The sequence below is a fragment of the Nicotiana tabacum genome, chromosome 22 (genome assembly GCF_000715075.1).
Source record: "Nicotiana tabacum cultivar K326 chromosome 22, ASM71507v2, whole genome shotgun sequence".
In the NCBI taxonomy this organism is placed as follows: Eukaryota; Viridiplantae; Streptophyta; class Magnoliopsida; order Solanales; family Solanaceae; genus Nicotiana; species Nicotiana tabacum.
The window spans coordinates 139,333,895-139,405,983 of NC_134101.1; the positions used below are offsets into that span (position 1 = coordinate 139,333,895).

At 37.0% G+C, this 72,089-nt stretch overlaps 4 protein-coding genes across 5 annotated transcripts; 1 reads left to right on the forward strand and 3 right to left on the reverse strand.

The window, feature by feature from the left end:
• Nucleotides 1-7,316: 7,316 nt before the first annotated feature.
• LOC107801394 (uncharacterized) lies at nt 7,317-19,320 on the reverse strand. Of its 2 annotated transcripts, none has more exons than XM_016624724.2 (14): nt 18,873-19,320; nt 18,123-18,442; nt 16,766-16,940; nt 15,060-15,143; nt 14,739-14,980; nt 14,403-14,619; nt 13,716-13,795; nt 13,364-13,448; nt 10,403-10,534; nt 10,175-10,288; nt 10,057-10,104; nt 9,069-9,153; nt 8,203-8,259; nt 7,317-7,779 (listed from the first exon to the last, which is right to left on the reverse strand). In XM_016624724.2, the coding sequence occupies exons 2-14, from the start codon at nt 18,344-18,346 to the stop codon at nt 7,703-7,705; spliced, it is 1,620 nt and encodes a 539-aa protein (XP_016480210.1). In that variant the 5' UTR covers nt 18,347-18,442; nt 18,873-19,320; the 3' UTR covers nt 7,317-7,702. The 2 variants fall into 2 exon arrangements, with proteins under 2 accessions (XP_016480210.1, XP_075098705.1); XM_075242604.1 differs by having other exon boundaries at nt 18,123-18,462; nt 18,873-19,192.
• Nucleotides 19,321-31,622: 12,302 nt separating this feature from the next.
• On the reverse strand, nt 31,623-34,511 carry LOC107801396 (ABC transporter I family member 19-like). Its single transcript, XM_016624725.2, has 6 exons — nt 34,297-34,511; nt 34,012-34,172; nt 33,546-33,597; nt 33,059-33,195; nt 32,685-32,771; nt 31,623-32,294 (listed from the first exon to the last, which is right to left on the reverse strand). Exons 1-6 carry the CDS (start codon nt 34,430-34,432, stop codon nt 32,007-32,009), a joined length of 861 nt encoding a protein of 286 aa, XP_016480211.1. The 5' UTR covers nt 34,433-34,511; the 3' UTR covers nt 31,623-32,006.
• A 514-nt stretch (nt 34,512-35,025) lies between these two features.
• Nucleotides 35,026-43,467, forward strand: LOC107801393 (protein CHROMATIN REMODELING 8). The gene is made up of 8 exons (XM_075244882.1): nt 35,026-35,556; nt 35,935-36,042; nt 36,178-36,729; nt 36,899-37,307; nt 39,159-40,002; nt 40,436-41,045; nt 41,588-42,037; nt 42,444-43,467. Exons 2-8 carry the CDS (start codon nt 35,950-35,952, stop codon nt 43,122-43,124), a joined length of 3,639 nt encoding a protein of 1,212 aa, XP_075100983.1. The 5' UTR covers nt 35,026-35,556; nt 35,935-35,949; the 3' UTR covers nt 43,125-43,467.
• Nucleotides 43,468-44,600: 1,133 nt separating this feature from the next.
• LOC107801397 (uncharacterized protein At1g03900-like) lies at nt 44,601-48,163 on the reverse strand. Its single transcript, XM_016624726.2, has 3 exons — nt 47,593-48,163; nt 46,469-46,744; nt 44,601-44,969 (listed from the first exon to the last, which is right to left on the reverse strand). The coding sequence occupies exons 1-3, from the start codon at nt 48,082-48,084 to the stop codon at nt 44,901-44,903; spliced, it is 837 nt and encodes a 278-aa protein (XP_016480212.1). The 5' UTR covers nt 48,085-48,163; the 3' UTR covers nt 44,601-44,900.
• Between the last annotated feature and the right edge of the window lie 23,926 nt (nt 48,164-72,089).

The window sequence follows — 72,089 nt, forward strand, 5'->3', positions numbered from 1 at the left end:
AATAACGCTTTTGTCGATTTATTAAGAAGTATTTGGTTGAAGTTGCGCGAACGCATCCCTCAAGTCACTTTTTAGAATCAAATTTTGTCATCATGTTACGCGAAACGTATACGTAATTACAACACTAGTCTAAATCAAGCCTAAAGCAAACTACGAGTGTTCATTTTTTAGAAATTGTAATCGTGTCGCGCGAATGTGTACACAATTGAATTAATAACATTTTTATTATAAAAATGAATTTGGCCAAAATTGCGCGTGCTTAAAACAAACTACGAACATTTGTCATTTTTGTATGATTAAATGGTAGGCGGCGCGCCTCGGACTACATGAGCTAATTTAATTTAATAACCTCCGAAAACCTATTTTTATTGAGAAGATTTGTTTGAAGTTGCGCGAACGCATACTCCGAATAGTCTTTAGAATTGTAATCATGTCACGCGAATGTGTCCACAACCACGACAGTATATTAAACGTGCCTAAAGCAACTAACGCGTTATCAACTTTGCGAGGGCCCTGAAAATTAGCTAAATGGCACGCCTCAAATTTTAAGTATTTTTTAAAAGAAATAATTATATGAGGGCCACGCATTTGTCATTTTTATTTGGCACGGCGCATCCCGACTTTAATTAAAAGGACGTGACTAGTTCATCAAAGAACGTAAGAGGATTCCTACTTATGTTATGCCAAAGTTTAAACTAATAATTTAATAAAAAAACTGGTAGCAGACCACCCACATTTGATTGTGGAAAGGCCGAGTTAGTCAAAAATCCACGTCAGGTTTCCCATTACTGCAGGCTCAGCGTGTGAAATAACTGGGCTCAACTTGAAGCCCAGTTTGGCAGCCTGATTGTGGAAGGGGAAGACCATCGAAATTAGGCCAATGATGGCAGCCCAATACATGACCCAACAAATATGTTTGAAGTAAATTGCATCATTCAAGAAATTCTGGGATTGAACAAATACTGATAATCTTTGAATCAAATGCAAAGCACATTTTTATGCTAACATAGGCTCCAGAATGAAGATACAATCCTAGTTGCAACAACACACCTTTACACAAATTATTCACCAATTAACAAAACTCAAAGGTCCCTTCCCCCCCTAGTTTATATTAAATTCTGATTCAAGCATAACATATTTAAAATATACCACATGTCATGGAAACTTGCCAAAGAAAAACTAAATATGAAAGGTTAATCTGAATCTGAAAATTTCAAGTCAAAAACCAAGCTCAAACCCCATTCAAAAACCATTTTAAGATAAAAAAAAGTGCTCATACATGAGCAACAACAGAACTGAAGGACAACTCTAAAACCATTGTGCTGTATTTCAAGCTATATAGGAACAGATCTAAAATGGATAGTAGGAAATAAATCCAAACCAAGCTTACTAGACCAACCACATGAAGAGTCTAAACTTGTAATTTGAACCACAGACATGAAACGTACATCCAAATCATCCAATCTTAACTAATTAATTAAGGATCATAATCTTCAATTAACACATGATTATACGAGGTTTACAGCATTCCTGAATCACCTATATTCAAACAAAGTTCACCCAACATTTAAATCAAATATACATCTAGGAATGAAATATCCAAAATAAACTAGACTAAAAGCATGAACAATAAAATGACAGCATCGAGCAGAAATTACAACAAGAACTTAATGTTTTTCCTTTAAACTCCAGCTCGGTTCACAGATCTTTACAGAAACTTAATCAGGCTTCATTTTCAACATAGTTTCAAGAGAATACTTGGTATGTAGAACAGAAAAATGGGGTAAGCAATCAGCAACAGCAAACAGCAAAATACAGCAGCAGAAAGCCCAACACGGTAGCTTCAATAGCTCAATCCAGAAATCCCAGCAACACGGAGAAAACCAGTAAAAATGGAGAAAAAAAATAGTCCGGAAATCTCTCTTTGTTTTCTCTTTCTAGCTTTGAACTCTCTCTGGTGTTCTTCCGCTCTCAATATTTCAGAAAATTTGGTTCTATCTTTTTTACTCTCTCCAAAATGAATTCTGCTCCAGTATATCCAGTGTATCCAGAGTGTATATCGAGTGTATACCGCTCTCTCCGCCCCCTTGAATCTGATTTTCAGCTCCCTTAAATGGGCATTCAATTAGTGCATTTTCTACTAGCAATTCAACTTTTTATTTCTTTAATCATCCACTTAATTGTCCACTCAATTAGTGCTTTTAGTTAATTTGATAATGCAAATACTACCCTACCACTATTAGGAGCTTCTCAATTAGTAACCACTTGCATAAAATTATACTAATCAGTGGATTATTATACACATTCAACCAAATTATTGAACTAATCCCAGTTATTCTGCCTAAGTGATTAAACGAGATACCATTTCAAAGTTTTCTGATATCCTAATTATTAATTAATTCCAAAAAATGTAAAATCAAATCTTAAATGTCAATGCTATATTTTTGTATTTTTAATGCATTAATAAAATTAAACATGCCCACAAATATATGCAAACAATCAGAAAAATCACGCAATAATTCCTAAAAATAACAAATAATCAAGGCCAAAACCTAATTTTGGGAATTATTTTGGAGTAATTCGTATGAGGCAAAAATCACGTGCTCACAACAGTCATCATCATATTGCTCAGAATTTCCTTGGGTTTGTTGCCTTCTTTTATTGACAAGAATATTAACACCTTCCAAGGCATTCACTTGGCGAGGATTTTGAACTTGTTGCAACTGTGCCTTAAGTTTTTAAAAAGATCATGGTTATTTCAAATTGAGGGATGATAAATATTTTTTCGGAAGAATCATATCTATACTTGAAACTTGATTTATTATTTTGGGATCATGAGATTAAATAATATTTATATTTTTATATTATTCTAATATTGATGACATTTTTGTGAATTTGGTGTCTCTTGAGAGAGAAGCACAATCTATTACACCTTTTGTCCTAATTTATGCGATGCACATTTTATATATAGAAATAATATTACTTTAAACTTTTTATTTCACCCTTAATTAAAATAAGTTAGCCACACAGATATTTATGATTTATTTAAATCACAAGTTTCAAAAATAAATCTTTCTTTTTTAAACTTAATGCCCAGTTAAAGTGCATCATGTATATTATGAAGGAAAGAATCATATTTAGCATTATATTTGAATTTAATGTTTATGTATAGGATTTATATTATAGGTTAAAAATGAGCCACCGTATTCGTCTTGCCAATGCTACAAGAGAGTAAATATTAATAATTCACTTTTTTGTCAAAGATTGATGAGAAAAGCGAGAACATAAAGGAGTTTAATTATTCAAGACATACATGAACTTGAGGATGTTGATGCGACGTAATTGAGGAACCATATAAATCAGTCATGGTATTATTGAAGATGATGAACAATTACCATACGACAATCCACGCTTATCCTTACATAAACTCATACTTTATTTTTCATGCATATTATTAACGCAAAGTTTTAATTATAATAATATGACATTATTTTATAAAATTATATACTAAATGATTTGGCATACACGTGCAACGTATGTGAAGCGAAACTAGTATATTATACTAAAAGTGGGAAGCTCTTAACGCTAAACTTAAATTACGCAAATGGCCATTAAATTTGAGTGACCATCTTGGCCTTCCACAAAAAAAAAAAAAAAGCCTTGTACTATGGATAATTTCAACTACACTGAACCAGGTAAATGGGAAGGAATGCTTCGTCTGCCAACAGTTATTGCATGCTATTAATGTGCATATTTTGCTTAATAAATGGCGAGGATAGTTTAATCTGCCAATAGTCATTGCAGATTCAATGTAGGCTAATGGTCCTTTGAGATTCCACCGGCAATTCATATCTTCTGTTGCACACATCAAAATGTCGTGCAACTTTAACACGTTGCTCTTCCCTCTGTTGAAATTTCCTCTTCTTTTTTTTTTTGCCCATAGAAATCTATTTTCATTTGTTTTATTTCTCTCAATACCATCGGAACATGTGTAAATATATTTCTTCTCCTATTAGAATCTTTTTCTCCATGGTATTCTGCGTTATCCAGTGAATTCAAAGCCTAACTGTTAACAACAAATTATTGCGAGCGAAAGTTGAAGGATAGTCAACAAACATCTTCACTGAAGTCTTTGAACGTTAAATTTCATAGCAATTGGTTGGTTAAACAAGCGAGAAACACGTCCACTGTTGACAAAGAATTAATACAGAAAGCTATCATTTTGATGATTTACCTTTTGCAACATTATGGAGTTGACGAATCGGGTGGTTGATTTCTCTTCTTCGCGTTTATATCAAGAAGAAAGTGGAGATAAAATCGGGTTTTATTTTCTAAACTTAATCTTTTATTTTCTACACTTGTACGTACGAAGTTTAATTTATACTATCAAATATAGGACAAATCATGATCTTAGTATGTGTTGCATTGCATATTATGATTCAAAATACTATATTCTCTGATTTGATAAGGTAGTAGATTTTGAAAGAAAAAGTGAATAAAAATTGCTAAAATTGTAGATGTTCATGGTCTCATGTACACAGGTTGACATCCGAAAATGAAAGGGCATAGTTCTTTTAGCTATTTCCGTCCCTTGTACAAATTGTATACTTTTGTTTCTTTTTTAAACTCCAAACAAATATTTTTAAAATATCTATACTGAAATTTATATATTACTATAAAATATTTTAATATTTTCCCTTAAACAAGAAAGGTAATTACGCTTTGTGGTAGTGATTATTACAACATTTTTGGTTGACATATACATAAACCATTACAATGTTTTTGGTTGACACGTACATGAAAAAAAAAAAAAAAGGCTTACGTAGTGTAGAAAGAAAAAATGTGATTGATAGGATGATGATCGAAAAATGTAACATAGTACGATGACTTCATTCATCAGAGGTAGTATTAAGGATATGCAATAATACTAATTTTGTTATAATTTAATTTCAAATTTATAGCTCAATCGAATATATTTAGAATATATATACATAAATTTGTACTATAAATATACATTATGTAAATTTTAATATGGGATACACGCATGTGTCCAAATATTAGTATATATATATATATATATTATTTGGTCACTTACATTGATAGGCTAGCTGCTTTATTGGTGAAAAACAACAAAGACCGACCACTTCTTAATTAAAACCATTTTCTGATGCAATTTTACCAAAGCCAATTTGATAATTGTTGACCTCTATTACTGATTTAAGTCTTTCATCTCCTTTTCCTGTCATTGTTAGTTCGTGCAAAACGAGAAAAAGATGGTAGTTGTCGTATATTATTTTTTTTATCTAAAAGAAACTAAAATTTTAACTAGAATCTCCCCACAAATGGCAAATTGTTTTACCAAAAAGTGTTAAACATTTTCTTAAAACGAATTAATGAGAAGATATAGGGTCAATCCTAGTTAAATATAATGACCACTAGATCTGACGTTTAGATGTATTGACAATATAGGGCTGAATCTGAAAATGTTGTATACCAACTACAAATGCTCAATGGTTGTCAATGAATGTAGTTGAAGGTGTTGGTTTATGTTTAGTCAACAATGGCATGCCAATTGGAAGAGTTGGTGGAAAGAGTTGGTGTGGATGCTAGGAGGAAGCTTCCTCCTTGATGTCACTCATGACATCAAGAGGAGATAGTTTGATGTCACCAATGATATCAAGAGGAGGTATTTACCTCTATAAATAGATGCACTCATTCATTTGTAGAAACCATCCCAAAAATAATACAACACATTGTAGTGAGTAGAGAGTTAAGAGAGAAATTCTCTTAAGTGTAATTGGGAACTCTCCCCTTTCTTTGTTAATATTAAAAAGGCAACTGTTCTCTGGTGGACGTAGGATTATTTTGATCCGAACCACGTTAAATCTTGTGTTCTTTCTTTTACGTTTTCGCTAACAGTAGTAATAAAAGTATGCAATAGAATGTAGATAATGACAATAAATGTAATAAGGAAGAATTTATCACCCAAATGTTAGATGACTTGGATGATTCTCCTTCCTGACAACAACGTGGGGTAATAGAAAATGAAGATGGACAAGGATGAAAAGCGTATATCAAACAATATAATTAGTAAACAAGACAAGCTTTTGTAACAATATAATTAGTGAACAAGACAAGCTTTTGTATATTCTTTATAGTCAACCCTTTACAATGTGCTCTTATCAGAAAAGTGAAGATCCCTTTTTGTTCTTTATCTCTTCCTATTTATAGGAGATATTTCTAAGAAATTCTAAAAAAATACAACTGAAAAAATATTCAATGGAATACTCCTTCTTTCTCTTCTAAACTTATCCTACCATTACTTTCATACACCCTTTACTTGACTTCGGCACTTATCTTTCTTAAGACGGCTCCTCGTCATTATGCCGTGATCGACTTAATCCTCGACCACGTCCATTTGCAGTTATTAAGTCTAGTCCAAATTTTGACCAATACAATATAGATGCAGAGCTATTGTATTTGGTCACTTACATTGATAGGCTAGCTACCTTATTGGTGAAAACAGCAAAGACCCACCACTTCTTAATTAGAACCATTTTGTGATGCCGTTTTACCAAGCCATTTTGATAATTGTTGAAGAAACGTAACAACGCATTACTTTTCTTTAATCTTAGATTTTGTTCCTACTCAATCTTTACTTATTGTAAAGATGAGCACTGAGTTTTCAAATCACATTTTCCTATGTTTCTTTTTTCGAGTTAGCTTAATGTTAAAAGTGCTAGACAAAAACTGTATCCCATTAATTCTACAATCTACACACTGTTTTTTGTCCTTTAAAAAAATATTATGCTGAAATTGGGGTTGTGTAGTGGATTAGCAATTCCTATTAGTTGGGTTGGGTGATAGATTCAAAAGCCTAAAGACAGTTGATCAAGAATTTTATACTAGTACAAATGAAAAATTGAATCATATCTGAGAATGGTTCTTCAGATTAACCATTGATTCTCGACTTTGTTCTTTGATTTCACCTTTATGAGGGAGATTAGTTAATATGTTTGAAAGAACAAGTTCACCAAATTTTTTACTGTTTTTTTAATAAGAGTAATGCCTTGCAACTCATTGGGTGTAAAATTCTTTAGGAAAAACAATTCCAAATTACCTGCTATAAGAAAGCCAGGCTGTTCTTGTTTAGGAAACTGAAAAAACTTACAGATATTTATTACTACTATTCTCATTTAGGGAATTGAAAAAACTTATTTACAAATATAATTTGTACTAACTCGGCACCCATTGTGATGAAGATCAGTTCGTAGTAGTATAAAATAATGGATCCACCTCTGAGAACTTGGACCACATTAACCACCCAAACTGAACACAGTGAATTTGAATATTCCATTGCTCTATGTTACATTCTTGTTTGGAAACAAGTGAAGAAATAATAGTGTTACAAATCAAAGATGTCAGTTATTACCTCTAAATCTTTGTCTCAGATGAGTAAACAATCAAGAGAGGACTGTTACAAGCAAACTCTAACAATATCATCAGTAGTTTCATATCCAACATAGTTCTTGATATCAGGCTAAATACTTACATCCCTGATTAAATAGCCACTAACCAACTGCCAAAACTCTTTACTTACTCAGTGCTACAAGCGGATTCAAGGAGCTCTCAAAAATTAACTGAAAGATAACCTCAGGGTGGAAAAGCAGCAATTATCCTCATGCTTCTCACAAACTTCAAATCATGGAGGCAAGAGATTCACAAAGCTTCCTTGGGATTGCTGAGAATTAGTTGTATCTGATCCTTCTGACTCGTCCTCTGTTTGAAAAGCAGATGCAGAAACAAGAGATAAAACTGAGTTCTTGTTGTGGAATTCCAAAGAGGAAAAATATAATCTCATAATGTAACTAAAAAGTATTACAATAAAATGAAGCTATGTGTTTCTTTCTGAGTTGGCCAATATCAAAACCGATAATTAAGTAAAAGGTAAGTATGATAAATACTCTCCTCAAGAGAGGAGGTACGTAACTTATACAGACCAAATGGCATCAAGCAAAACCACATCCCCATGCATAACGCATGACAAAATAATAAGGCATAAAACTGTATTCGACGCAGATACTATAGTATTTCAGATGTTCTAAAACAGACTCTAGCAGACAAGAACCAAAAAAATGCACTGGAAGAATCAAGCGAATTAGATATATTCTTTAATAAGGAGACGGGATAGGTCAGTATTACCGAATAGTGCTTTGATTGTTGGTCTCTTTGGCTTGGTATTCTTCTTCTTCAGTTCAGCTGTGAAAAAAATGAGACCTGAAAGTCAGTCACTTTTAACACAGTATTTAACCTTAGAATGAGCTTATAAATCCAATAACTTAACAATCAGCTTGTTTGTGATATCCACTCACCGATGAATACCATAAGCAATTATACAGGATCCAAAAGGGAACCAAAATACTTGACCCAAATGTGTTTAGCTGATTATATTACAACCCGGTCAAAGCTTAATGGGGAAACTTATAATAGAGAATTGTTGAAAGCTCCACAAATGAGCATAAAACTAAACCAATTATCCCTTCCAAGACATTCAAGATGTCGCAGGTTATCAAAGAGTCAATAACTAAGAAAACATGACATGGAACCAGGCATTCCAACCGTTGATCTATGAAAACGCACAGTGGGGCCTTGCTTATGGATAACAACCACAAAGGACAAAACTTTGTTAAAATTACTAGCATCAAATTGTCACAAGGAACACCAAATCCCTCAACATTCTTGTACTCAAAAGGATTAAGCTTCTTTTAGCATAGTAATTTCAAGTTTGGTTCATTGACATAGTCATAAGAATAGAGCAGAGAAAATAGCAACTGGAAGAAGCAAAACAAATGAGGTCTCAGCTATTTAATGTATCTGAATTCAATACCCACTATGCCATTGTCCTTTGATATCATGAAGTTGGATCTGATGTTAGCTTACATAAATGTGATCGAACTCTAGAAAAATATTCACAACCTAGATATTGGACTTCATGAGTTGATCGATCAAACGAGAGAGAGAGAGAGAGAGAGAGAGAGAGAGAGAGAGAGAGAGAGAGAGAGAGAGACCCATCCCAGGCACTTGGTAATCATTCACGATTTCAAAGTTTTTGTATGTGTAACCGACAAAGTTGATGTCCTTGGATGAGAGCATCTGCACAAATGTAGGGTAAGAATAAGATAAAGAGGGAATTAACAAAGTCGAGAAGGAACTATAGGGGTTAGCAAATTAAGAGTACGACAAGAGAAATAATGAAAACAGAAAACCTCGGGAACACCGCTATAGACAAATAGAATACAATAACAACACAAATCCAGCTACAATTTCTAAAGTGAGAATCTCTGATAGGGTGCACCTAAATATCCAATCATGGAGGGTGGCATCTATTTGGGAGCCATAACTTATAACCGGAAACAGAAGAGACTTTCTCCCTAAAGTTTAGGCCTAAACTAGTTTGACCCCTTGCCCTCCCTCTTCTTTCTCACCTTTATCCAGTTTCAGCTGCAAAACTGTGCAACTTCAAGTTTCCCAAAAACTTGCACACACTTAACACATCACTGGTCAACTCGTCAGTGAAGTCTCCGAGACTTTAACAAAAAGGTAAAACTAAGCACCGCTTGAGTATTTCATTTCAATATCCAGCAAAGACATGACTCGGGCATGTCTGCTACATTGTTGAAAGCATCTGAACTTCTCCCCACTGTTTGAATAAGCATGGATCATTGCCCTTCGGAAAAGGTGTCTCAAGCAAGCTTACATTAAAAGCTTCCAGACAAGTTCTCCGTTTAACTTTTTTGTAAATAGCAACTTTGATGTAGATTGCAAAAACTTTTAAGAAAAATGGCTCCAAAGTTAAAGGAAGAAACGAGGGAAAGGTGGAGAACAGATAATTCAAGTACTACAAAAAATAACCAAACTTATTGCACATCAATGAAAATTTACACAACAGGTAGGGTTATTTATGAATATCATTTCTGTATATAATTATGACAGAAATTGTAGTATGCAGAATGTAGAAACAAAATGCAATCCCACATGATGCACCGGAGTAAATACCTTCCTCCAAGGACCAGATCTTGATGCACTCTGAGAATGAGATTCGGACTGCAGAGCCAACAAGAAGATATCAAAAGCGTGAAATAAAATAGCAGAAGAAAACAAGGGATATCAATACCTCTTCGAACTTTTCAAAGTTTTGGGTGTCCAACTCATCATTAACCTCAGGAATGAAGGCAGCGTCCATATGATAGATTCTGTCCCAGTCTATTCCCTTAAACCACGGATGGACCTGATATAGAAACAAAAGATAGAAAAAAGAAGAAGAAAAAACAGGCAATTTACACTTTGCTATTGAACTGTGAAGCTTATAAAAGAACATAGAATAGAACACACCATACAACACCTTTATTTGATCAGCACCATTTGAACCTAGTCTCTGGGTAACGTTGCAAAGAAGTTTGCTTATAAGATCTTTCGCTTCTGGAGATAGCTTTGCTTCCTCCGGAAATTTTAAATGTGATTTCCAGTTTACTATCTGCAGGTACAAGGATAAAATTATACAGATGACAAGATTCTAAGGGTCCTCTTTAAGATTCTTTTTTTCTTTTTTTACTTTCGCAATCATTTGAGGATAATCAAGTATAGAGTTGCTGATAAGATGATGAGATGAATCCTAATTTTTCAGGCAAAAGAAAAAGAAAGGTGGAAAAAGGCTCTCCGGGAAGCCAATAAGAAAAAAAAGTAAAGGACTAAACATAATGTGGAAATAGCTTCTAGAAACAAGCTTAAAAACAAGGAATGACAAAATAGTAGTAGATTGACCACCAGAATGCGCAGAGCATTTCAGATGCCTAGTTATGAATAACGATATGTATGATTACACTACCCAAGCCTCACTCTGGGATTCCATCGTTTATCTTTCTAACCTTTTGCTCCTGCCTCGTTAACCCTTTCTTTTATTTATTTATCCTTTGGAACTATCACATTGAGACAATAATTATGAACGGAGTGGATGAGAAAAACACACTCATTTCCATTCTCCCATTTCTTTATCAACCTTTTTTCTTTTTAAGCTAAATGTTCCTACCATACTAATGTTTCTTTGCCTATTTATATTTTGGATTAAAACTTTCACATCTTCTCTGAAATTAAATAGGCAAAGCAGAAAATTACTATTTAATTATAAATAATGATGAGCTAGCGCATATGATATTGGTAACAATTGACGATTTAATCAAAGAAGAACCATGGTCATTAACTGTGTCAGCCTAAAGAAGCTCATCAAAGTAGCAAATAGTTTTATAAGCCCGTTCATACGATTATGATCAAGAAAAATCAGAAATAGGTGGATCATATTGATGTCGGGAACAGTTGAGGAAAAGCTTAAGTTTCAGTTACTCAGTTCTACATTTATGTCCAGGTACCAGCAGCCTTCCATTTTTTTTTGTCTTTATTTTTTGCTTGGTAATTTTCTTTTCCTTTGCCAACCCCAATCCATCAACACCACATTCTAATTCACCTCACCATCTCTTCCCATCATGCCAATCGCTTTTTCCTTTGTCCTTGTGGAGACTACCATTCTAAAAGATCATAATAGTATTCTAAAATATGGATTAGTCAATCACAAATCTGCAGGGAAGAGAAAGAGGGGAGCTAGATGATCAAACAAATATATTGGAAAAGGGCCAAACATACTCATGTAAAATCAAAAAAGGTTTAAATGTACCCTCTGTTATACTTTGAGTCCATATATACCCCTTGCGTTATACTATTGGTTCAAATATACCCCTTTTCCGTTAAGTTTATCCAAAGTGGACATCCAATCCTACGTGGCACTGACATTTGATGAGGTGGATGCCACATGGCTTGCCATCTCAGCGCCCCTAACCCCATTTTACCCCTCCCTTCTATTTTTTTTTCCATCACTAAAATTTCCTTCCCCTCCACCATTATTGCCACCATTACCGCTACCATGAAAATATTATATTTCAAATTTCAGTCTTTTATATATGGATTAGGGGCGCTGAGGTGGCATGTCATGTGGCATCACTCATCAAATATTAGTGTCGCGTAGGATTGGATGTCTGCCTTGGACAAACTTAACAGAAGAGGGTATATTTGAACCAATAGTATTCCGGCAGGGATATATTTGGACCCAAAGTATAACGAAGGGTATATTTAAACATTTTCTCATAGTACAGGGGCATATTTGGCCCTTTGCCGAACAAATAAAGTAAGTTGAATTCTAGAAACATAAAAAGAAAAATCCTTAGCTCAAAAGTTTAATAGCATTGCATTTTCTCCTTTCTAAACCGTCAAAAATCAAGTGGAAGGGCATCTAGAAGCCATGTTTGCAGTTGAAGTGATTTGAGTCTAAAATTGTTCAAGGACTTAGGTCATATTCTGTAGATTTTTCAAGGTCTTCAAAATTATTTGTCCTAAATGATTAAAGGTTTTCAGCTTAACAAGAGTAAATGGAATTTAATAGCACCAAAAATTATTTAAACATACTTTTGGTACTTAGAAGCCAAAGGAATAAAAACCCGACTTCCAATATATTCATGTTTTTTCTGAATAAGAGATTGTTCACAGTACTCGAAAAACCTCCCCCCTGCCCTCCCCCACAAAATAAAAACAACCCAACTTTTAGTTTCTTCGTGCATTTTCTGAAAGTTTTGTAAAAAGCTGATTTCACATACGAAGAGATCAGTCAAATTAACATTGAAAAGCAGAAAGAGATAAATTACTGCGACAAAGGAGTGATAACGTTTAACTTATTTCAAAAGAAATATGACTAAGAAATATCATTCTCCGACTAGTAGTTCATCAAGATCAACCTATTTCCTCTTTCCTTTTCCCTCCGCCAAAACTCAGACAGAGAAAGTAGGAGGGAAAAAAGTGAAAGAGATGTGGTCGTGGTGAAAGGGCCATTGAGTAAGTTGATGGCAAATGAGTAAATGGAGACACGAGAAAAATGGGAACATGCAAAAGCCCCAGTGACCAGGATAAGTCTTTCAATAACAACAGGATCTTTTAAGGGCAGATAGAGTAGTAGAAACAAATAGCTCAAGGAACAATCCAAGGAGCAAAGTGCGAGCAAAAATTTCACAATTCCAATTCCTGTCTGTCAGCCGTTATATAGAAGATACTGATAAATAAACTGGACTATAAGAAAAGTAAAGCACCAAGCACTGGACTATAAGATACAGATGAAGATAACAATCGGAGGTTTGGATAAAATGATATGAGACCATTGTAGAACCATTCCGATGACGGAAAATAGAAAATAAGGAAATCAAACTAAGGGAAACATAAAGAAGTGAAATTCAATGATGATCGTTAATGGCAGCACTCTGAAGCTCACCTTGCGACATGTTGACATGGGATCATCAGAATAGAAAGGTGGATAACCCACTAGCATTTCATACATAATAGCACCAAGTGACCACCTGAAGAACGAGAGCAATTTATGCCAAATACATGATGATAAATATATAAAGCACATGGATTAAGCCCCCCCCCCCCAAAAAGATACACCTAAAATAATGAAAACTAAAGAGAAGAGGACATGGTAGGCAGGAGCCATGAAAAGGAGCTTTAGAAGCACGCAAAACTGGAGCAACTTAAAACATAAGATCATGTTTTTCAAGAAATTAGCAAAAGCAAAAAAGTGTACTCAAAGAGCGCACCCATATACATGAGAAAACTGTACTAACCAGTCACACTCCATTCCATAACCTTTCTTCAGCAGGACTTCAGGAGCTATATAGTCTGGTGTACCCACTGTAGAATATGCCTGGATTACCCCAATTGAGAAACTTAATTAGATAAAGAGATTGACTTCTTCAACCACACAAAATCAACTCTAAAATGATCCACAGAACCACATAAATTTTGCTACTTAAGTCAGCAGGCTAAGTGGTAAGCAGCATGGTCAGTGTGAGAAAATGTACCTTCGGCCTAACTCAACCCCGAAAACTAGCTCATGAGGTAAGGATTACCCAAGATCAACCAATGTGGTACATTTTAACATTCCCTCTCCCTGCACGCCTAGGATTGGACATCTGAAGCGTGGACAAAATAATATGGGGTCCGAACATTAGGTAAATCAAGAATAAGGATCGGTTTGACGCTGATCCCATGTTAAAAAAATGGACTTTGGGCCTAAATCAACCACAAAAACTAGCTCATGAAATGAGGATCGCCCAAGACCATAGAAGGAGACAACAACTCATTTCCTTAACCAATATGGGACAATTCTAATGATTGTACCAATTCTAATTACTGTTTCAACAACATTACCAACAAAGAATGACATACTGCAATAAGAGGTAAACCAGTGTCTTCTAAAAGAATAAAACAGGAAAGAAGTTCAACCAAAATCCAAATGGGAGGAAACTTACAAGCGTCCTCCTATTTTTCTGCCAGTGTTGTAATTGCTCTTGCTGAGTGCGTTTGGGAGCTGAAGACCCATCATTCCGGGAAGCTCCATGGACACTATCACCCACCGTGAAATCCTTCTCTTCTAGGGTGCTGCAGTCTAAAGGCTTACAAAGTCCAAAATCCGATAGTCTCAAATGACCAAACTTATCCAGCAGCAGGTTATCAGGCTTAATGTCTCTACAGAAAATAAAGCGCAGGGGAAACAAGGTTAGAATATTTAAAGAGGTGAGAGGTCCAGTATGAACTTAGAAATAAAACATAACAAATTGCGTCCAGGCATCAAAAGAAGTTACCACCTGTGTATATAGTTATGTACATGGATAGATTCTATAGCCAAAACAGTCTCAGCAACATAAAATCTGGCTTCATCTTCAGTTAGTGTGTCCTTCCTCATGAGTAGAGTCATCATATCACCACCAGGTAGATATTCCATGATGAGATATAGAAACTCATCATCTTGGAAAGAACAATACAGTTTGACAATGCAATTACTGTCCACCTCTGCGAGCAGGTTCCTTTCTGCTTTTACATGCTCAACCTAATAGTATCCAAAAGCTAAGGACCAGTAAATATAGTAGTAAGAACCATTATGGAACTCTTGTTCATAATCAATGTACCTGTCCTCTACGAAGCATTTCTGATTTCTTAAGCTTTTTCATTGCATATACATGACCAGTTGTTTTTTCTCTACAAACTCTAACCTGCAATGACAAAAAAGCAAAATTGTTCACATTCTTCACTTTTTGAGAAAGGGAAATTCTTATCCACAATTCATGACATCGAGTTCAGAAATATTTAGCTGCTACTACACAGTTAGTTTGAAGGCATAATTCGAGCACTCCAGCATATTCAACAAGTCACTTAGTCTGACTACTACATTTGCAGACAATGGGACAACCTGCTTATATGATGCCATTCCGAAACGGACAAGAAACCACCTAATAGAAATTCACGAGTAGAATCACGACAAACTTGCGACTCATGAGGCAGAGCACTTCCTAGCAGAAAAGTCTATTTTCCAAGCTTTGACAAAAAAATTCTTATGAAACCCGTAGTTTTGATACGAGAAAGGGTGAGAAGAATTGTTTCTATTGGGCCCATACAAAACCTATTTCTAGAGGCAACACCTTATTATATCCAGAAGCACCGCAATTAGCTCACAGGTATTAATTAAAGGGGGAAAAATGGAAATAAAAATCTCAGCTTACACAAGAATAAGAAGTTGTCCATCTATCCATCGATGCCAAAGAAGCCTTAATTAAGAAGCAGAATCATAGGAAAGATTGCGGTGAGAATTTCCTTCTTTTTTTTTTTTTTGAATGAAGTTGTGGTGAGAATTTCCTTATTGTTCATTAGAAGGTCATTAGATTCACACGGAAGCTTCAGATGTCTTTTAGTTTTCATTCTTTACCCAGGGAATGACAAATCACTATATTAGTTAGATTTTATTTCAGTTTGCACCATGGAGCACAGGCCTAAAATCCCTCGCTACTAGTAATTGTAGTGTCCTTAGCTTTGCTCAGCCACTTTGAAACAGTTTATCTGTAATAGATAGTAGCTTTGAAGCTCGTGCCAACTATAATAAATATCTGTATCTCTTAGTGTCTTAGCTAATACTACAGGAGAAAACATCATCAACAAACCATGTTATAAGATGAGGATTACAAGTTTAACACTTCTTGCCATAGAAAAGTTGATGCCAATCAGAGACATGATCCCCAGCAGCGGCAAATAGAGCCCAAAGAAAAGATGGAAAAATCCCAACTTATTACATGAACAAGGTCTAAGAGAGACCCTCTTCCATCCCAGAAATTGATAAAGCACATGATTCTTAAACAGCTCCTCAATTTCAACCTACTTAAAAAGGCACGTACTCACAGTGCTGTTGGTCGCGGTCATGGTTGCCGGTTGTACTACCTTCTTTTTCCTTTAGTAAGTATTGACATGACTAGAGCACATTATTACTATAAACTATAAATACAAATATTATTATCATGAATATCCAAGACCTTAAATGTTGTAGATGTAATCAACAAAATTGTGGATATTCACGCCTTCAATTTTCTCTGGAGTTCATTGCCCGAGGAGAAAAAAGACTTGACAATTCATCATCTACATTCTACGGATAACACGAGGAAATAGAGAGCTGTAAAATTTACTTATTTTGTGTGAGAGTTTTGTGAGAAGTTTTAACATCCACATTCAGAACTAGGTAAAATAAAAAGCTGTGGTTATAGAGGATTGTATTTATAACAGAACAAAATTGTAGAAGAAACCAACTAAGGTGTATACAGGCAATTAGATTTTTCAATAGAGACATTACCTCCCCAAATGCACCTTTCCCAATCATTGTTAATAACTCAAAATCATCAGCACCCATTTTGTGCCTTTGCAGACGCATGTATTCAGTTTCCTTCTTTTCATGAAATTTCAGTAGATTATTTTGATCTTCCTCTGAGACATCACCATCCGCAAGCTTCTTTTCCAGTACCATTCGACTGGCGGCCAAATACAAAAAGGAAAAGAATATATTTCAAAGCACTTGGTAGGGCGGATTATTCGGAAATATCAAGACTATGCAATTCTTAGGCAGATCAAAAAGGTAAAGGGTGTTATTCTTTATATAGAATAACAATTCTGCCAAATCAGGCTAACGAGCAAGACCATGCACCATCTTCTAAAATGAAAGAACGAAAAAAATTAACAGCTAACCAGCAAGACCGTGAACATCTTTGAAAATGAATGAATGAATGAAAGTAGTAACATCTGGATTCTGGGATGAGGCGACACTACAGCCAATCCTACTTATTTCCATCAGTCTCTTCGGTGCATTTGAAGTTGGCTATTTGACTGGCACAATCATAGAGGTAAGTTTGACTAGTTTGCCATGTTTCAATCATACAAGATGCCTTACAAGCACCGCAGACTTTTACCGATGAAACTTTTCCATCTTTTAACTGTCCCTTTTTTATTTTTTGGTCTTACTGAAAAGAAAAGTTAGCTGTGATCAAACCTTTTATCACAATTTGTGAAATCACTGTTGTACTTACTATGCAAACCAACTAACTATAAGCTGAAAAAAGATGGGGTAATAAGAGTATCAGCCATTTGAAAAGATAGGTTAATGTTCACATGAAATATGAAGGAGAGCGATAACAAGATGAAAATAAGAAGACAAGCTGAGGTGAGCATATAGAAAGTAATTTTTGCCACATCGGTGTGACTGGACAATTTCTTGGCTGGAAAAAAAAAATTCCAATAACATGCCTTGTTGTAGATGCTCAAAGAAAAGGCGCCATCTACGCAATATACTGAATATAATATACGGACAAGAAATGATGGTCATGTGTATAGCAATGATTGTGTACAACTACAAGCATAACAAAGCAGATAAAAGTGAGTGTTTTGAAGCAAAACAAGCTTGGATAAGGAAACAACAGTACTTTAGCCAATAGAAAGTATTCCAATCTTTTACCAACCACCGTTCATAATTCATTGAACAGGTTATAACGAAGAATACGGGCTCATGGCAATATGGAAAATGAGAAAATTCACAATGCAAATCTGAACTCATGATACATGAAATGGCTCTCAGAAGAAAAGTGATCTTGAAAGAAGAAGTAAGTTATGAACTAAAGATAACTCATAAAAAGATTATAAAAGCAGCAAGTACGATGTACCGCTCCTTTCTCTCCTGCAAATTTCTCATTTGCTCCTTGTAATGATTCTCAATGTATTGCTTTGCTGCAGCGACTCTCTGCTTCGTAACATTGGAGGCCTCTTCAGCTGACATAGGCTGAGGATCTTCTCTTCCACTACCCATTGTTGAATCTTTCTTCTTGGTCGATGACCTTAAACGATCTCGTGGTTGAAACTTCTGGAACCAACTCCTTGCTGAATCCATCAACTATTGCTCAACTTGAGAAGTTATACATTAGGAGCTCTTGAACTATATACTCGTTGTAAACTGACACTACTCATTCCCCCCAAATTCAGAAACCTAACAAAGTAATAATACAACTACACGGATAAGAACACATTAGGGCATCAATCAAATACAAATTCAGAAACCTAATCAAGAATCAAAAAGATAGAACTTTTAACATAACAGGAGAATGAAATAGGAACAAACTGTTTCAGGTCAAGAGAAATGAATTTATTTTTCATTACTGATTTAATTTTCCACCAAGATCAGGAATTTCCTCAAACAGAAACCGCAATATGGTTAATAAATAAATTAAAAGTTTTTGTTGAGGACCCACATAGATTTGAGCATCAAAATTAAAACCCAATTCAAGTATATATATTATAATACAAGTTGCACACATGATTAAGCAATCACATCTGAAAAAGAAAAAAAAGAACAAAGAACCAAACTGCAAAATAATAACTATGAGCACCAAATCAAAAGGCGAGGAAAATAGGCTTACCACCAAATAATTATGCTGCAGAGATACTGTAATCCGATTGAACGAATAGGGGTGATGCTATATATATAATATATAATAATGCATATAGCATAAAATACAGGAAGATGGAGGTTTACAAGATCGTTATGTACAGATTATTTTAATACTAATTAAAATATGGAATCAGTAAAAAAAGAAGAATATAAATTCTATTTTTGAGTTTGTATGTACAAAGTTAAAAGAGAGACAAAGAGAGAGTTAAAGCGGCATTTTCGCTGGTTGGAAGTGGTTTGGAAGCTCCTACGGGACAGTCTTTTTCTCTCTATTGCTCCATCATCGATTCCCTCCCTTGTTTCGCCCGCCTTCTATATTTATACCCAATTCTTCTCCAATTTCCTCCCTTGTTATCCCAAAGCTCCACTCTAAGGAATGAAGGGAAAAACTCGTCAACTCATTTTGATTTTGTGGCTTTTTATAAATTTGTTTTGAGTCTTTTTCTACTCATAAAAAATTTACTTTTATACATAAAAATCTAAATTATAAAGGGGCATAAGGTACAAATAGCACCTCAAGATGTTTACATTAATATATCATAATTAAATGATTGGATAGACAGAAAATATGTGTTAATTAAGTATGATTAAGTGATATATGTAAATATCAGGGTATGTATACGTTTTTTTTAAATCAAATGTAGTTCTCCGGTTTCCCCTCTTTTTAAATCCCAAAAAATAAATTGACGTATATTTTTTATTAGAAGCTCTACTCTAAGGAATGAACGAAACTCACCGTGCCTAATATTTACACTAAATTCATCAAATTATCATAGTTAATTCATTAAATAGAACTAAAAATTTATATTAATTAATTATGATTAAAAGATAGCAACGTATATAAACTTACCAGCTGATTTTATATCATCAAATTTCTTTTGGTTCCACACTTAGCATAACCTTTCCCAGTTAAAAAAGTGCCTCGAGTAAGTATTGCCCAATTTGTGCGTATATTCTCTTAGGGCAACTAAATAAAATAAAGTACCTATGTTGATTATTGTGACAAAATAGAGGTCTTAAAATCTCGAGAATAAGTCCCTATCAAATATATGAGATTGCTAAAGATCCAAAGACGTGTGTGCTCGTAGTACCATTCCTATCAAATCTAAATCCAAGTCTCCAGTCCCAAAACTATTTCTCTTCTCAATACAATTTTGCAAAATTGATGTATTAATAATAGAGTTGACTAACAATAGTGCCACATGGGTGCGTGTAAGCATGTTATCGGCATGGGTGTACATAAATCGAGTTGGTTCGATTTTGTCGGGATTTTCGGATTTTTTTGTTACATGAATGTTATTTCAATCTTACTTTATTAAATTTTTTATAAGTAAATATATGTTTAGTAAAAATTGAAAAATTGACAAATATATGATCTATTAAAATATTTTTATGGAAGAATTTTGTTAATAGCATATGATAGTTACTTTTTTCGCCTGACAATAATTTTTCGTTGATGTATACTTTCAAGGTTAAAAGAATTTACTAATTAAACATGAAAATCAATATGATACCTAATTAATGATATGTTCTATTTAATTTTAGATTGTCGAATCAAATTCGAAAAAGATATAAAAATTTAATAAATCTTGACATATGAACACATAGCAATAAAGAGATTGACGTATTTCAGTAACACTTGATAAGAAAGCGAACATATAACCTATTACTTAGGTTAATAAAAATGGAGTACTTCATATTCTATTAAATACTACATCACATAAGGGAATCCCAAATATTTTTAGAATTTTTGTAAAGAAAATTCTATATAAAGTCTTAAAAGTATATATAAAAATTATATATTTATATATCGGTTTGGTTCAGATTTTTTACACAATACCAAATCAAATCAAACCAAACTTAGTGGGATTTTTTAATTGGTTTGATTTGATTTTTCGGTTTAATGCGATTTGTACACCCCTAGTTACCACTAACCATACTGAAATTTAGTATTTGAATTCAAGTAGATATTGAAATATTAGTTTGAAGGTTATATTTAGTGCGAGTATTAATTTTCACTCAAAAATCTTTAATATTCACAAATATTTTTTTTCAAGTGAATTACGTTCATATTCAAACACAATAATTCCCGCAAAAATTTCAACTTCAAATACTCCTTTATTCCTTTTTCAGTTTCAACTCACATATTGCCCTAACAGTAAGGATCCGTTTGGCCATAGATTTTATCAAAATAAACTTGGGTTTTATTTTGGAAAACACATGTTAGGCCATAGATTTTGCTTATATTTTGGCAAAATCCCAAATCCATTGGACCAAAATCTTTACAAACACTAAGGACCCGTTTGGCCATAAATTTTGCCCATATTTGGCAAAATTCCAAATCCCAAATCTCAAAATCACCCCAATTGCTGATTTTGGGCCAAAATCCCAAAACTTGGGAATTATATACATGTTTTTCCAAAATAAAGTTGGGAAATATGTTTGAAAACATATGTCCAAAGACATTTTCATCTTCAAACCAAATTTCACCCAAATCAGATTTTTCAAAACAAATTTGGGAATCTATGGCCAAACGCTAGCTAATAATATACATGTTTTTCCAAAATAAATTTGGAAAATATGTTTTGAAAACGTATGTCCAAAAACATTTTCATCTTTAAACCAAACTTCACCCAAATCAGATTTTTCAAAACAAATTTGGAAATCTATGGTCAAACGCTAGCTAAATGTTTTTTTTTTTCTTCCAAATACTATGTTAATCTATAATCTAAACTAGAAAAGAAAAAGAAAACAAAAAGGTAAGTCCCAACAGTTTAGGAGGTAGAAGTAACTCTTTTGAAATGTAAGCAGACAATGAGAATCTAAACAAGAATAGAAGGCATAGAAGCCAATCTTTGTCAGTAGGTACAGGACAACGACGACACACAAGGAAATGGACACACACAAACAAAAAAATCAACTCCAACAGTTCGATGTTTCATTCAACTTTGAACTTTGATTTTGTCCGCAGTCACATGGTACATATATTTTCTTTTTATAGTCTTTTTGTTAGGCTTTTGATGGATGAAGTTCTCTCCTTTTTTAAGGAAAGAAAAGTGAAAATAAAACGACAAATCATCAGCAAATAGTAGAATTATTCGATATTTTCTTAATGAAAAATAACAAATACTCAATAAATTAGTTGAGGCCAAACACTACGGTTATTAAACAATTGTAAGCAAAGGCGTTGGAGATATTTGTTTGGGGTCCCCGGGGCCATGGAGGTATACAGCGGAAGAAGCACGACTATGCAACAATTGATTAGACAATGACAAAGGAGAGAGAGCCTGCTTTCTGTGTACGCCCAGGCTATTTTGGTATCGGCCAGCAATCAATCGCATTCACCACCTAATTTTTCTCTACATTGGCAATCTTGGAGAGGCCGGAATCATTTTGTTGTCTTTCTGGACAGAAGGTATACAAAGAGGTGTAAAAAAAAAGTTACATTTATATATATAACGCCAAATTACACCACGCTATACCTTAACGATAACTTTTGCCGCTAAGGTATAGCGTGGTGTAATTTGGCGTTATATATACTGACATTTACTGGCACAGGTATAGTGTGCTGTATTTTCACGCTATACCCCTAATTATGGGCCCACCAATAATTGAAATATGTATAGCGTATATTCAAAGAGCGCTATACATCAAAAATTTCAACCCCCGGGCTCGCACATTTCCTATATAAAGGTCATTAGGATTTTAGGAAAATTCATTCACAAAAGATTCATCCCATTCAATCTTTTCTTGTCATTAAATTTTCAAGTATTTTTTTGTAATGTCTGAAGAGCGTAGAATAAGAGTTTTATTATGTGAGGGGGGGAGGGGGGTGAGGTTGTGACGAAGAATAACTCAGTAAGGTATAGTTATCTCCACGGGGTCATGTTAGATTACCACTTACAATGGAGTACAATAAATTGATATCGTTGTTATGCAAAAAAATGAGTGTGAGGAAACACCGAGTGATACTTAAAGTAACCAGAAGATATCGGTATTTCGTCACTCCGCAAGAGCATGCTTTTTACTCGGAGTTAAACATCTACGATGATGAAACTTTGAGGGATTTTCTGAGGACTCCGGATGAATACCAGGAATTTCTTGTAATCAAAATGTTGGATATGTATGTCAAGGTCGAAGATGTTCCCAACAATGAGGTTACCGGACAGGTTCCGGATAACGCCTAGTCATCGGGTGGTTATTCGGGAGCAGTTTTTGCCGGACAGGTTCCGGATGAAAGAGTTTTCCTTGATTTGAATTTATCACCCCTGCTTTTCCTAATTCACAAGACGAGTGGTAAACTTTAATTTTCCTTTGTGTTACGATTCTACATTTTTGTTGTATTGAATTCGTATTAATGCTCATACATTTAACAGGGGTACCGACCGGATATGAATTTTATAATTATGAACCCAAGCATAGTTTTGGTGTGTTGGATCATGGTGGTCCATCCGGTAGTCATCACCTAAATGAAAATGTCCATCATGGAATTTCATCACATTACGACTTGTAAGTGAAGTGATATAGCTATATGGAAAGTATTTATTAATTTCAGTAGCTTATTATTTTGTTGATTGTGCAATGAAAACGAGCAAGTTGAACCACATGTACTCACTCAATTGCCCGAAGACGACATATTAAATCGGGATCTGGCAGATGCAGAGAGTGAGGAAGAGAACAGTGATTACGACAACAATGCTGATGAATCTGGAGACAATACACCCTTTCCTCGTGAGGATGGTGATGAGGAGGGTGAGAAGGAAGGACCTGATTCGACCAGAGAGTATGCTCCACCCCCCACCCCCTAGACGAAGTGTGTACGAGTCCCAAGTGTAGTTTCATTCAAGGGAGACTCCTTACCTTGATAACTTGACAAGCATGAATGTGGAAGCTCTGAGAAGGGATTTTGATGAAATTCGGACAGCAGTGTGGGATGAGTCTAGACCAACGGTGCTGGCAAAGGGCATGCTTTTTCCTGATAAAGCGCGCGTAAGTAGGGCTTGTAAAATGCACAACGTAAAAGAGTGTCGTGAGATTACGGTATGGGAGTCAAGTCCGGTTGTATACAAGGTTGTTTGTCGCAAGTGGTTTTGGCCATGTCATTGGATGTTGCGTGCGAGCAAGAAGAAGACAGGTCTGTGGAAAGTGGGTAAATACATTCCCACCCACACATGCGAAATGGACACATTCAACGGGAATCACTTCAACTTGGATATTGACTTGATTTCTTTTGTCCTTATTCCACACATCGAAGCGTCCATAAGGTATAAAATCAAAGATTGCATTACATCAGTCCACCAGGAACATGGCCATACCATTACTAAAATAAAGGCATATCTTGGGCGCAAATGAGCGTTTGAAATAGTCTATGGTAACTGGAATAAGTCATTTGCAGCTCTGCCCAGGTACATGGCCGCACTGCAGCACTTTAACCCTGGAACAGTTGTTGAATGGAAGCTTGAGCGGAGTCCGGGTACACCAGAATATATATTTAATTACGTGTTCTTGGCGTTTAAACCAGCAATTGATGGTTTTTGGCATTGTCGGCCTGTAATATCCATAGACGGCACTCATGTCTATGGAAAGTACGATATCAAGTTATGATAGTTGTGGCAGTAGATGCTAATGGACAGATATTTCCTCTAGCTTTTGCTATTTGTGCTAATAAAAGCCAAGAGACGTGGACGCTGTTTTTGAACCACTTGAAAGAGCACGTTGTCAAAAAACGTTCTGGTATTTGTCTAATATCTGATCGGCACAGTGGTATCTTAAGTTTTGTGGAAAACTTACCTGCATGGCAAGAACCTTATGCCTACCACCATTACTGTGTGAGGCACTTTAAAGCCAATTTCCAGAAGGCATATCCCAACAAGGATCTGCATGATTTGATGTGGATGACAGCAACAGACCACCAATAGCATAAATTTCGGAGGCACATGGAATCTATCAGGCAAGAAGAGGAGGTAGCCTATCGTTGGTTAATGCGACATGACCCTGAAAAGTGGACTTTGCATGCGGATGGTGGCAGACGTTGGGGAACTCTGACTACAAATGTGTCAGAGTCTTTCAACGGGTTATTGAAGTCGGCAAGAGGATTGCCTGTCACGACCATGGTGCGGATGTTGTTCAAGTAGATGGCGGAGAGGTTTGTTGAGAGGTCTGTAGCTGCAACATCATTGATGGAAAGGGGTGTTGATTTTATGCCAGTGCCGATAAAGAGATTTGAGAGATACAGATGGCGAGCACATTGGCATTCATTTTTGCAGTATGATAACGAAAGAAATGTTTTTGAAGTTCGCACCGCTATCCATCGAAATCAGGGGAATAATGTACATACTGTAAATGAATCTACAAGGTTATGCTCTTGTGGGAAATAGTTCATCTACCACATGCCTTGCTCACGTGCCATCAAGTGCTTTCAAAAAGTTGGTTTAGGTATAACCAACTATGTTGATCAACAATATAGTGTTGCGAAGTACCTAAACACATATAGTGGGCAGTTGCAGTCAGTGGAGGCTGAGCATTATTTGCTGCCTGAGCCATTTAAAATGGCGTGTAACAAGTCCTATTTGCGTCGAATACAGAAGAGAACGCGTATACGAAACCAAAGGGATGTTAGTGATATTGTTTATGCGCACAAATGTGGTATATGCTCGCAAATAGGACACGACCGTCGAAAATGTCCTTTGGGTGGCAATAGTAATCACGCTTGTGGTGGGTGTTCTTTATTGTGCCTAATTATCAATGAGTTTATGTTGTAATATTTAGTTGTTTTGTTTATGTTGCAAGATTTATAAAATAAAATTATGTTTGTTAATTATGAGTTGAACTTTTCCATTTCAATTTTGTTAATGATAATTAAAAAAAATTATATATTCGGAAGAACTTGAAACAACATTGAAATTTTATAAAGCTGATTAATTTAATGTTAATTATGTTTGTTATTTTATTTATATGTGTTGTCTTGTCGAACTGAAAAAGCTGTCCAACTGACATAAAGTTGATTCGTACCCGTCAGAACCTTTAACACGCAATACGCGGTTAAATACTACGTTATGTGTATATATAGAGCGGTGAAATAATACGTTATATGTGTTGTCTTGTCGAACTAAAAAAGTTGCCCAACTGACATAAAGTTGATTCGTACCCCGTCAGAACCTTTAACATGTAAAGCATAGCGCGGTCAAATACTACGTTATGCATATATATAAAGCGGTGAAATAATACGTTACATGTGTTGTCTCGTCAAATTGAAAAAGCTTTCCAACTGACATAAAGTTGTTACGTACCCGTCAGAACATTTAACACGCAAAGCATAGCGCGGTCAAATACTACGTTATGCGTATATATAGAGCGGTGAAATACTACGTTATGTGTATTGTCTTGCCTATAAATAACGGGCTCATTCTAGTTATTTTCTGCGGTCAACAATAACTTAAAGCAAGTTTTTTTAACGCACAAATGTCTCAACCTCTTTATGTACCTATATGCAAGTGTGGAAAAAAAAATGCATGATGCAAAGTTGTTGGGATAATGGTGAAGCTGGATGCCGCTACTGGGAATGTTTGAACAAGTTTTATAAGGTTCCCGGCGAACCTATTTGCGATCTTGAGGTATGGATTGATGAACCATGTTATCAGGAATACTACAAAGAATTATTGAACAATCTTAATTATTTGTGTTTAAAACAGTGGGAACGTGAAAAAAAAACATAAAAGAGAGGTTGTGGAGTTGAAAGCGAAACATAAAAAGGTAGAAGAAGAAAAAAAGAAGCTCGAAGAACAATTTAAGTGGTTGGAACAGAAAATAATGGGCGACAGTGACTAAACTTTGACATGTGTGTGTTTAGTGTATCGCTTTATCTTTATGTTTCATGTGTCGTGTATTTTTATTAGTTGCATTGACTTTTAATTATGTTAAGTTGCTATGTTTGTGTTTGTGTTTGTCTTGTAGTATTAAACTAAATTAGTTGTAATGAACTTTATTTTTATTAATTGGAATGGAATTTAAGTGTTTGTGTTGTAGTACAAAACTAACTAATGAACGGAAAATTAAAAAAGTAATGCGCATATTATATAAAAATTGTTGTTAATGTATATACAAAGATATTATTTACATCAAAAAGATAAACACAAGAAAATCAATGTGTTCCGCATCCAGTGTGCTTCAACGCAGCCGCTGGCTTGAGGCGCATCCCATCCCGCCTGGGTACGCTATCGGGATCGTCATCATCAAGTCGCCTCCTAATAGCCGGATGCGCCGCATCATGAACATCAGTGGTGCTGACATGATCAATAAAAGGGGTCGCCTAGAAACCTATATAAAAATAGATAGCTCAATATAGCAAAGTATATAATAAGTCACAATAATTTAAAGTGTCTTACCACGATATCGTCGGGCTCCTGAATGTAATCATCTGTTGCAGCCATGTTAGCATCACGTTCAACCTTAAAAAGGAAATTAATAAAGACAAATTGTAATTCAATACAAAGAAAACCATACCTGTGCCTGTGATGATGAACCATAACTCAACCGCCTCCCACTATGTAAATCTCGGGTCGACCGGTCCTTAGCAACAGTAGACGGGCCTGGAAAGTATGTATCCCAATCGACTCTAGAAAGGTCCGTGCCCGTGATCAATAATTGACCTGACGCGGTCACCTGCGAAGTCCCTAGAGTGAGATTCATCCCAAGGCTGTATGACAGCATGTCCATCTTATGTAGGCCACCCGACAGATCAGCAACAACATCATCAGCAGGGGCCTCAACGCCCCCTTGCTGGGGACCACCTCCTCTCCGCCTACCGCCACATCGTCCGGCACCCCCGCCTCATCGGACACCACCACCTCGTCGGGAACCACCACCTCGTGCCACACCAGGGCCTGCTCGTAATCCTTTGGCTCCACATAATCAGGCATGTGTGCCAAACGCTGATCCTCCCGGGCTTTCTGTAGTGTCGGGGCAGCCAACTCTACAAATCGATGGTTGTAATCGTGCAAGGCGGCGTCAGGATCGCCGACATAATCCTGCATCTACAGTTCTATCTGATAGACTGTATGTAGTCCAATAGCATGCAAAATGTATAAAATATAAACTACATACATTGTGCTAAGTTACAATTATATAATTAATAATAACAGAAAACATACCAGGGCCTCGTGTCGCCCAACGTATGGAACGTACCGACCGCCAACCTGATGAATAGGGTTCCCGATAAAAAGTCGGGTAACGTGGTGGTACCAGGACATATACCCCTCAATAGCCGCCTCCTGGGTCTGTGTAGGTGGGGGCCAGAATCATCTGATCTCGCTGGTCCCAAATATGGATCTGCCCCGTTAACCATGCCATAAATGCGTCGTCCCCCCTGCAACGATCATCCCTCTGATAATGTCTTGGTCCCATATAGGCCCCCTCGGTATATACTGCAGGTGGCCAAACTGGCGAAGTACCCGCTCTGAGGCACGATGCTCCGCAATATCGAGGCATATGAGCAGGGCAGAAGTGCTCCAAATCAATCGGCTGGCCCAGCAATAAGCTGGTCGGCCAGCTATCAAATCACTGTTGTACTGCGTCCAGATGAACTATCAAATAAGAACACAAAACGTGAGTATGCGCAACACTAAGTTAATCTATACCAGGTAAGTTTAGGTACATATTTACCTGTGCGCCTTCCAGTAGATCCAACACATCCCTGCAGAGGGGGAGATTATGATGAGAATCATACTCTCGTGAAAGTGTACATCGGAGAATCCACCTCTTGGCTAGAGGGAGTTCTGGAAGTGCTACATTAGGAGGTAATTATAGTAGAGGTGGCTAAAACTGCAAGAACCGCTCCCAGGCCCAAACCTAACATAGAAAGTTGACGTCAGGTTTAAGATAAATTCTAACTAGGTAGAGTTGGAACTGATAAACAGATTATTCGAATATGTTGTCACCTGTAGAAGCGCCAGAAAATCACAAACATCTCTTTGAGTGCCCATGCTCGCCCGGCACATACTCCTGTACATGTAGGCGAGAACAACATCACCCCACCTGTAATAGGGTAACTCATCTAGCAGCTGAACATGATGAAGAAATCTCAGGCTGACTAGGTTCCCCGAAGTATTCGGGAACAAGACCTCTCCAAATAGAAAAAGCTACAACAACCTCGTATACCGGGTAATATGTACCTACTATGTATAATCGGTGATAATGGGGTGGAGTACCTCCAGGTACTGTCTAATAGGGGTCAAAGACAATCGACTAGCACCCGACAAAAATATCTCGTCCTGTGGCCTGAAACCCGTGAGTTCCTGCAGCATGTCCCAATAATCATCGCGCGACATAGATCTCATAGCAATAGGCAGTGAAACGGGCATGCCATCAACGGGCAGGCCATATAAAACCTCCACGTCCTGCAGCGTGATAGTGGCCTCGCCAATGGGCAAGTGAAAGGTGTGCGTCTTCGGTTGCCACCGCTCAATCAACGCCATGATTAAAGCCTAGTTGAGCTGCATCCGCCCGATCTCAATAATCCTATAAAATCCCGTATCCTGTAGGCGCTGAACTACACGCTCGTGGAGATCTCTGGGCCTCAAATAATCCCACAGGTCGTCCACTCTCAGTAACTCCCCTTCCCATATACGGGCGGACCTATGATCGACCTGTAGCACTAATATCTCACGAGAATAAGGGCCGGGATGTATAGGCGGCGCGTCCATGTCGTCAACTGTAAATTAAATAACATTAATTAATTTTTAATTATTTAATTGTACAAAGTATATATACCTATTGGGTTCCAGGCTCGGTATTTGAGGCTCAATAGCACCAAACTATCATTAATAATTATTTGTATCAAATTCAATATTTTGATAATTTTGTGTGTGTTTGTTTTAAAAATTTAAATTCTTAATTTTTAATTATTTAATTGTACAAAGTATATATACCTATTGGGTTCCAAGCTCGGTATTTGAGGCCTAGTAGCACCAAACTATCATTAATAATTATGTGTGTCAAATTCAATATTTTGATAATTTTGTGTGTTTGTTTTAAAATTTTAAATTCTTAATTTTTAATTATTTAATTGTACAAAGTATATATACCTATTGGGTTCCAGGCTCGGTATTTGAGGTCCAGTAGCACCAAACTATCATTAATAATTATGTGTGGCAAATTCAATATTTTGATAATTTTGTGTGTGTTTGTTTTAAAAATTTAAATTCTTAATTTTTAATTATTTAATCATACAAATCATATATACCTATTGGGTTCTAGACTCGATATTTGAGGCCCAGTAGCACCAAATTATCATGAATAATTATGTGTGTCAAATTCAATATTTTAATAATTTTGTGTGTGTTTGTTTTAAAAATTTAAATTCTTAATTTTTAATTATTTAATTGTACAAAGTATATACACCTATTAGGTTTAGGTTCGATATTTGAGGCCCGGTAGCACCAAACTATCATTAATAATTATGTGTGTTAAATTCAATATTTTGATAATTTTGTGCGTGTTTGTTTTAAAAATTTAATTGTACAAAGTATATATTTTCATCTACCAATATAAGCAATACTTAAACTACAGAGATTCTACGCTAAAATACTCTACAGTTTACTACGCTAACACGTTCTACAATTTAATACGCTAATAAATAATCTAAACTAAATATAAACAACAAATACATTTTAATCACATAAAATTCACAAAAATACATATAACATACTAGTTTCGCAAAAATAAAATACAAACCGGTATGGAAACAGTAATATCTAAATCCTGATATTAACAAAAAAAATTATTTCTCAATTTTATATTTTTTTAGAACACTAATATCTAAGTTCGGATAAATATAACATACTAGTTTCGCAAATAAAACACAAAACAACATGGAAACACATTCAATCAACTAATAAATATGCATTATTATACAAGTTTCGACATAAAATAAATCGAAATACCTCGATGTAGTGTTTTGCGTGAAAAGTTGAATCCAAAAGAGTGAAACCACAATAATACGATGCTCTACTACGATGTGGGACCTACATTCTTAACGTTTTGTGTAACGGGTGGGGCCCATATATTTTTTTTTACAAAAGACGGGGTGGGGGGTGGGGTGGGGTGGGGGGAACCAGAAATGGCTTAAAAGTAAAAAAATGGGAGAGGCTCGTTTCTGGTCGGGGAAGAAGACGAAGGGCATTATTTAATTAGGGGTATAGCGTGCTGTATTTGTACGTTATATATAGCGTGAATATACAACACGCTATATCTGTGTCAGTCAGTATATATAAGCCAAATTACACCACGCTATACCTTAACGGCAAAAGTTACCGTTAAGGTATATCGTGGTGTAATTTGGTGTTATATATATAAATGTAACTTTTTTTTTACACCTATTTGTGTATCTTTTGTCCAAAAAGATAACAAAAAGGTTCCGGACTCCAATCTTGGCTCTTAAGTTCCAACTTTTAGTACTCTGTAGTTGGTTTATTATGTCATGCTTGTGGAGAAAAAAAAAATTGAGTTGAAATTGAAACAAAGTTGCGAAAGTATGGTTGAAGCTGTTTCCAATAGACCCTCGGTTCAGGAAAGCATAAGCACCACATTGATAGTTACACACAAATACGACGAAAACATTGATACAAGTAATTATTCACCTGTTTATCTTTGATTTGACAAGATTGATTAATTCTGAAACGTGATCAGAGGATTCTGATTGTCCATTGAGTACTCGTTGAAATTACCATCTCAACAACGACTAATATTATCATCTCAACAATGACTGCTTACCTACTAGTAGGTGCAAAATGAATTGATGAATTTGCAGAGTAAAATATGAAGGAAGAAAAAATATTTTGGCAGCTTGGTGTTACATGAAATTGCTTGTGGCTAGTATACATATAGGAATGGAATACTATAATACTTGCACTAAAGGCACATCCTCAGGGCTTCAACATGTAACTTTAACCCGAGTTGCCATAATTCCTACTTTTGAATTCAGCCACGGCCCGTGATACCGACAGCATTACCCGAGCTGCTCATACTGAAGAATGCATAAATCAGCAAAAACAGAACGCATAATTCCTACAAGGTTTTATTCCACTCTGAATACAGAACCCATAAATCAGCGGAAATATGCCATATGTCTAGATGACTGAAACGGAGAAGAGCCAAAAGGAGAGGATTTCTGAACTTTTGGTGGGGCGATAACTGGCTTCTTTTTCTCAATCGTGGTCTCAGACCTCAACCAGTTCTCAACTACTGAAAGCAAATTGGGGGAAGACTTCAACTCGGGAAGCTCAGGTAATTTCTCAGACCTCTTCAGAACTCCATCTTGGATGTAAACAAGATCTGTTGCCCAGGACTCCAGTCCATCAAATATATGTGTTGCATAGACAATAGTAGCTCCTCTCTGTTATCATGACATGGAGCCAGAAAATTAATGTTCTCGCCTGTCTATGATGAATCTTTAGCACAATCAATATCTTAATTGGTTTGCTATATTAATCCCATGCACCACAATGTGGAAGGCATCACAGGTCTGTACTTTAATTGAAGACTACTTAAATGTGATCTAAATTTTCCTATAGGGTTTTGATTCAGGTAGATGCTTTAGGAAAATCTATGATGTCATTGATGACTCCATATGCAGTTTCGATGCTTAGACATGAAGGATCCCCACCCACACACACAGAAAAAAGTATAAATGGAGAATCCGATGGGAGGATTAAACATCCGTTCAGTAACCAACAGTGTAGTTCTAAACCTAGTTGAGTTTTCTCCGCGTTAAAACAATGGATACCTGTTCGCATTCTTCCTTAAAGAAGTCCAACAAATCCATCCTTGCGACAACATCTAAATCAACTGTAACCTCATCCAGCAAAAGAACCTGGATGAAAGTGATTCTCCATTAGCAACAGTCATCAAAGAAGTTAACATGACCCTGCTGACAATTATCAAAGTATGGAAACCATCTCACAGGAAGCATATTGTTTGATTATTAAGTAAACAAAACTTGGACGTGGGCAATAAGAATGAGCACCGGAGCTATTTGAGAAGAATTAATATGGTGAACATACTATAAATATGACCTGTCTACTATGAGATTGGTGGATACATGCATTTTACATTTAACTCTAATACAATCAATCATGAACCTAATGCAACAAAGATTACCTTATAGGGGTGAAGGAGACCCATGCAGATCTGAACTCTGCGTCTCTGACCATCAGATACCTTGTGCATACGCCATTGCAGATCGATATCCAGCAGCTCAATCAACTTCTCTCGCCGAACTGGATCGACTCCTTCGACTAAACCATGACATGAAAACAAAAGAAGTTGAAATTTTATTCAAACTCAACAAGTCAACATTATTGCAGAAGTCATATAGGGAATAGTCATAATTAGTGAATCTCAAAAAGTCCAAAATCCAAATGGAGTCAACAAATTAGCACCTCTATATAACATTCATATTAGTTATATACTCCTAGGTCAGTAGAATGGGCAAGCTGCAACAGAAATCCAAGCGAAAGTAACAAGTTCGAAAAACATTTGAAAGTCTAAAGTTTTAGATAACACATTGATAGATCCAGTAATTGATGAAAAAATGCCATCAGAAGAGTAAAAGAAAAGAGACTTGCAAAATAAAGAGCTTACGCACCTCCAAATATCATATGTTCTGCTGAAAAATCTCCCTGAAGTGGAATCTCTCCCTGAATTTTGGCAAAAATAAAGCCATTCAGAATAGCATTCTACTTAACAAAGTTTGAGATGTTATGCTAGTAAAAAGTTAAAAAAGAAACAAAAGGGAAAGCGTAAATAATGATGGAGACAGCCTAGAAACCTCTAACTAGTAACTACAATCATTTCTGAATAATTTTCAAGTGCATTCCTAGTTCAGGCTGATCCACAATTTTAGTTAGTAGGTGCACATTACTGCATGAAATGCTATATAGCAGCAGTGGGTGATAACTAAGTACTATAAATTACATTTATTCGAAAAACTTGTTCAACTATAGATTTAGCAGATGCCCAAATACTACATTCACCCATGATCACACTGAAAATTCTGAGACAGAACCACAAAAAGGCAGACATGAAAACCAAAACCATTATTCAGTACTTACAGCAGAGCCAACATTTTTGCTCCAGGACTCTCCTAGGTATGCCAAATCACCATCACAGACGAGGTGGGTGTCATGAAAAGCCGAAAAATTCAGCACCTTCACTACATCTCTTCCTCCCACCATATGCTTTCCTGCCAATATCCTCAACAGTGTCGTCTTTCCTGTTCCAATTTAAAAAAAATTGAGGCTCACAACTTGATCTAAATATTTAGGAGTTACATTTGTAAATATTTTTCAATTATATAGACATATTATAGTTGAATGGAAAGTGGTGGTAACACATACCGGATCCATTTGCACCGACAAGGAGACATCGAGATCCGGGAGAAATCTTTAGGCTGAAATCGAAAAAGATAGGACTTTGGAAATCGTAAGAGAATTGCATTCCATTGACTTGAATACTGCTTGATTTTCCCTCCATCTTCTTTCTCTGCTGTTCTTTACCATTTTGCGGGTCTCTTTTATACCCCTTTTTTTAGTCACCTAACTGCTCCTCTGGCAACTGTTCAATTAGAGGTTACCTTGCTGTTTGTATTCCCACCACAAAGACCGGGCAATTCCACTCGGGTCCGATTACCACACTTTTGGAGCTCCGAATTAACAACTTTAGCCACTCTTAACCAGTTTTCATGTTTAAATCTTAAAAATAAAAAGATTTCAGATGAAAGACAATTTTAAAAAAAATAATAATTTAGGCTATTTGGTTTAAATAACAATTCAGCATTTAAAACTATTAGTAGCAAAATTTAGTATTACAAATAATAGGTTAGCCATAAGCATTTGTTATTAATATAGATAAAATTATAAATAGTTCGAATATTATTTTAAATAATATAATAATTTTCACTAATAAAAATATAAATACTCTTTTTGTTAAATTTAACTTCAATTTTTTTTTTTAAAAAAAAAAGTTCAATCGAATATTGTATAAACAGCTATTGAATTTTTCATTTTTGAATGCTAAAAAAGTAGGGTATTGTTGCCCATATAGAACCCCGGAAATTAAATAACGCCATTGGCCAAGGTGAAGGCACGTAACTTGGAGAACAAGGACCCGTTTGGCAGACAATTAAAATGGATCCCCCGAATCCAAGAACCGAAAATGGCGGTCGCCTATCGAAGCATCACGCTCTGACATAAAAGCGCGCCGCGCATTGAAAAGCCAACGATTTTGACGAGAAAAAAAGCAAACGACTTTCATTTCTCCAGTCCCCAAGTTAGGGTTTTGTTTTGTGTCGCTTTTATCAATTCTTCAAACCGAAAGGAGAAATCTCTCGATCGTGATTTGCGAGACTCCAATCGGTTTCTCTAGCACAGTGTCATTGGAGCAAAGTCTAGAAGTATTTTGACTATTCAGGCCCTATGATTTCAATTTTCAGAGTAGCGTAGCTGAATTTTTCGTATTATTATTTGATTAATGGTGTTAAAACAAACAGTGTTACCGGCTATCATTTGGTCACACTAATGTGGATAATGTTTATCAATCAAACGAGCTCAGGACTTTGTAAAGGGAGTTTCGCGGTGTGACTGCTCCTAGTTAATTTGGTAAGTGGACTTTCACCAGCAATTAGCTAATAACGAGGTCAAATATACTTTATTCACAATGTATTCTTCTGGTACCTTCACATGTATCTTATTTTGTTTTCAAATGGAGAAAACGAAAAATACTACCCTATTTGTTTCAATTTATGTGAGGTAATGTGACTTGGCACAGAGGTTAATAATCAAAGAACTGCCTTTGAGACTTGTGGTCTTGAATATGGTATGACATTATTTTGGAACTTTGTGGTCTTAAGCATGTCATAACATTTGTATAACTAACAAATAAGGGGGCATATGGTATGCACAATGCACTAAACTCTTGAATATCTGGAATGAGAATTGTATTGCTGAAAGATGATCTTTTGTCCTTTTCATTTGTAGACAGAAAAAGGAGAAATGGAAGAAGAGGAGGAAGATAAGATTTTACTCAGCAGTTTGGGTGTGACCTCTGCAAATCCTGAAGATATTGAGCATGACATCTTGGAAAAGGTTTGTTCTGCAGAGTTGGTAATGCTGTTTCTCTGTAAATCATTTGGCAGTAGGAGTTTTGCATAGTTTCGTAATATGCTAATGCTATGCAATCTAGTAACTTAATGGAGATGGACCTTTTTCATATATTGGCAGGCAACAAGGCACCCTGGGGAGAGCAATGAAGCTATGGGGAATGCTGAAGAAGAGATAGTGGAAAGAAAGAAAGGCAACGAAGAAGGACAGGATAAGAAATTAGATTTGTATAATAAACTGAGAGCAGTAGAAGTAGAAATAGATGCGATTAAGAGTGGTTTTGAACACTTGGAGCGCTTCAGAAGACATGAGGAGGAAGTCCCAGATACTGATGGTAGCAGCGAGGCAAAGCAGACAGAGAGTGAGCAAAGCGTTATTCAGGCACCTCTGGACGATTCAAACCTTCAACATGCTTTAGCTGATGATCGTCTAAGAAGTCTCCTCAAGACGAAGGCTCAACTTAAGAAAGAACTTTCGGATTTTACTGATGATACTTCGTCTGATGCATTGATACGAGATCTTGTTAAGGATCAACCTGAATTCAAAAGAAAGGTGAAGGAAGTTCAGAAATCAAGCAACAAGAAGAGCAAACGACGGAAGACGACATTGTTGGATGATGATGATGATTTTGATGCAGTGTTAACTGCAGCATCTTCTGGATTTGTTGAAACAGTATGTGGTTTTTTACGAACTGTAAATTGAAAAGATTTTGTAAGGTGGAAGCTACATGTTTGCATTTATGTTTGTACAATAATAAGTAATACTTTGTGCAACGTAAGCATCTATTATCGTACCTTAACATAAGAGCTCTCAAGCTAACTACATATTTTCTCTGTTGTAGGAAAGAGATGCACTGGTAAGGAAAGGAATGTTAACCCCCTTCCACCAGCTCAAAGGCTTTGAACGCCGGGTTCAAGATTCGGAGTCTTTTGGCAGACAAAGTACTGCAGCTGATATAAACAGTAATGACAATGACCTGGCTTCCACCAGTATAGCCAAGGCTGTCCAGTCAATTTCACAGGCAGCTCAAGCTCGTCCAACCACCAAGTTGCTTGATTCTGCTTCATTACCAAAACTTGAGGCACCAACCCACCCTTTCCAAAGACTAAGGAAACCCCTTAAAATCCCTCAATCATTAGAGACTACACCAGAGAAGAATGGAGATGGTACTAGAAAGAAGAAAAGACCATTACCTAGCAAGAAGTGGAGAAAGTTGGCATCTCGGGAGCAAAGACAGAACGAAGGATCAGGTATCTTTATACACATGATTTTTGCTATGCACCTAGGGATTTGGTTTATTCGGTAGGACGCAATGTGTGAAGTGTGGGTTAGGCACGTGTCACGAGCTCGAACCTTATCATTGATTAAACCGTGGTATTTAAGTGGGAGGGAGGGATACTCTCTGATAGGGGTGGGCGTTCGATCACTTCGGTTTTTAGAAGTGGAAAACTGAAATGGAACTGAAATTAATTCGGGTCGGTTTGGTCTGTAGAGTTTGGTTTGGTTTATATCGGTTCTGTTTTACGGTTTGGGCCTTATCAGTTAGGAACTTTTTTTTTTTGGTTTTAGTAAGTCCACTTTGATACTAGTCGCTAGGTAGCGGATGACTATTTTAGCCTGCTTTGGTTTATGACGGTTTTATTTCAAGGGCATAAGCTGGTCAGCAATGACGGTTTTATTTCAAGGGCATAAGCTAGTTGGCAAATTGATTTAAGGAAGAAGGATCATAATAACACTTAAAACACCACCTCACAAATTAATAAACAAAATTCCATACATTCTCAAGATAAAATCAATAAACAAATACAATCAACTAAACAACATAGAACAAAATACGTAGAAAAATGATAAGAAAGCAGTGACTTTGAAATCTATAGGTCGAGAGGAGAGAGTACAGATCTCGAAGGCTGGGCTGCTTCAGAACATAATATCGAGCAGAGCCGCTTACTCAGATGCCAAGCCATAAGTATCTTACATGGACTGGAGGAGCAAAATCCCACTAGTGGGGTCTGGGGAGGGTAGAGTGTATGCGACCTTACCCCTACCCCGGAAGGGTAGAGAGTCACCAGCAAAGGCGATTTATTATTTCGTGGGCTGAAGTCTGAAGACTGTGAACTTCTTGGCGGCAACTTTAGATGGTGACAGGGAGGAAGAGTAGAAGTGCAAGCTTCATCTTCTAAAGCTTGAGAGAATTAAGGTTTACTTGTTAATGGAAGAAGAATTGTAGTTGATCAGGCAATATTGTAACCTCAGGAAGAGAAAACTTAGAGGATCGATGGAAGGCTGAATACAATTTGATATTTCGAAGGCTGAGCAGCTAAAGAGAAGACTTGAAAAGTTCTCAAAAACCCGTGAACTTTTAAAAATCTAAAGCTTGAAACCAGCCACCGAACTGAAGTTATGAAAAATTAATCCTGAACCGACTGAATAAACCAAAACCGACACAAAAACCGAAAATCTTGGTTAGGTCGATTCTTTCGGTTTTATGCTACCTGTACTCTCCGAGTTCCGGACTTATGTGCACAATTGGGTTGATTATCACAAAATATATTATCAGTATGTGTGTACTGATATTGTTAATAAATTGCAAACAGATTGCTATTTCGTGATATATTCTCCCTCCCTTCCTGTATAAGTATTTGGTTTTGTTTGCTCCTGATATATTTTCCTCCCGACATGAATAACTTCATAGTGCCGATCTGTTAGTTAACCTTTGCCTATAGGTGCCAACAGCATGTAGTCTGTTTATTCTAGTGACAAGGTAGGATAGATAAGCTTACATGGTCCATCGCAAGAACTCATATCGGTTTCATGTTTTTGACTAATTTTTGTTAAGTCTGATGTAGTCGTCTAAGTACAATGATAGGTGAGCTTGATAGAAACTCTATCTCTTAATTCCAGTTTAGATGTCAAATATTTAGGCCTTAAGTTTGGAATCTTTCTGTATTTTGCTATATGCTTTCTCAAATGTTTTGGTGTCCAAGCAGAAAGATCTTTTTCGGGATGGGGGAGGGGGGTGGTGTTAATATTCACATATGAACATCATATGAACATCATACAGATATATATAAAAGGTACTAAAGTCTCTTTATCTGCTGAAGATGTCAATACCTCCAGTCATGAGGACAACCAAGGGGATATTGAAGATGTAGAACCTCCTTTTGTGGCACTTGAAGGTGGATTCAGAATCCCGGAAGCTATCTTTAACAGTCTTTTTGACTATCAGAAGGTTGGTGTACAGTGGCTGTGGGAACTTCACTGTCAAAGAGCTGGTGGGATAATTGGAGATGAGATGGGTCTTGGTAAAACCGTACAGGTTTTATCTTTTCTCGGATCACTGCATTTTAGCAATATGTATAAGCCAAGCATTATAATTTGTCCAGTCACTCTTTTGAGGCAATGGAAGAGGGAAGCTAAAAAATGGTATCCCAGCTTCCACGTGGAGATATTACATGATTCAGCTCATGATCTATCAAGTAAAAAGAAGCAAGCAGATTCTGAAAGTGACTATGAAAGCGAAGATCTGCTTGACAGTGAGACTGAAGGAAACACATCTTCGAGGACTTCCAAAAAATGGGATCCTGTGATAGCTCGTGTTGTAAGATCAAATTCTGGACTATTGATCACTACTTATGAGCAACTCCGTATATTAGGAGAGAAATTACTTGACATCGAATGGGGTTATGCAGTGTTAGATGAAGGACATCGAATTCGGAATCCAAATGCTGAAGTTACTCTTGTATGCAAGCAGCTCCAGACTGTTCACCGTATCATAATGACAGGGGCCCCAATTCAAAACAAGCTGAGTGAACTGTGGTCATTGTTTGATTTTGTCTTCCCTGGAAAGTTGGGAGTTCTACCTGTGTTTGAGGCTGAATTTGCTGTTCCCATATCTGTTGGGGGGTATGCTAATGCAACACCCTTGCAAGTTTCCACAGCTTACAGGTTGGCGTTTTATCCCACAGTAGAGTTTATGTAGGTTTCTGTAGTTACTTTCTCCTTTTGATATTTGGTTATCATCTGAGTCGGAGGCAAAGGGACTATCTATGTTTTGTATTTTTTTCCTATTTTTATTCATGTTATTATATATAATTCTAGATGAACTTATGGAAATGAAGAAGAAGGAAATCTGTAGTAGTCCATGACAACTGATTGTCCCCCTTGCCTCGGCTCTTGAGAGGGCAGAAGTAAACTAAAAGAAAGCTAAAAATGGGAAAATACTGATTAGAACTTGTAGTGCTTGTAATCTTCTAAATTTATTGCTAACCCTGGTTTAATTGGCACATGTTGGACCCTTGAGGGATCTGGGGTGGTCCTCATAGGGGATGTGGCATTGAGTTTTTGGTTCGTTATGTGGCTTTGCTCTGTTGATATGCAGATGCGCTGTGGTGTTGCGTGACTTAATCATGCCTTACCTCCTCCGGCGGATGAAAGCTGATGTCAACGCTCATCTCACTAAGAAAACTGAGCATGTCCTCTTCTGCAGCCTCACACCAGAGCAGCGATCTGTTTACCGAGCTTTTCTTGCTAGCTCTGAGGTTGAACAGATCTTTGATGGGAACAGGAATTCTCTGTATGGAATTGATGTAATGCGGAAAATTTGCAACCATCCCGATCTTCTCGAGAGAGAACACTCCTGTAGAGATCCAGACTATGGAAATCCTGAACGCAGTGGGAAAATGAAAGTTGTTGCAGAAGTGCTTAAGGTATGGAAAGAACAGGGGCACCGTGTTCTCCTTTTTTCTCAAACTCAACAGATGCTTGATATTTTTGAGAGATTTCTCGTTACTTGTGAGTACAATTATAGGCGAATGGATGGTGTCACTCCTGTAAAGCAGAGGATGGCTTTGATAGATGAATTTAACAATACAGATGATATTTTCATCTTCATCTTGACAACAAAAGTTGGTGGTCTGGGGACAAACTTGACAGGAGCTAACAGAGTAATCATTTTTGATCCTGACTGGAACCCATCAACTGACATGCAGGTACTTCTACTCTTATCCTCTTATTGATTTTCCAATCATGAAGAGAATTAGATTCTTGGTCTTTCAAGAACACGCTGTTTTGTGTTGTTGGAATCCAATTATTGCTTCTGATACTTTAGCCCCTTGACTAATGGTGCTTAGCAAATTTCATTCTATTAAGTTTCTGGTGAAACTTGGTCTGGCAATGGAGTCATTCTCTACATGCAAGAGAATCTCCTGGAAATTATAGGGTAAAAACTATATATATATATATGAGAAATTTTGAAAATGTTGAATTAACAATACCTGGTCCCCTATTAAGCGTCTACCTTCTGTTGAAGATCTGAGGTACAAGTAAAGAACAACTTAAAGCTGTCATCAGTCTTACTGTTTCTCACACACACACACACACACACACACACACACAAGGAGAGGAGAGGTGTATTGAGTTCTATTGAGCTAAGGTGCACGTCTAAGTAATTTTTTCTGGATAATGTGGATGTCTAAGTAATTAATTGATATTTGCTCAACGTGTTTAATTGGGACCCCTTTACATAGGACAGGCCCGGGAGCGTGCTTGGCGAATTGGTCAAAAAAAGGATGTTACAGTGTATCGATTGATTACCCGAGGAACCATAGAGGAGAAGGTGTATCATCGACAGATTTACAAGCACTTTCTTACCAACAAAATATTGAAGAACCCACAGCAAAGAAGATTTTTCAAAGCAAGAGATATGAAGGACCTATTTACATTAAATGATGATGAAAATGGGGGATCTACAGAAACATCTAGCATTTTCAGCCAGGTATCTGAAGATGTGAACATTGTTGGGGTCCCAGGTAATCAAGACAAACAATCTTTTAAAGCAACGGCAGAAAAGGATGATGATTCCAATATTGGCGGGGGCAATAACTCAAAAACCAAGGGAAAAGCGGGAGATGGTAACAGCAATGGAGAGTTAGATGGAGAAGCAAGCATCCTGCGGAGTCTTTTTGATGCTCATGGGATCCATGTAAGCCCTCTATTTTGGCTAGTCAATGCACAGTAGGCTTCGTATTCCCAGCCACCCCCAGTCCAGATGTCACTGTCTGCTGTTGATGCTCATTAGATCAAGTTGATCACCGTGTGCAAATGCTTTAGATTTTTTGACCTTATTTTCTGTCTTTTTTTTTTTTTTTTTGGTTTGGTTTGGGGTGTTTTTTTTTGTGTTTGTTGTGGGAGGGGGTTGGGGTTCTTTAATCAGTTATCTTGTGGGTTTGGATTTGATTTAAAAATTAGGTACACCAATTTCTATTTCAACGTCATGTTAAGCCAGTTTTTGAGTTAAATTTTGCTATGTTTATTATATTCCATTTCTTACCTTTATTTCAGTCATTTCTTTGTTTTACTTGCCTTATTTATCTTTTGTGTTTTGCCAGAGTGCGATGAATCATGATGCTATCATGAATGCTCATGATGAAGAGAAGTTGAAGCTAGAGGAGCAGGCATCCCAAGTAGCTCAGAGAGCTGCAGAAGCACTGCGACAGTCAAGAATGCTTCGAAGTCGAGAAAATGTAGCAGTGCCAACTTGGACTGGCAAATCAGGAGCTGCTGGGGGGCCATCATCTGTTAAAAGGAAATTTGGTTCTACTGTTAATCCTCAATTAACCAGTAAGTCATCTGAAGAATCACTGAATGACTCTGCTAGTAGGGCAAATGCTTTTGCTGCTGGGGCATCTGCTGGAAAAGCATTATCTTCAGCGGAGTTATTGGCTAGGATTAGGGGGAACCAAGAGAAAGCCGTTAGTGATGGACTTGTGCATCAGTTTGGTATGTCGGCTTCAACCTCAAACGGCAGAGCAGGTTCTCTAAATAATGGGCATCGGAGTGCATCTAGCAGCTACGTAGTTCAGCCAGAGGTGTTGGTTCGCCAGATCTGCACGTTTATACAACAGAGAGGTGGGAAAACCAATTCAGCTAGCATTGTAGATCATTTCAGGGACCGGGTACCATCAAAGGATCTGCCACTGTTCAAGAATCTTTTGAAGGAAATAGCGACTCTGGATAAAAACCCTAGTGGATCTTTTTGGGTGTTAAAGCCTGAATATCAGGATCAGTAGCCTCTTCCAGTCTTCCTAGTTCTAACATATGATCCGTAAACTCCACTTTTGCGCTTTTTCAGAAATGAGATACCATATAAGCTAGAAACATCTCAAATGATTCAAAGTTCATTTTGCAGTTAAAAGTTTGTCATTCCTTCTGGGGTCAGGGTTGTTCATTAGGCTGAGAGACTTTCCTTTTTCGTTCTCAGCATCTTTGGTCAGTATAGCACTCTAGGTGGTTGGACCTATGTGCAGTGTACATAGTTGGGTCATTTTTTTGCTTCCCATAAATCATTGATTTTTCTTTGTAACAGGGAATAGTTGGTGCTCCAGAAATGAAGCTGTGCAAGAATTTTTTTTCTTTTGATTTGTCTTACACAGTAGCTACTCGTTTCATTAGACTGCTGTATGCATTTGAGGCACTATGGAGGTTCATGCTTGCATTGCCTGACTAACCTAACCAATGGACTTAATGCTTGTTATTCTTTTAACTTGTAACACGTAACTTTTGCTGCCGTTGAGCTGGTATTTTAGCAGGTCGACTTTTATTTGGTTGCAATTGATATGGTTGAACTTTGGATGATCGAGCAAAGTCAGAAAATTTAGTTATTACCTGTAAGAGGTTTGGAAGCATTTCAGTTACTTAAAGCCTGTGAAGGAACAATTTCTTCCTTGAGAGTGCTATAGAATTCAACTTTTTATTGTTTTGTTGAAGTTCTATGGATCAGTACATTGGGTGCAAGTTAATAGACAGTTAGCAGAGGAACAACATCGTCTAGTCATTCACCCAAAAAAAGAAAAAAAAAGAAAGAGGAAATGAAATTTGAGGAATTTGGGAAATTTGTTCTATGGGGGTACCCAATAGGAAAGCTGGGAACACCTGTAGATCCCAAATGAGAACAACAAAGAAAAATATGAAGGTGGAGGTCTTATACATACACTATAAATCCACAGTTTTCTTGAGGAACATCTTTCGAAAACTTTAAAATCCAAATTTTATTTATATTTAATGATCGAGTAACTTAATTTTCTTATGGTTCGAAAGAAATAGTAATCATTTCACATTGCACTTATGTTGTCTTAGCAGAACCATAACAACCTATCGTAGTTTTCATTATTTGTTTGACACATTTGTAGTTTTTGTACTTTTGTGGCACTGATTGACAGACGTACAGATGGAAGACAAATTTTACAAAGAGTAGGTGTAGCTATTTTGCACTAAGATGCCAGCTCGAGAAAATGATCAAAATCATCCTTAATGTACGGGGGTTGGATTATTTTGGTCCTTGATATAAAAACCACTTAACAGAAATAGTCCTTAATATATGTCAAAAGTTAATCGGTTTGCTCCTAAACCCTAAATCTATTCGAGTTTTAACAGTTCTATTCTCTCCTCTCTTCTCCACCGATTTCGAATTATGCCGCCACTGAGTTATAAAAGAAAGAAATAAACACAACAAATAAAAAGCATCTCGGACTTGAAGTCTTATATTGTTTGTAATACATAAACACTACGTTCTGAAAATCATGTCACTGCAAGAAATATGTTACTTCGGGAAAGCTCGACAGACGTTTGTGTAAACGGTAAAATAAGATATTTTCCTTATTGCATGTAATACAGAGACTTAATTCAGATGTCAAGCAAGTACATTAACATATTCCATTGCAATTATCTTCCAAAATGTGAGGGAAAAAACCACCATGAAATTTCTCTTCCATTTTCTGAATCTCGATCTATTTTTCTATGGTAATACAACAGCGATCATACATGTCAGCCATATTTAATACACAAAATTAAAATGCTGCCCATCCAGCTGCTGTGGTTTTACTTGATCCGGATCCCGTGGCTGAAGGCAGGCTCCTCTGTAGATGCCAATAAGGATATTTGCTATTAGAAGACTTGCTCATTTTAACATCAAATAATCTCTCATAGCGCAGTGCCGCAGTCATAGTAAATAGGTAAAAAGCAGATATCACATGGATCATAAGGTTATATAAATCAAAACTGACATACCATAAAGCTAGTGATTTTATGGTGTGCCTCACACAACTGACATTAGTTGAGACTTATATTTATCTCATACATTTGTGGACCCATATCTTACACATTTGGGTCCACAAAATTCTGGGACCACAAAGTTGTGAGACAAAAAAGAGGACTCACACAACTAGTGTCAGGTGTGTGAAACACACAATAAAATTTTTCCCAACGCTATAGGTTTAGAAACCATATAACCATTGAACCTTATGTTCCAATCAACAATTGGTTTTATAGAGCGGTGGTTAGACCGGCCATGTTGTATGAGGCTGAGTGTTAGCCAGTTAAGAACTCACATATCCAGAAGATGAAAGTAGCAGAAATGAGGATGTTGAGGTGGATGTGCGGGCACACTAGGATGGATAAGATTAAGACTAAAGATATTTGGGAGAAGATGGGCGTGACTCCCATGGATGGCAAGATGCGGAAGCGAGACTCAGATGGTTCGGGCACGTACAAAGGAGAAGCCCAGCTGCCTTGGTAAGGAGGTGCGCGCGGTTGGCATTGGTGGGTACGGGGAGAGGTAGAAGGTGGCCTAAGAAATATTGAGGAGATGTGACTAGGTGGGATATGGCAAGTCTTCAGATCTCCGAGGACATGACTCTCGATAGGAAGCTGTGGAGGTCGAGCATTAAGGTTATAGGTTATGAGGTAGTCATGCATATTTCTAACACGTACCAGTGTGAGGCTAGGCTGATAGGATTTTGTCTTAGACTGCTAATGGTCAATATTGTATTCACTACTCTTCCGTTTTCATAGTGCCGAGTCTTATTTACTGGTTCTTGTGATGTTATTATTTCTATGGTTTTTGTTGATAGTACTGATATATTGTCTCTTTTCGTCTTCTTGAGCCGAGGGTCTATCGGAAACATCCTCTCTACCCTCTCAGGGTAGAGGTAAGGTCTGCGTACACACTACCCTCCCCAGACCCCACTTATGGAATTTTACTGGGTCATTGTTGTTGTTGTTCCAATCAATAATTGAGACAGCATATTTTTTGTTGTTTTTGGATAGAGCAACCTATGTTCCATAGGTATCTTCAATAAACTCTTTTGTAAAATTAGCACACTGAAGATACCTTTTAATTCCAACACTTATGATAAGATTTGTCATCAATATTTGCAGAAGCACATCAGGCAACAATAGTAAAACCAAGTGGATAAAAAAATATCAAAGGTCTGTTAGGATGTTTTGTTGATCAAAGTCCTTGTTAGCTATTACTTCTTGACTGAAGGTGCACTAACAAAGGCTTGGGACTTAAGGTTTAGTAATATGCAAAGAGCGACCTTCACAAGGAGCATTGAACAGGTTGATAAGAAAGTACCTCAATTTCAGTGAGATCTGAAAGCGGATCAGTGGAATGCTTGGTGTTTTCCTTTAGAGCAATACTGGGAGAGGTAGAAGTCTTCCGAGCAGTAGCTGGATCATTTGGAGGGGGTGGAAGAGGAGACCTAATCTTGTTACCTCCACTGGGCGGAGGTGCAAGTGCTGGAGTTTTTTTCACAGCTCCTGTAGTTCCAGCCGCCAATCCCACAGCCGAAAGCATGCCTGTCCCACTAGATGGTTTGTTCTTCACACTTATCCGGATTGTTTCACCTTCCTAGACACCAAACTACCAAAAGTTATTCCCTTAAATAGCAAAGATTGTTATCAGGATAATCCAATGATGACAACAACTACTACTATAATTAATTCTAAACGCAAGTATTGACACAAATCATTAATCTTGACATGAACATATTGCTATATCAAATACTGGGACAGAGCTAGCAACATTAAATCCGACCGAGAAGATCAAGGAACTGGAGAAATGAAGAGCATAACAAGAAAACCAATTCAATGAAACAAATTATACGGCAGGCATCCACATAACATCATAGTTTTCCTTGTACCAGTACTTAGAACTACTAAAAAACAAACACCCAATAAGATGAATACGACCGATTAAGAATCAAACAGACCAAGTAATTTTATGCTCCCAAACACTAGCAAAAAGAAAAGGTGTAGTCATGGTAAAAAGAATCTCCAAGGCTCTAAGTTAACAAATAGATGCGTGAAGCATACTAGATTTGCACAATTAAGCTCATCTTATCGTTTGCCTCAGCGCAAGCTGCTCAGATTCATCCTATATTAGCTCAACTCCAAGTTAAGCTGTATACTGCCATTCAAATCCTACTTAGCTATATCTCTAAACCCCGCCTTTCATTCAATTACAAACACATTAATCAAAAGCATCTAAGCAATTCTAAGTTCAATGAATCCAGATTAGCAGAATGACTGATATTCCTTGCTAATTATCAGAAAATCACTTATTCACAAACTTCCAGAAAACGATTATAGCTCAAATGCATACGATTTAGGTTAAGTTACTACTCAATTATCCTTCTTAAGCAACTGAATCACCAAACTGAAAAGAAAATTTAATTATTACAGACGAAGTTAGAATACCTTTAATCGGTGATTAACAGCAGGATGAATATCAATGTGATTATCATCACCAGCCTCACCATCTCCAACTTCCTTGTCATTCTCTCTCTTCACATACTTGTCATGATCAGACAAAGCCACATTAAAATCGAATGCTTCATTCCTTTCATTAAACCCTAGCCCGATGAACGCGTGCTTCCCTCTCCCATCCTCGATCTTCAACACGAAGTACCTCGACGAGTCGAGCACCGATTCAACCGAGCTCTCTCTCTGTCCCGGCGGCACGAAACACGCCGCGAACAGCTCGCCGGAGTTCGGATCCTCGAGTCGGATCTCGCATCGTTCCTTGCACGATACGACCCGGAGCCGACCCGTCCAGATCTTGTCGGATTGTAGCCATTCGCCGCACTTGTAACCACCACTCGTCGGACGTGGTGGGATTTTGTAAACGGACACCTCACGCACCACCAGGAGCGTGTGCTCAAACGACTCTTCGTCTTCTTCAAACGACATTGCTTTGTAGATCAAAGAGCTTCAGTTTTTCTCAGGCGTTTGAGTTCAGAATTTTTGGAGTGAAGAAGGAAGGTGACGTTTGGTAGGAGAGACGTGTTGGACTGAGTTCAATTACTTATTTGCCCTCATTTATTTTTCATTATTCCTTTTAAGTCCCTGATTTTTCCGCGTTCTTTATAAGAAACCCTAAGGACTGTTCTGTGTCAATTATTAGCTCCATTAACCGGCGAAGCAGCTCAGGTACTTGCTAGGGTTTTAGTACTACAACTTTTTTGCAGTATTTGTTTGCTCTGTAATTCTGAGGTTTCTTGTTTACTGTTGTTGTCTGTAAACAGGTGAAAATTTAGCGAGGATGTATCTCCAGTTTTACATCAATGAGAATGGTGACAAAGTTTACACCACTAAGGTATTTCTCTTCTGCAAAATCATTTTTACTAGTCTTAATGAGTACTCTGTTTTTCTTTATGCTTCACAAGTTGACAGTTTCATAGGAGGTTTGCGAGCTTTTTCCATCTCCCTTTACTCATTTTATGATAGGGAAACTCCGTTTTTCGTTTGTATTGGACTTGAACAAAGCTTTGTCATGTTTTGAAAGGGGACGCTATCGGAACATGTCAGCTTACCATGTCTTTTCAGTCAAAATTCTTTAATGTATTAAGTATTAGCACAAAATCATGGCACACCCAATTAATGACATAACTGATTATTTGAGATCCAGTAACTGTTATATAAAAAAAATTGGTAAGAATATATCTACATTATCTTTGTCGGCATTGGTGGAACTAACGGTTTTGTAGAGAAATCATGATAGTGGAAGAATAACAATGGAACTAACAGATTTGGGCATTTGTCTGGGATCGGTATTTGAGTTTGGATTCATGTTTACAACTAAGTTAAGCTCATCTGACGTTCTTAAATGGAACTTTGCTTCCAGGTTTACATAATAGAACAAGTAGTGCTTGAATGTAGCTATAGTGCAGCGAGAGAAAATAAAAGTTTAACCTGTTCCTAAATTCTATTTATTTAAACTGTATTCTGTCTGAAACAGTCATCTTGATTGGATGACATCCTGCAAAAGCTTTATGCTTTGATAAATTTGGTTCAGGGAAACCAGATACTGATTAGGGAGATTTGCTTGACAGCATTGATAACTTTTGGTGATAGTTTATGATTTGCATGATAAATGACTGTTTTGGTTCAGTGTAACCCGTAGCATACATTGAACATTTTGACACTCATGATTCATGAACTGGAATTTAACAAGCTGGAAATTTTCAGTTGGCATAACAGAGCCTCTGCCCCACTTTATGCTCTTTCTTGGCCTGCTATTACTCATTTTGATTGTGGCAATCTATCAAAGAAATTTTTCGCTTGTACTTTCTCAGTATGTTCATAGGCCTGACTTCTTTTACTTTATATAATTTGTAGAAAGAGTCACCACTGGGTTTGGCCACAGAATCCGCTCACCCAGGTAAACCTGTCCCTCTCTTTCTGTATCTATGCTGGCACTTCAGTTCAAACTACAGGCATTTGTGACTTTTCTTTTTAACAGGTATTACATTTTAAGATACAGACAATCGACCAGTTCTTTTTTGTTGTTATTGATATTTCCTGGATTATGTTCTTTGCAGCCCGCTTTTCACCCGATGATAAATATTCAAGGCAAAGAGTGCTTCTGAAGAAGCGCTTTGGTTTGCTTCCAACCCAAAAGCCACCTCAAAAGTACTAGAAGTTTTTGCTATTGCGTATTGCTTTCTACTCATGGTTATTATGTTTCTCTGTCTTGCCGTTGTTGACGTGACTCATCATGTATTGTAACTCAAATTGCATGGCAGCAATTCAAACCTCATCTCTTGTTGATGGTTTTTTGGTTTAATTGTCGAAATGGTGAATGAATCTGCATGCAATTCATCTTTGTTTATTTATATTTAGAACAATCAATGTTTGTTGTTTTGGTGATGTTGCTAATTACAAGGTGAAAAAGTGTCTTCCAACTCTAATTATGGGGTTCCATAATTATACAGTTTGAGAGGAGCCAAAGGGTATATCGAATTTGATCTATACAATCTAAATTAGATAGTCATATAAGGAAAAGAATGGAGAAGACAATAGCAGAGTCATTGTAATGTTCTCTAATGGTCAACACAAATTAAAGCTGAAATGGGCTTATATACAACAACGACCCAGTGAAATTCCACTAGTGGGGTCTGGGGAGGGTAGTGTGTGCGCAGACCTTAACACTACTCCGAAAGAGTACAGAGGCTGTTTCCGAAAGACCCTTAGCTCAAGAGGACAAAAAGATAAAAAGACAAAAGAAGACAAAATTAATAACACCACAGAAATAATAAGAAAAATAGGAATAACATGAAATCAAGAAGAAAGATACACAACAAAAACGAAATAGTGTCCCTGCCAAACTAATCCCACAAAGTTATGACATAAGGCAAGACCCAACTACCTCTTAACCTACAACCCTAATACTCAGACCTCCGAATGTTCCTATCAAGTGCCATGTCCTCGGAAATTTGAAGGCTCGCCATATTCTGCCTGATCACCTCCCCCAATACTTCTTAGGCCGCCCTTTACCTCTTCTCGTGTCCTCCACAACCAGTCGTTCGCACCTCCTTACCGGAGCATCTGGGCTTCTCCTCTTAACATGCCCGAACCATCTGAGTTGCGCTTCCCGCATCTTATCATCAATGGGAGCCACATATACCCTCTCTCGAATATCATCATTCCTAATCTTATCCATCCCAGTATGCCTGCACATCCACGTGAAATGGGCTTATATACTAAACTGGAAACAATGGCATTCTCAAGACATCATAGTGAAGGAAGACAATGAGAAGAGGAGATACGGAGAGGGGAAATTGGGTCCATTTAACCATTATTCTAACCACCAACCAGCTAACCCGATTCTTAACCACCTCCTTCCCTTACACTCATTTTCAGCCATCAACAAGTTGAAAATGGTAAAAATTCATGCACATTATATATTTACACCAAACCATAACATGTATTTGTATAAAGACTGCTCTCACTTAACCACTGAGCTCGATGAGTCCCAACCCCAACTATACTGTAATAGTCAACATGGTGGCTCTCAGCATAGTGTACCAAAGGGTTTCCATTGTTGTTACTTGTTACCGACCCTGTGTTGGATGTTAGGAAATGTTCATGTGTCCGACGACTAAGTGACATTTTAATCTGGCTCTATTTTTGAGTGATTTGGTTCTGTGTTCGGCTCTTGGAAAACGACATATTTGATTTGGTTATGAGAAAAATCAGTTTTGAATACTATTTGTTGAAGATAATAGATTAAAACATACATTTACTGCTAATTTTATTTTCCAGAATACTTGAAAAGTGAAAACTATAAAACTAACAAAAAAAGGGGATAAACGCAGACTTTGAAAAGTGAAAGGTATCAGCCAAAAACCAAGTGACAAATCAGTTCAAGAAAAATAAAAAGGTAGCAAAATGACATTTGTGAAAAGAGGAAAGTGAGTTTGTTTTTGTTGCAACTTGCGAACTAGCCAAAAAAGGGCTGGTAAATGCATGTGTTTGAAGAGGGAAAAGGAGTTGGTTGCAGAAACCGACCATCATCATGTATCGATTCCAAAACCAAACCGGCATGATTATCATGCATAATCAGTATATAATCTATATATAACGGACTGAAAATCCAGCTGGGATTAATTAACTGTGGATTGTTTCGGTTTGTTTCCTTTGTTGAAGTTGAAAATTAATGATAGACAACATTCTATTCCTAATCTATATGGTAGTACATTTCGTGTAGCACTCACTAAATAATCACTAGTTTGATTCCTTACTGCTTAATTTATTGAAACTATGATCTGGACCATGCTGCTTTTTTCCTAACTAGTATATATGAACGTGCGTTGCACGTTAATATTGGCACGTGATGATTTAAACATTTATTTATATGAAGGAGTAATAAATTTAACTAATAAGAGAAATTTTATGTATAATAATAATACAATCGTCTAAATGCTGAAAAATATTATTACATTAGCATAATACATGAATTTAAAAATAAAAGGACATCATCAAAACTTACACAAATAATAAATTTTGTCATGTTAGCTGGATAATTATGTATTATAGTTTAAAAATATTTAATACGATGACATCTTAACGAACACTTCTTTGTGGACAATATTTTTTTGTGTATGTTTCCTCCCAATGCTTTGGTTGTTCTGCCTTAACCAAAACTCTTGTTGTCGATCTTGATATCTCTCTTGAAAGTGAAACATACAGTTGTTCGTGCAAGAAAATATATTGCAGTAAATATAATCCAATATTTAGGATGTTTGTCCTTGGGCTTTATTTATTATATTTGCAAAATATAAACATACTAAAAATTATTTTCACACAAATTTAAAAAGATATTCCTTAATTTCAAGAGACGAAAGTTAAATTCAGGGATAAGAATATACTTAGAAGTACATTGACCAGTATCATAATTTTTACATGTATGACGTTATTGTCAAAACTTTTTTATATTATTTGTGTGCTATTACATAATTTATTCGGCGTATCTAAGTTTTTCAGTAGCATGACGGGCATATTTTTCTTCAAAATCAACCTATATACAATGGAATATCAAGTTTAGCTTAGTCTATTCTATAAACGGCGACACTAACATACGTAAAAATAATAATCATGTATGGTAGAAGGCCATTTGGTATTAAAGTATTTAAATATTCTTTTTAGTAATAATTATTAGTATCATTTTTAGCTGAGTCAAGAATAGAAAAATATTTTGTTTTTTCTATAAACTTTTCAATCAATCTTTTATTTAGTTGATCAATCATTTATGCTAGCTAAGATATCTTTTTAATTCTATCACGCGATTTGCGCAAATTGAGTTTTAATCTAATGACAGAAATATTTTTATTATTAAATGCACTGCCATTACCATTGAAATTGATAACCAATTGTTCAGGATGAACCAAATCATCTTTTATTGTATACTCTTCTTTATTTCTGACACAAAGCAAGAAGACATTGAATACTGGATCTGTTCTTAATTTATATTGCTTGTCAGTTGAATCTTTTCATTTGAGGCTAGAAGTATAACTTTGACAAGCTAGCTTTTACAGTCTCTGCTTTTGTCGATTTTGGAACTACTGGTAATACTTAACATAAATCACATCCCAAATCATTAACACCAAATGGTTCATTAATATCCAATATATCTCTAGAACTCCGGAAAATCATTTCGATCGTTTGACACTTAGCCATAAGTGTTTCATCCCATATTATCAATTTTGCTTTCCTTATAGATTAAGCATCATTGCTCTGCTTTAATATATTTGTGATGATTATTTAAGTTGTTTGAAGAGGTATATTAAATCTAAAGTGGGTGGCCTCATAATAAAATCGTTGTTGGTACATCACTTGCTATTACTGCTAATAGTGTCATGCCTCTTGATATGATATTTACAAGTAACGCATGACATGAATATATTATTTTAGATTCTGCCGGAGGCATCTACAAAGAATAATTCCGTTATAGCAGAGTCAACTCTTTATAATATAGTCTTGAAAGCTTGTTCTTGTTTAGGATTTAACTTTGATTGTGCTTTCTCAGACACTTGTTTGATTTTTAATAATATACTAACTTTTGTACTTTGTGTTCTAACGCTCTTTTTATGGAATAAATTTATGTACCCTAAGATTTTTTTTAACTTGAATAAGAATTTTACTCATACAATGATTGTAAAAAAATAATTGAATTGAATTCTCTTGCTAAATAATTAATTAAAAGATTTAATATTTGGTTTTAACCTAAAATATAATTTATCCTATGTTGATTCAGATCTTAATATTAGTTCATCTCTTGTTTTGAATATTTAATCTTAATTATAATTTTATCCACCATAAATTTTATTTTCAAAAAGTAAAAGATTTATATGATATTTTACTTTTAGATCTTTATGTTTGTAGAATCATTAGTGGTATTGACTCTTACCATCAATTTTTTTCTCTTTCTTACACATTTAACATCTGTATTTTCTTAGTTGTTGTTTAATAATTGGGTATTTTAAGATATTACACAAAAATTGATAAAAAAATATTATTTGAGTAGGAAAATAGTTCAAATATAGTATAAAAATATATTATTGTAGGGGTATTTTTTTCTCAATTTCAATATTTTATGTGGTCCATTTAATATTACTTTTATTTTTCTTGGTATTGGACATTATGGAGTGGTAATGTATTGCCAATACGGAGGATTCTTATGAAATTGATTTTACTAAACCTTCCTATATATTTTTAATAATAATTTAATAGACAAAATTTATTAACTTTAAAAATCTTAAATATTAGTAAAAATTAGCATAGAAGGTATTGTAGTCCGAAATATAGGTTAATGTAGTTATATCCTCTTCCTATGAGTTCTTTCGTATAATAATTTAGGGCTATTTTGATATATTAATATTGTATTTATGCTTTTATAATAATATATGCTCTCTTTTTTCTAAATGAATTTGGACAATATAATACATTCTCAAATTAAATTAGTAATAGAAATTTTTAAGAAGTATATACTAAAAGTAATAGGATTACATGACTAAAGATATTTACTTGTTCAATTTTATATGAATTAGACAGCCGGAAAGTAATTACACTATTAGGATTCCTAAAGGTAATCATGTAGGATTCCCAACGTATAATATTATATCCTAAAACTAATAGAATTATAAGGCTTATATCTAAAATTCCGGTTATATCCTGTTATTATGAGTTATTATACTCAATATTATAAGGTTATTTTTGTAAACCGACATTATAATATTCATACTTTTATAATAACTAGTCTCTATATACGTGCTTCACACGTAATAATAAGCGGGCCTAATAGTTAATGTAAAATATTTGAATATACTTGTTACCACAAAAGTGTTAATCTCATGCAACATATGATATTAAAGACGTTATTTTTACCCAATCCATTTTATATCACTATTACCTTTCTAGTTACATATATGAGAAAAAATGTACAAGAAAGATTTTCCTGCACATGAGAAGATTTGACAAATTAAACTGAACCATAAGAATTTGCTTCATGTTGTGTCTCTTAACAATATGAAGGAGGTAAAATTTTTGATCTTTGAATATATCAATGATGTTGGCCTTGCAATTAATTTAAACGTGTTAGCATTCATACTCTCATATAATTAATTGATCACTATTATCTTTTCTCTTTCCTTTTTTTAATCGTTCAGCTATGATATTAAAATCTAAGTTTTTTTAGGTTGGTCTTAAGTATATATTATTTTTTATAAAATTAAATGTCCTGCAATGGTTTAAGAAAAGATGAACTAAAATCTATATAAATAAATATCTCTCGCTCATGTGTATGGTTTTTTATGGTAAAACCTAAAGACTGTTTCTCAATTAGGTCCATCCTTCTAAGAATAAAGTTGAAAGATTAAAGGGTATGATAAGTCTTGTAACTACAGGTTAGATAAATAGAGTAGCGAGCAAATGCCGGAGAGTTACTTTGTAATATTTTTAATTTCGTACACCTATTTCAATTATATTTCTTTAACAGTTTTAATTTTGGAAACGTCTTCTTCTATAAAATTTTCTTTAAAAAATTGAAGTTGCTGAATTTTTTTCAAACTCGGCTTGCGAGTGTTTCGTTTTGTTTTGTTTCTACCAAAGCTTTTCTTCAATTAAATTTTTGTATTGTTATGTGTTTGAAATTCTAAAAGCATGTTGGATTCTACTACGTTCTCCCGGTGGAATTAGTATCGTATTAGAACTTTACATACGATTACTAATTTTAAGAAAATTCCATCATTAGTTGGTATCAAATACCTAAATATTAGGCAAATTAGGAGTATTAGATATTACTATTTTATCCATTATAGAACTATCTTTTTGACAAAATACTTAAGGGTATAAAAGTCGATTAATATTTTAAGGATATTTTTGTCGTGCGTAAAATATTCGTGCTTTTATAATAATATAGATATAGATATTTCTGCTCACTGGACTGTGTAGTCAATTATGCTACACGTTGTTTTCCCTTAGCTTATATATGCATCTAAATGTCTTTAGTCATCTATTCTGGCACCTTTCAGTGAAGAAGTAGACAGATACTAATCAGCCAGCTTAATTAGTGAGCAACTATATATATAACAGTTGTCCAACTGCTGGTTGTGATGGTGGCCGCCGCGGATAAATGATAATCGTTTGCCAAAATTACTTCATTGAACTATACAGCCATATAGGGGAAGTCATGGCATCCTGCATGTCCATGGAATTTGTTTAATCAGAATATACTAATACATGAAGTTATGTTCTGTGCACTCAGACGTAATTTTTTTTGCTCAGGTTTAAGTTGACCTACAACAACATATAATAAAGTCTGATATGACAATAACAACAACAATCCAGTAAAATCCCACAAGTGAGGTTAGGAGAGGATAGTATATACGCAGACCTTGCCCCTACCCCGAAGGAGTAAAGAGGCTGTTTCCGGAAGACCCTCGGCTCAAGATAATAAAAAAAACAAAAAGTAGAGAACATTAGTTTCACCACAGAGATCATAGAAAAAATAGAAACATGAAATGCAGAAGAAAAAATGCAAAACAAAAATAATGGCTAGTAAATAGGTCCTACACCGAAAAGAGAAAATAGTAAGACACGACAATGCCCCTAGCTATTTCAGACAAAAACCCTACAAGACTAGGCTCACAACAGTACAAGGTAACACAAGACTCAACTACCTCTAGGGGTGTCAATGGATATTTAGAAACCGATTAAACCGATCGAACCGTACCGTACCGAACCGATTTTAGATTTCTTTTAATAAAAACTGTAGGTTTTTATATATATTTATAACCGTACCGATAATTAGGATAGATTTTTTATTTTATGAAAATAAACCGAAAAAATACCGAACCGTACCAAATAAATTTAAAATATAAAAAATATATTTATATATTAAGTTTAAAAATAATAAAGCACTGGATTTTTTCTTGGGCCTTGAAATTATGAAATAATTATAAGCTAACAAGTAATTAAACTCAAAATATTAATTCCCAAACCTATTATGCTATTTCTATTAAACCTAAATTATTTTCAGCATATTCACTAGCAAGACATAAGGTATTGTAGCGATTATGAGTAGCAAATTACAATGTATTGAATATGTTTCATTTTGTATGATTTGGATTTTTCTTTTTGAATATTTAATCTTCTATAAACTTTATTCTTGAGTGTTTGCTTGGTTAATATCTTTCTACTCGTGTAATTTATATTTTTATTGTATTTGCTTAGTTTCTTTTTTGTACGTAGTTGTAGAATAGTTGATGGATCTATACACTTGCCATCTTTCATGTTTTCTTAAGGGAAAATGCATAAAGTACCCATTAAACTTGTCAGCAAAAATCATTGCACACTTAAACTTTACGGGTGTTCTAACACCCCACTATTCTTATCTATACTAAATTTAATACCCCATTGAGTGATGACCTGACATAAAAAGTGTAGCTCATTTCGTTAATGCGCGTGAGGTAAAAAAAGAAGAAGCTTTAAACTAATTTAATTGTCCAGGTGTCACTTTCCTATTGGATACTCTAACTAATTAAACTCAATACTAATTTTTTCTCTTTTCTTATTCATTTTCTTTTCTTTTTCGTTTCGTTTTCTCTTTCTTCATTTTAGCACACCAGTGTCACCATCTTCCTCCTCATTTCTTGAAACTAAGTCATGTTTTATTTTTTGCTTCTCTTTTTTTTCTTGTTGAGCCTCTGTTTCCACTAGTGTGTTTCATTCGCCATATTCCATCAATATAATCCTACGACAAAGAATTAAAAAGAAAGAAGACAAAATATCTCACAACCAAGAGCTTATTTTTTGGACTGATTTTAAGGTGTTTTGGAGCTGTAAATTGGTGGTTTTGAAGGTTGATTTCAGCAGATTTTGGGGAGGTTTCGGGGCTGGAATTTGCTGCAATTTTCAGTGATTTTAACTGCTGGAATTTGGGGGTGTCTTGGAGCTGATTTTCGCAACTCTTTTCTGGTTTTCGCAGCTGATTTTGCTACGATTTTGGGGTGGATTTTGAGGTATTTTGGGGTAAGTTTTAGATGCTGATTTTGGGAGTTAGTTGGGGGGGGGGGGGGTTGAGCTCTGTTTTGGGCTGTTTTGCCAGCTGATTTTCAGTGGTTAAAAGGAGCGAAAATAGCGGTCATTTGGTGGCGAATTTACATGACTTTGAAGTATGAAGACATGGATACTATTTTTGGGTTTTCTTTCTGTTTTTGCAGCTTTTCAAGGTGGTTTAGAGCTGGTTCCATGGTGGTGTAGGTAGTGATAAAGATGACATGGAAAAAAAAGAGTTAAATAAAAAAGTAATTAAATAAGTGGAAAAAAATAAAGCAGCTTTTGACATGTGGTGCGCGTGTACTACACATCCCATCACAAGACTGACTAAGTGTTACCAATGGGGTATTAAATTCACCCCAAACAAGAATAGGGGGGACATAGGTCGCCCGTAAAGTTAAGGTGTGTAAATGATTTTTCCGAATAAGTTTGATGGGCAATTTATGTATTATCTCTTTTCTTAATTCATCACCTTTTAAATTGTAAAAATATGTAAAGAGCTTTGCTAAGTCCTATAAAAGTACGTATGTTATTGCATTTTACTTCTACTAGTGAGTTTTACATCACATTCAAAAAAATTACCGAATTAACCGAGCCGTACCGATACCGAAGAGAAACCGACATAATTGGGATGGTTTCGGAAAGTTTAATTTTGGTTATACATAATAGAATAACCGAAAAATTGGTATGGTACAAATGTTATAAAATAACCGGCCGAACCGAACCATTGACACCCCTAACTACCTCCTAGCTTACAATCGTAATACTCGACCTCCACAACTTCCTATCAAGTGTCCTGACCTCGGAAATCTGAAGCCTCACCATATCCTGCCTGATCACTTTTCCCAATACTTCTTAGGCCGCCCTCTACCTCTTCTCGTGCCCTCCACAACCAATCGCTCACACCTCCTTACTGGAGCATCTGGGCTTCTCCTCTGTACATGTCCGAACCATCTGAGCCTCGCTTCCCGCATCTTGTCATCAATGGGAGCCACGTGCACCTTCTCCCGAATATCATCATTTTTAATCTTGTCAATCCTAGTGTGCCCGCACATCCACCTCGACATCCTCATTTCTGCTACTTTCATCTTTTGGATATGTGAGTTCTTTACAGGCCAACGCTCAGCCCCATACATCATGACCGATCTAACCACCGCTTTAAAGTCTGATATAATAATCTTGAAAAGTAGTTTAATAACCTCCTATAACATATTAAATTACACTAGTATATTAAAATCTTTTATCTATTTATATAACTTAAACTCTAATCACGTGAATGAATGGGGATCTAGGTGCCTACTATTTTTTCATCTGGAAATTGTTTGTTGGGTATTTGCAGACACCTATTCTCCAGTCACTCTCGTGAGATAACTTGCTGTAATGGAGATAATTCTCTACTTCCAATATGTACAGTCCATATTCTCTCTTATTACACATATATATGTTGCAGGATATACTCTATCGAGAGTAATTAAAAGTTGAATTTCGAGAGTAATTAAAAGTTGAATTTCGAGATTAATAATGTATTTAATCGCCTAATTATGATAAATGGATTACTGGTGCATCTGAAAACACAGAGTCATCCTAAAATTAGATGCAAAATTAATGAAAAAATAAGACAAGTTTAAGACAGTGCAAACTACTATATATAGAACAAAAGAAGCCGAATAATGAAGTACAAACAAACCATATACAGTAGGTAATTATATAAGTAGAACTGAAGAACTGATTTGATTTAATTAATGTACTTGTAGATCCGATATTGAACATCTATAGTTCAACTTACGTGAACCTTAGTATAATACTATGTGATCTAATTAATGTAGTTTCGATATATTCTTTTGTTGAAGGTCTTTAGTTTTTTTTTTTTTTTTATTTTAATTTTTATATCTTTATATGTGGAATTCGAAGAAGATTGATTCACACATCAAGAGAGAAATAAACATGCATAAAGATTAACGGAAAGCAAATATGTAGAAGAAAAAATTATCTTCCGAGAAACAAACATAATAAATGAGAAAAATGCAAATCCTAAAAGTGAAAACATTGAATTATTTAGTGTTTTTGTCTTTATCGAAAGTCATCTCAGATATAAATGATTTAAGTTTCATTCTTTTTTTAGGATGTGGTGCAGTGGATGAGACTGCTCTTTCCTTAACCAGAGGTCTCGGGTTTGAGCTCTGGGTACGGAAAAATCCTTGGTAGGGAGCGCTTTCCTCCGAATGGGGTCCTACGCGGCGCGAATCCGGATATAGTCAGGCTCCAATACGAATAACGGATACCCGATGGAAAACCAAAAGGAGAAAAAAGTTTCATTCTTCGGGAATAATTATGGACCCAACCAACGAATGAATACAAACACATTGGCAAATTATGGCTGCTTCTTATTAGTGCAGGTCATGATTTTTATTCAATATAGCCCCGACGATAAACAACTCCACTTCTTACTTTTTTTCTTCTTCTTTTTTTGGTTCCCTCCCCTAGATTCCCTTTGATCCCCTTATTGGGATATATATTATTAACTATGTGTTTGCTTTTGATTTAATATTTATTATGGAACAATTATTTATTTAATTTTAATAAAATTTTAAATAGATAATATATTCGTCTGTGTCATTTACTTATATAGTAGATGATTTAGTATATAGAGTTTAGTTTATGCACAGGAAGATTAAACCATCAGTTCTTATAAGTATAAAGTTTGAGTTCACAATTTAATGATGGAATTGGACAAACCATTTGGAATGATTGTAGCACATGATTAAATATAATTTATCTTGAGTATGAGAATGATTTAATTCCGACTTCTTGTGCTAGTATATTCCGTATGTATTGTGTTGCAACCAAAACACTCACGCAAGTGTACGCGATCTTCAAGTAATATAGTAATAAGTAAAGTATCATTCCCACGTGTCACGACCCGAATTTTCCACTCTCGGGAGTCGTGATGGCGCCTACTAATAAGATCTAGGCAAGCCAACCCTTAACTACCTAATTCATTACCGAATTACTTCTTTTTAACAAACACAAGCGTTAACATGAATACAACGGAACCTTAAATAATTAAGCGGAAGGAAACGATGAAATATTTGAAATCAGCATCTATTACAACTTTTAAAACCTCAAGTGCCCAAAATCTGGTGTCACAGTGTCACAGACTGTCTAAGAGTTACTACATACAAGGTCTGAAGAAAATACAATACACTATTTCTAAGCAAAAGAAAAAGAAATAGGAAATAGAGATGGAGGGAGACGCCAGGGCCTGTGGACGCCTGCATGTCCAAAAGCTGCTCCGGAATCTGCACGTAGTGCAGAGTGTAGTATCAGCACAACCGACCCCATATGCTGGTAAGTGCCTGGCCTAACCCCGGCGAGGTAGTGACGAGGCTAGGACCAGACTCCAGATAAACCTGTGCAGTTATATAATATATGGCGGAAAAATAAACAGGAATATGCAGTTTAACATGGGAGGGGGTGCATGCTTCGGGGGAAACATATCAAGACTAACAGAAACTTAATAAAATATGAAAGGACAACTCAATATCTACAACAATACAATAATAATACTGTTGCGACGCGCAACCCGATCCCTTATCATTTAACATTGTTGTGGCATGCACCCCGATCCAATATAATATCTGTTGCGGCGTGCAACCCGATCCAGTCTTGTAACAACATCTAACTACCTCAGCTATAACCAAACTTGTTAGAACATCTAACTACCTCAGCTATAACCAAACTTGTTACAACACCTAACACCAAGAATCGTCAACCTAAATATCCGTAATATCAATTAAGAACACAATGCAAGGGAACCACAACCACAATAGCCCGGCAAGAGGGCAACATAATGATCTCTTCTCTTTCTCACTTTTTCTTCGCAATTCACTTCGCAACTCGAACCAATACTCTAAAGTTTGAATTATCACTTATACTTTCACAATTCGTTATACAACTGGAGCTAACACTCCTCAATGTTCATAGGTCACAATTCCTTTCCACAACTTTACACAACAAATATGAATAACCAAGGCATGAATAATATAATGAAGTCATGAAAATCACAATATAAGACCCACGGTCATGCTTGACACTAACATATAGATACTCGTCACCATGCCTATACGTCGTACTCAACAAGAAGCAAATAGCAAATAGGACACAACTCCTAATCCCTCAAGCTAGGGTTAGACCAAACACTTACCTTGATGCCTCGAACACAACTCAATCTTTAATTATAGCTTTACCCCTTGATTCCACTGCCAATTTGCTCGTATCTAGTCACGAATTACTCAATTACATCAATAAACGCTAAATAAATCAATTTAAATGCATGAAAATGAGTTTTCTAAAGTTTTACCCAAAAAGTCAAAAATCGCCCCGGGCCCACATGGTCAAAACCCAAGGTTCGAACCAAACCCGATCACCCATTCCCCCACGAACCCAAATATATAATTTATTTTGAAATCGGACCTGAAATCGAGGTCCAAATCCCCATTTTTTGAAAAACCTAGGTTTTACTCAAAACACACAATTTCCCCCATGAAAATAATTGATTTGAAGTTGAAATCATGTTAAAAGATATTAATGATTGAATAAAACTAGTTAAAAATGACTTACAATTGATTTGGAGAAGAAAGTTTGTTGGAAAAATCGCCTCTTAGGTTTTTAGGGTTTTAAAAAATGAAACATAACTGGAAATCCCGTCTATTTATACCCCTCTCAGACTCTCACCGCAGACCGCACAAAAAAGCTGTGACCACGGAGCTCCACCGCAGACCGCGAGAAATCGAGCGTGGCCGTGAAGGTTGGCCTTGCTCACCGCGGACCACACAAATCCCACCGCGGTCGCGAAGTCCCCACCGCGGCCGCGAAGCTTCCACCGCGTGACCTGGCTTCAGAGACCTGCAACTTTTTCCTAAGTTCAAAACTTCCTGAAACACATCCGAAACACACCAGAGCCCTCGGGGCTCCTAACCAAGCACACGTACTAACTCAACAACATCATACGAACTCATCCGTGCGATCAAATTGCCAAAATAACCTCAATAATAATACATCAAACCTCAAAATCAAGAACTTTTTCTCAAACTTCATAAATTATCAAATTCAGCAATTTAGGTCCGGATCACGTCAAACGACATCCATTTTCAACCAATTTACAGAAATGTCTTAAACCATATATAAGACCTGTACCGGGCGACGGAACCAAAATACGGGCTCGATACCATCATGTTCTAATCAAATTTCTTTAAACAATTTCAGAAAATAATTTTTTTTGAAAATTCATTTCTCGGGCACGGGACCTCAGAATTCGATTTCGAGCATATGCCCAAGTCCCATATTTTCCTACGGATCCTCCGGGACCGTCAAATTACGGGTTCGGGTTCATTTACCCAAAACATTGACCGAAGTCAAATTAGCTCATTCTATAATCAAAACTTATCATTTTTCACAGATTATCATATTTAAGCTTTCCGGCTACGCGCCCGGACTGCATACGCAAATTGAGGTGGCTCTAAATGAGGTTTTCAAGGCCTCAGAACACGGAGTTTCATTTTAAAACAAGTGATGATCTTTTGGGTCATCACATTCTCCACCTCTAAAACAACCGTTCGTCTTCGAATGGACAGAAAAAGGAAGTACCTGAGTCGGGTAAAAGATGGGGATAACGGCTTCGCATATCGAGCTCGGACTCCCAGGTCGATGCCTTATGAGGCTAACCTCTCCACTGAACATGAACAGAAGGAAACTCTTCGATCTCAACTGACGAATCTGCCGGTCTAGAATAGCCACCGGCTCCTCCTTATAAGACAGGTCCTTGTCCAATTGGACAGTGATGAAATCTAACACGTGGGATGGATCGCCGTGATATTTTCGAAGCATGGACACATGAAACACTGGATGTACGGCTGATAAGCTCGGCGGCAATGTAAGTCTATAAGCTACCTCTCCCACTCGATCAAGAATCTCAAACGGGCCAATGAACCTAGGGCTAAGTTTGCCCTTCTTCCCAAATCTCATCACGCCCTTCATAACCGACACTCGAAGCAATACCCGCTCACCGACCATAAAAGCCACATCTAGAACCTTGCAGTCTGTATAAATCTTTTGCCTGGACTGAGCCGTACGAAGCCTATCCTGAATAATCCTGACCTTGTCCAAGGCCTCCTAAACCAGATCCGTACCCAATAACCGAACCTCTCCCGGCTTAAACCATCCAACCGGAGATCGACACCGTCTACTATAAAAAGCCTCATAAGGAGGCATCTGAATACTCGACTGGTAGCTGTTGTTGTAGGCAAATTCTGCTAAAGGCAAAAACTGATCCCACGAGCCTCCAAAGTCAATGACACAAGCTCGGAGCATATCCTCCAAAATTTGAATAGTCCGCTCTGACTGCCTGTCCGTCTGATGATGAAATGCTGTACTTAACTCAACCTGAGTGCCCAACTCTCGCTGAACTACTCTTTAGAAATGCGAGGTAAACTGCGTACCTCGTTATGAAATGATAGATACAGGCACACCATGAAGACAAACAATCTCCCGGATATAGATCTCAGCTAACCTCTTGGATGAATAGGAGACTACCACAGGAATGAAATGCGCTGACTTGGTTAGCCTATCAACAATGACCCATACTACATCGAACTTCCTCCGAGTCTGCGGGAGTCCAACAACGAAATCCATAGTGATCCGCTCCCACTTCCACTCGGGAAACTCAATCCTCTGAAATAAGCCACCAATCCTCTAATGCTCGTACTTAACTTGCCGACAATTCAAACATCGAGCCACATATGCAATGATATCCTTCTTCATTCTCTGCCTCCAATAATGTTGCCGCAAATCCTGATACATCTTAGTGGCGCCCAGATGAATAGAGTATCGGGAACTATGGGCCTCCTCTAAGATCAACTCTCGGAGTCCATCCACATTAGGCACACAAACTCGACCCTGCAATCTCAAAACTCCATCATCATCTAAGGTAACCTGCTTGGCACCTCTGCGCTGCACCGTGTCTCTAAGGACACACAAATGGGGATCATCATACTGCCGATCACGGATACGCTCCAATAAAGAAGAACGAGTGACCGTGCAAGCTAATACCCGACTAGGCTCAGAAATATCCAACCTCACGAATTGATTGGCCAAGGCCTGAACATCCAAAGCAAGCGGTCTCTCACCAACCAGAATATAAGCAAGACTGCCCATACTGGCTGACTTCCTACTCAAAGCATCAGCCACCACATTGGCCTTTCCCGGATGATATAAGATGGTGATATCATAATCTTTTAACAAATCCAACCACCTACTCTATCTCAAATTCAACTCCTTTTGCTTGAACAAATACTGAAGACTCTTGTGATCCGTGAACACCTCACATGCCACGCCATACAGATGATGCCTCAAAATCTTCAATGCGTGAACTATGGCTTCCAACTCTAAATCATGAACTGGATAGTTTTTCTCATGAATCTTGAACTGCCGAGAAGCATAGGCAATGACCTTGCCATTCTGCCTCAACACGACACCAAGCCCAATACGAGATGCATCACAATAAACTGTATAAGGCCCTGAACCTGTAGGCAAAACAACACTGGTGCCGTAGTCAGAGCTATCTTGAGCTTCTGAAAGCTCGCCTCACACTCATCCAACCATCTGAACTGGGCACCCTTCTAGGTCAATCTGGTCATTGGGGTTGCGATAGATGAAAACCCCTCCACGAACCGACGATAGTAGCCTACCAATCCCAAGAAACTCCGAATCTCTGTAGCTGATGCTGGTCTAGGCCAGTTCTTGACTGCCTCAATCTTCTTCTGATCAACCTGAATACCCTCTGCTGATACAACATGACCCAGAAATACAACTGAACTCAACCAGAACTCACACTTTGAGAACTTAGCATATAACTGGCTATCCCTCAAGGTTTGAAGAACCACTCTAAGATGCTGCTCGTGCTCCTCCCGGTTGCGGGAATATATCAAAATATCATCAATGACTATCACAAATGAGTCCAAATAAGGCCTGAACACTCGGTTCATCAAATCCATAAAAGATGCTGGGCATTGGTCAACCCAAATGAAATGACCAGGAACTCATAATGCCCGTACCGAGTGCGAAATGCTGTTTTAGGGACTTCGGATGCCCTAATCCTCAACTGATGATAGCCAGATCTCAAATCAATCTTTGAGAACACCTTGGCACCCTGAAGCTGATCAAACAAATCATCGATCCTCGACAATGGATACTTATTCTTGATTGTAACCTTATTCAACTGCTGGTAATCAATACACATTCTCATCGATCCGTCCTTCTTCTTAACGAACAACACTGGCTCACCCCAAGGCAAAACACTAGGTCTAATGAAACCCTTCTCAAGAAAGCCTTGCAACTGCTCCTTCAACTCTTTCAACTTAGGCGGGACCATATGATACAGTGGAATAGAAATGGGCTGAGTTCTGAGAGCCAAATCAATGCAAAAGTCAATATCCCTATCGGGTGGCATACCCGGTAGGTCTTAAAGGAAAACCTCAGGAAACTCACGAACAATGGGCACAAAATCAATAGAGGGAACTTTGGAACTAGAACCACGAACACATGCCAAATAGGCCAAACACCCCTTCTCGATCATACGCCGAGCCTTCACATAAGAGATAACACTATGTGTAGAATGACTAGGAGTCCCTCTCCACTCTAAACGAGGTAAACCCAGTAAGGCTAAGGTCACAGTCTTGGCATGATAGTCTAAGATAGCGTGGTAAGGTGATAACCAGTCCATCCCCAATATAACATCGAAATCGACCATGACCAAAAGCAACAAATTTACACTAGTCTAAAGACCCCCAATCATAACTGTACAAGAGCGATGGACTCGATCTACCACAATAGAATCACCCACCGGTGTAGACAAATATACAGGATCACTCAAAGAATTACTAGGCATAACCAGATATGGTGCAAAATAAGAGGACACATACGAGTACGTAGACCCTGGATCAAATAACACTGAAGCATTTCTATCACAAACCAGAACCGTACCTGTAATAACTGCATCTGAAGCCTCAGCCTGTGGCCTGGCTGGAAGAGCATAACATCAGGACTGGGCTCTACCACCCTAGACTATATCTCTGGGACGACCTGCAACTGGCTGGCCTCCACCTCTAGCAGTCTGAGTTCCACCTCTAAATCTTCTACCTCCACCTCTAGCACCTCTACCCCTACCTCTAGCTGGTTGGGCGGTCTGTGGAACACCTGGTGCCTGAACAATAGCGCGGGAACCCTGCTGCTGCGATTGAGTACCCACTAAGCTCGGATAGGTCCTCCTGATATAACCATACTCACCACACTCAAAACATCCACTTGAGTGTTGTGGCTGAGGAAACTGAGATTGACCCTAGCGACCCGAATGACCACCCCGAAAACTTTGGAGCGGCGGTGCACTGATAGGAGCTGGTGGTGCACTATAGGACTGTTGATCCGTATACTGCATCTATGGACCACGGCTACCTGAAGCACCGTGAGAAACCTGAAGAGCTGACTGAAAGGGCCTATGATGATGGCTTATACCATATGAATCCCTGCCTTCAGACGAGGCACCACTGAATTGGACTGAATGATGGGGCCTCTTATCTGACCTATGTCCGCCTCCCTGTGACAGAACCATCTCAACTCTATAGGCCACATTGGCCGCCTCCTAAAAAGTAATCTCACTCCCAGCCTCTCTAGCCATCTGAAGACGAATTTGCTGGATAAGACCATCAATAAAACTCCTCATCCTCTCTTTCTCGGTAGGAAGTATGACAAGAGCATGACGAGCTAAGTCGATGAACCTGATCTCATACTGGGTAACCGTCATGGAACCCTACTGGAGGCGCTCAAACTGCCTCCGATAGGCCTCTCTCTGAGTAGCGGGGAGAAACTTCTCCAGGAATAACACTGTAAACTGCTCCCAAGTCAAAGCTGGTGATTCGGCTGGTCTAGCCAAACAATAATCTCTCCACCAAGTCTTGGCGGATCCAGACAGGCAAAATGTAGCAAAATTGATCCCATTGGTCTCAACAATCCCCATGTTCCTGAGAACCTCGTGGCAGCTGTCTAGATAATCCTGGGGATCCTCAGTAGATGCACTGCTGAAAGTAGAAGTGAAGAGCTTGGTGAACCTATCCAGCCTCCACAAAGCATCGACAGACATAGCTGCTCCATCGCCGGTCTGAGCTACCACACCCGGCTAAACTGCTCCAATTGGCTGAACCGCTAGAGTCTGAATCTAGGGAGCTACCTGCTCAGGAGTGCGAGTAGTAGGAGTCTGGGCCCCTCCTCCATCCTGAGAGACGACTGGTTCTATAGGAAGCAAGCCCGCTCGGGTGACACTCTCCATGAGGCCCACTAATCGGACAAGAGCGTCCTAAAGGACTGGGGTGGCAATAAACCCCTCTGGACCTGAGCTGGGCCCACCGAGTTGCTGGAGCCAGAACCTCGTCATCAAAGTCAACCTGAGGCTTCGCTACTAGGGCTGCTACTCGGGGCTGAGCTCTACCCCTACCTCGGCCTCTGGCACAGCCTCAACCTTGCCCTCTGCCCCTAGTAGAAGCTGCTGTTGGGGGCTCGGGCTACGGAGCAATAGATGAGGAAGAGTGTGTTCTCGCCATCTGCAAAAGAACAGAGTAGAAGTTTGATTAGCATTGAGGAGCCAAACCGCACGATAGGAAAGAATATATGTGAAGTTTTCCTAACTCTGTAGCCTTTTTGGAATAAATACAGACGTCTCCGTACCGATCCCTTAGACTCTACTAAGCTTATTTGTGAACCGTGAGACCCATGTAACCTAGAGCTATGATACCAACTTGTCACGACCCGGATTTCCCAACCTCGAGAGTCATGATGGCGCCTACTAATGAGAGCTAGGCAAGCGAACCCTTAACTACCTAATTCATTACCGAATTACTTCTTTTTAACAAACACAAGCATTAACATGAATACAACGGAACCTTAAATAATTAAGCGGAAGGAAACAATGAAATATTTGAAATCAGCATCTAATACAACTTTTAAAACCTCAAGTGCCCAAAATTTGGTGTCACAGTATCACAGACTGTCGAAGAGTTACTACATACAAGGTCTGAAGGAAATACAATACACTGTTTCTGAGCAAAAGAAAACAAAATAGGAAATAGAGATACAGGGAGACGCCAGGGACTGTAGACGCCTGCAGGTCTACCTTGGGTCTCCAAGTGGACTGAAGGAAGCCCTCCAACTACTATCCAAAAGCTGCTCCTAGATCTGCACACAGTGCAGAGTGTAGTATCAGCACAACCGACCCTATGTGCTGGTAAGTGCCTGGCCTAACCCCGGCGAGGTAGTGACGAGGCTAGGACCAGACTCCAGATAAACCTGTGCAGTTATATAATATATGGCGGAAAAATAAACAGGAATATGCAGTTTAACATGGGAGGGGTTCATGCTTCGGGGGAGACATATCAAGACCAACAGAAACTTAATAAAATATGAAAGGACAGCTCAATATCTACAACAATACAATAACAATACTATTGCGGCGCGCAACCCGATCCCTTATCATTTAACATTGTTGCAGCGTGCAACCCGATCCAATATAATATCTGTTGCGGTGTGCAACACGATCTAATATAATATCTGTTGCGGCGTACAACCCGATCCAGTCTTGTAACAACATCTAACTACCTAAGCTATAACCAAACTTGTTAGAACATCTAGCTACCTCAACTATAACCAAACTTGTTACAACACCTAACATCAAGAATCATCAACCTAAATATCCGTAATATCAATTAAGAACACAATGCAAGAGAACCACAACTCACAATAGCCCGGCAAGAGGGCAACATAATGATCTCTTCTCTTTCTCACTTTTTCTTCACAATTCACTTTGCAACTCGAACAAATACTCTAAAGTTTCAATTATCACTTATACTTTCATAATTCGTTATACAACTGGAGCCAACGCTCCTCAATGTTCATAAGTCACAATTCTTTTCCACGACTTTACACAACAAATATGAATAACCAAGGCATGAATAATACAACGAAGTCATGAAAATCACAATATAAGACCCACGGTCATGCTTGACACTAACGTATAGATACTCGTCACCATGCTTATACGTCGTACTCAACAAGAAGCAAATAGCAAATAGGACACAACTCCTAATCCCTCAAGCTAGGGTTAGACCAAACACTTACCTTGATGCCTCGAACACAACTCAATCTTTAATTATAGCTTTACCCCTTGATTCCACTGCCAATTTGCTCGTATCTAGTCACGAATTACTCAATTACATCAATAAACGCTAAATGAATCAATTTAAATGCATGAAAATGAGTTTTCTAAAGTTTTACCCAAAAAATCAAAAATCGCCCCGGGCCCACATGGTCAAAACCCGAAGTTCGAACCAAACCCGATCACCTATTCCCCCACGAACCCAAATATATAATTTATTTTGAAATCAGACCTCTAATCGAGGTCCAAATCCTCATTTTTTGAAAAACCTAGGTTTTACCCAAAACACCCAATTTCCCCCATGAAAATAATTGATTTGAAGTTGATTTCATGTTAAAAGATGTTAATGATTGAAGAAAACTAGTTAAAAACGACTTACAATTTATTTGGAGAAGAAAGTTTGTTGGAAAAATCGCCTCTTAGGTTTTTGGGGTTTTGAAAAATGAAAAATAACAGGAAATCCCGTCAATTTATACCCCTCTCAGACCCTCACCGCGGACCGCACAAAAAAGGCTGCGACCGTGGAGTCCACCGCAGACCGCGAGAAATCGAGCGCGGCCGCGAAGGTTGGCCTTGCTCACCGCGGACCGCACAAATCCCACTGCAGTCGCGAAGTCCCCACCGCGGCCGAGAAGCTTCCACCGCGGACCGCGTGACTTGGCTTCAGAGACCTGCATCTTTTTCCTAAGTTCAAAACTTCCCGAAACACATCCAAAACACACCAGAGCCCTCGGGGCTCCTAACCAAGCACACGTACTAACTCAACAACATCATACGAACTCATCCGTGCGATCAAATCGCCAAAATAACCTCAATAACAATGAATCAAACCTCAAAATCAAGAACTTTTTCTCAAACTTCATCAATTATAAAATTCAGCAATTTAGGTCCGGATCACGTCAGACGACGTCCGTTTTCAACCAAACTTTACAGAAATGACTTAAACCATATATAAGACCTGTACTGGGCACCAAAACCAAAATACGGTCCCGATACCATCATGTTCTAATTAAATTTTATTTCAAATTTCATTAAACAATTTCAGAAAATAATTTTCTTTGATAATTCATTTCTCGGGCACGGGACCTCGGAATTCGATTCCGGGCATACGCCTAAGTCCCATATTTTCTACGGACCCTCCGGGACCATCAAATCACAGGTCTGGGTCCGTTTACCCAAAATGTTGACTGAAGTCAAATTAGCTCATTCTATAATCAAAACTTATCATTTTTCACAGATTATCATATTTAAGCTTTCCGGCTACGCGCCCGGATTGCACACACAAATCGAGGTGGCTCTAAATGAGGTTTTCAAGGCCTCGGAATATGGAGTTTCGTTTTAACACCATGAGGACTTATGATTAACTTATCAATTGATGCAAACTCAAACAATTATCGATTCAAGCAAATTCATCACAAAATACATAAATAACCAATTTATCATTTAACTAGTAATCAAACAATAATACAACACAAAGTTACTATGCCACTTATAAAATTTTCTTTTAACAATTAATAAGAGAGATATTCCAGGGTTATGGGCTTGCTAGAGATCATGCTAGGCTTTTAGCTTAAAACTAATTTATTGAATTATCTGGGTTATT

Coding starts and splice junctions, on each gene's coding strand:
- LOC107801393 (XM_075244882.1), top strand. CDS start 35,950: ATGGAAGAAGAGGAGGAAGATAAGATTTTACTCAGCAGTTTGGGTGTG. Junction 36,730..36,898: donor CTTCTGGATTTGTTGAAACA/GTATGTGGTTTT, acceptor TCTCTGTTGTAG/GAAAGAGATGCACTGGTAAG. Junction 41,046..41,587: donor ACCCATCAACTGACATGCAG/GTACTTCTACTC, acceptor TACATAGGACAG/GCCCGGGAGCGTGCTTGGCG.
- LOC107801397 (XM_016624726.2), bottom strand. CDS start 48,084: ATGTCGTTTGAAGAAGACGAAGAGTCGTTTGAGCACACGCTCCTGGTG. Junction 46,745..47,592: donor CTGTTAATCACCGATTAAAG/GTATTCTAACTT, acceptor TTTGGTGTCTAG/GAAGGTGAAACAATCCGGAT. Junction 44,970..46,468: donor CAGATCTCACTGAAATTGAG/GTACTTTCTTAT, acceptor TGGCATCTACAG/AGGAGCCTGCCTTCAGCCAC.
- LOC107801394 (XM_016624724.2), bottom strand. CDS start 18,346: ATGGATTCAGCAAGGAGTTGGTTCCAGAAGTTTCAACCACGAGATCGT. Junction 13,796..14,402: donor AGAAAAATAGGAGGACGCTT/GTAAGTTTCCTC, acceptor GGGGTAATCCAG/GCATATTCTACAGTGGGTAC. Junction 13,449..13,715: donor TATGGAATGGAGTGTGACTG/GTTAGTACAGTT, acceptor CTCGTTCTTCAG/GTGGTCACTTGGTGCTATTA.
- LOC107801396 (XM_016624725.2), bottom strand. CDS start 34,432: ATGGAGGGAAAATCAAGCAGTATTCAAGTCAATGGAATGCAATTCTCT. Junction 34,173..34,296: donor TGTCGGTGCAAATGGATCCG/GTATGTGTTACC, acceptor AAATTGGAACAG/GAAAGACGACACTGTTGAGG. Junction 33,196..33,545: donor AGAACATATGATATTTGGAG/GTGCGTAAGCTC, acceptor GTCATGGTTTAG/TCGAAGGAGTCGATCCAGTT.